General features: G+C 37.1%; 4 protein-coding genes and 1 pseudogene across 4 annotated transcripts; 4 read left to right on the top strand and 1 right to left on the bottom strand.

Annotated features, from left to right (window-relative positions):
* The first annotated feature begins 11,181 nt into the window (after positions 1–11,181).
* LOC147369230 (olfactory receptor 2T27) lies at positions 11,182–12,123 on the top strand. The gene has a single exon (XM_086413502.1). It carries the CDS (start codon positions 11,182–11,184, stop codon positions 12,121–12,123), a length of 942 nt encoding a protein of 313 aa, XP_086269628.1.
* Positions 12,124–24,749: 12,626 nt separating this feature from the next.
* On the top strand, positions 24,750–25,733 carry LOC147369231 (olfactory receptor 2T2). The gene has a single exon (XM_086413503.1). It carries the CDS (start codon positions 24,765–24,767, stop codon positions 25,731–25,733), a length of 969 nt encoding a protein of 322 aa, XP_086269629.1. The 5' UTR covers positions 24,750–24,764.
* Positions 25,734–33,939: 8,206 nt separating this feature from the next.
* On the top strand, positions 33,940–35,657 carry LOC147369232 (olfactory receptor 2T11-like; annotated as a pseudogene).
* Positions 35,658–44,526: 8,869 nt separating this feature from the next.
* On the top strand, positions 44,527–45,462 carry LOC147369233 (olfactory receptor 2T11). The gene has a single exon (XM_086413504.1). It carries the CDS (start codon positions 44,527–44,529, stop codon positions 45,460–45,462), a length of 936 nt encoding a protein of 311 aa, XP_086269630.1.
* Positions 45,463–59,582: 14,120 nt separating this feature from the next.
* On the bottom strand, positions 59,583–60,545 carry LOC147369234 (olfactory receptor 2H1-like). Its single transcript, XM_086413810.1, has one exon. The coding sequence runs from the start codon at positions 60,543–60,545 to the stop codon at positions 59,583–59,585; it is 963 nt and encodes a 320-aa protein (XP_086269936.1).
* Between the last annotated feature and the right edge of the window lie 11,544 nt (positions 60,546–72,089).

Genomic DNA, 72,089 nt, shown 5'->3' on the forward strand with positions numbered 1-72,089 from the left:
TTTACTTATATAACTTTGAAGTATATACAAATGCTAATTTTTTTAGAAATCGCCAATATAAAAAGGGCAAGCGTCATGAACAATGAAGCCCCAAAATAAATGATAGAAAGACAAAATATACATACAGTAATATGTTCATTTTTTATTATCAAAGAAAGTCATACTAAAGTAAGTTTGTGAAAGTGAAGTTGCTCAGTCGTGTCCAACTCTTTGTGACCCCATGGACTGTAGCCCACCAAGCTCCTCCATCCATGGGATTCTCCAGGCAAGAATACTGAAGTGGATTGCCATTTCCTTCTCCAGGGGATCTTCCCAACCCAGGGATCGAACCCAGATCTCCCACGTTGCAGGCAGACGCTTTAACCTCTGAGCTACCAGGGAATGTTGCAGTATCATACTACATGTGTGCTCCATTGCTGTTCTTTTAGCATCACTAGTCATCGGCTTTGTATACCAATTTGGTGATAGGCTTCAAGAGTCTAATAACCCATTCTCCATGGCCTATTTTCATAAAATTCATTCCACAATGTTGTACATTGTAATCAAACTTATAAACAATGTGAATGTCAACCAATTAAGAAATAGGTAGTTGCATATTACTTTATTCACCACAATGATATACTGTGTAAGAACTGCACTTCTACATGAAAAGGTACACTTAACAGTATAAAATACTAGTATATATACTTATATTAATATACTATTTTAATATTAGTATTAATATGATATTGATACTAAATATATGTATGCTATGCTGTCACTTCAGTCGTGTCCGACTCTGTGCGACTCCATAGACGGCAGCCCAACAGGCTCCCCCATCCCTGGGATTCTCCAGGCAAGAACACTGGAGTGGGTTGCCATTTCCTTCTCCAAAAATATATGTAGATATAATCAAATAGAAAATATACTAAGATAAAAGAAATTATACATAAGCATAGAAATAGTTATTATATGTATGGGGCATCAAGAGTTCCAGTTGATTCCTTACTATTTTCTTATTTTCAAATATTTAATATATGCTTTGTAATTCTCTAAAGGCTGGGCATGATTCAATACTAATAGAGTATGATAAACATGCTTTTATAATTAGAGGAATTGTGGAGATGCTGAAATCCCTTTCCCTTTGTGAAGAATGCTGAGATCTCTAGGGACTCATCATTGAGTTGCAGTGCTAGAAATCATCGTGGTCAGGGCTAGGGACCTCTTTGCCTGTAAAGAGATTTGGAGGCCCATTTGTCTCTCTTGAGCGTTAACATTTTCCATGGACCAATAGCAAGCACTGTACTTGATCTCTACTAACTATCTACCATCCTCTGGATTTCTAGTGAAATAAGGAGCCAAGTCCTCTAAGGAGCTTGTTCTTATTAAGTTTCTAAAGGTCAGGTCTGAATGGGCATTTCCCTCTCTCATCATGTGAATTGCTGTGGTGTGCTTGCTTTTAATTTCCCTAGTGATTTAACACATGAGGAATGAGGGAAAGAGTGAAACAGAAGCACTCATGTCAGAAAAACAGTGTATGAAAGCCCTGATATAAAGCTTGTAATATTTAAAGAATGAAAAGCTGAAAATTTGTAAGAATATAATGTGGGTCAAATAAATAAGAACCTAGCTGAAAATGTGCTTTTCATAGTTACAGATCTAATCTGTCATGACTTAGTTTTGGTAAAAAGTGCAGAGGGTCCATGGTATGAGTTTCCTCACGAAGCTGCCCCTGAAATTCAACTTCCATCACTTCCATTAAGTTCTTATCACAAGGTTCTGCCCTTTTCATGTTCTACATTTACACACAAGTTAGAGAGAAGTCAAAACCACAAAGGTTGTAATCAAAACCATTCTTAAAGTGCCCCTGTGGCCACATCTATTTTAGAGATTTTTATTTGTCTCAATTCAACACTCGTGAAAGGCAGGAACCATGTCTCATACATTCTTTTAGGTCTTTTCACAATTTAAACTATGACTCACACAGTGCGCCTCAGGAAATATTTATGAAATGAATGAATTGATATTTATTTTGGATTACTGGAAAATGGCAGAAAGCTACTATACTTCCACTGGTCTTATGCCTTTGAAAAATATTACTTTAAAAATATGTAGAATAGATAAAGCAGTGTTTCATTGGGTTGTTGAGGAAAGCAAATTAATATTTATGAATAACTAAAAAGCACTAAGCACTTTGTTATCAATGTGCTCTGACTACTTTCTAATTTGCTATTAAACCTAAATTTGTGCTCAGTTCTTTCTAATATGAATTTTAATCAATTCTGACAAACTTGCTTGGACAGAGCTCTATTTGGAAAAATCACTTTTTGGGAAAGGGAAGCTTCTAGAACATTGCTCTCCATTAGAAATCCGTTGGGAGTCACAGAGGTGATTTTAAATTTTCTAGTAGCAACATTAAAAACATAAAAATAAACAAGTTAAACAAATTTAATCTATGTTATTTAACCAAGTATATGCAAAACATTATCATTTCAGCATTTAGTCAATATAAAAAATCTAATGTAATATGTTGCATATCTGTTGTCTTACTAAACCTTTGATTCTTAATGTTATTTGTACTTTCAGCACAACTTAGTTCAGAAAAGCCATGTTTCAGGTCCTCAACAGCCTCATGTGGCTTGTAGCACCATACTGGAGAGTCCAGTTCTATATGATACCAATAGGAACTTTTGTTCAAATAACCTAGGACTTCATTAAGTGTGGTAAAATATTATTTAAGTAAAATAAGTAAATGTGCATAACTAAATATCAGGCTTAAACAGAAAAGCCCCTCTTTTGGAAGATCATGCCCTCTAGTATCATTTAAATCCATTTTTTTTCACTTATTTTTCTATTAAAATTGTGTATTAGCTATTAATTTCATCTAATTGTTATACAAGCTATTTATGTTATTAATTATTAATTTCTGCTGAAAAAAAGAAAACTAAGCACAACTTGGCTCTAAGTATTTCTGCCTGATTGCCTTTCTTCTAATGATTTATGATTATTTCTAGAGTTCAGAACTTTTGTACTTTTTTTCTTCAAAATGAAGTAATTATTTTCAAATATCCAAGACCTATGAACTAAATACTCAAGTTTTGCAATACAGAAAAATGTCAAGAATAGGGTTAAGTTAGTACTTTGCCTGGAAAATCCCATGGATGGAGGAGCCTGGTAGGCTGCGGTCAGTGGGGTCGCTGAGAGTCGGACATGACTGAGCGACTTCACTTTCACTTTCACTTTTCACTTTCATGCATTGGAGAAGGAAATGGCAACCCACTCCAACGTTCTTGCCTGGAGAATCCCAGGGACGGGGGAGCCTGGTGGCTGCCGGTCTGTGGGGTCACACAGAGTCAGACACGACTGAAGTGACTTAGCAGCAGCAGGTAAAATCAGTTACAGTTATTATCCTTTCATAATCAAAGTGTATAATCTTGATCACTGGTTTTCAAACTGCATTCTCTTGTATACAAGTATATGTTTAGTATACAAGAGAAGTATATGATGGGGATTTTTCACTACTTACATAGCACATTCCATATTTAGTTATACAGCTTTCATTTCTGTTTTTTTTTTTTTTTTTTTAATCATTATGTAAGTTTCAGGAGTACAGCATTATCGTTAAACAGCTGTATACACTGCAGAGTAATCATTGCCATAAATCTAGTTACAATCCATCATCATACAGATGAGATACTTCACTCATTTCACTCTCCCTACAATCTCCCTCCGCTGTAGTAAACAATAATCTCTCTGCTGCATCTATGAGTTTATTTCTGCTTTATTTTGCTTTTTCATGGTGTGTGTGTGTGTTTTAGATTTCATATATGAGTGAAATTATACAATATTTTCTTCCTGTGTGACTTATTCCACATTGCATAATTACCTCAAATTCCATCCTTGTCACAAACGTCAAGATTCATTATTTTTATGATTGAGTAGTGCTTGATTCGGAGAAGGCAATGGCACCCCACTCCAGTACTCTTGCCTGGAAAATCCCATGGACGGAGGAGCCTGGTAGGCTGCAGTCCATGAGGTCCCTAGGAGTCAGACACAACTAAGCGACTTCACTTTCACTTTTCACTTTCATGCATTGGAGGAGGAAATGGCAACCCACTCCAGTGTTCTTGCCTGGAGAATCCCAGGGATGGGGGAGCCTGGTGGGCTGCCGTCTATGGGGTCGCACAGAGTCGGACACGACTGAACCAACTTAGCAGCAGCAGGTTGTTTCTATATCCTGGCTAATGCAAAGAATGCTGCAGTGAACATAAAAGTGTATTACTTTTCCAAATTAGTGTTTTTGTGTTCTTCGATAAATATCCAGAACTGTAATAGATAGGTCATATAGTGGTTCTGTTCTTATTGCTTGCATAATCTCCATAATCTTTCCTATAGTGCATGCATCAATTTACAGTCCTACTAACAACGAACTAGAAAGATTCCTTTTTTTCAACAATGCCTCCAACATTTGTTATTACTTGTCTTTTCCACAATAGTCATTCTAAAAGGTATGAGATAATACCTCATTTTGATTTTGTTTTTTGTTTCCCTAACAGTGGTGTTGAGCAACTGTTAATGTTTGTTGACCATCTGTATGTCCTCTTTGGAAAAATGTCTATTCAGATCTTTTGTTCCTTATAAAATTATTTTTTGTTGTTGTTTGCATGGAGTCATATGAGCTCTTTATATACTGTGAATATTAGCCCCTTAATGGGCTCTTTATTTGGAAATGTATTCTCCCATTCAGTGGGTTGCCTTTTCATTCTGAAGATGATTTCCTTCAATGTGCAGAAACTTTTTCGCTTAATGTAGTCCCATTTGTTTATTTTTGCTTTTGTTTCCTTTGCCTATGGAGTCAGATCCACAAAATAGTGCTACAAGCAGAGTCGGTAACATTATTGCTTGTTTTCTTCTAGGAATTTTATGATTTCAGATTTTGCATTAAAGTTTTTAATCCATTTTGAGTTAATTTCTATATATGGTATAAGATAGTGGTCTAGTCTCATTTGTTTGCATGTAACTGTACAGCTTTCTCAGCCCTGGTTATTGAAAAGGCTCTGATTTTTCTATTGTATGTTCTTTGCTACTTTGTGATAGATTAATTGTCTAAGTATGTCTATGTGTATGTGTGAATTTTTTTTTCTTCTGGGCTTTCCATTCTGTTACATTCATTCATATGAGTATGTCTGTTTCTGTGGCAGGATCATACTATTTTAGTTACTTTGTAGTATACTCTGAAATCAGGGAGTGTGATTCCCCAAGCTTGGTTCTTCTTCCTCAAGATTATTTTAGCTATTTGGGGGTCTTTTATATTTTCATACAATTTTTAGAATTATATGTTCTATTATATGAAATACGACTTGGCATTTTGATAGAAATTACTTTAAGTCTATAGATTGCTTTGAGTAGTATGAACATTTTGACAATATTAATTTTTCCAATTCATGATTACACAATATCTTTTTTCTTTTTCAGTTTTTATCATCAATGTCTTATCATTTCTAATATAAAAGATTTTTACTGCTTAGGTTAAACTTATTCCTATGTATTTTATTCATTTTATTGTGATCACAAGTGAGATTGATTTGGTAATGTATTATTAGTGTATACTGAGAACTTATTAATTTGTTTATTAGTTCTAACAAATTTTTGATGGAGTCTTTAGAATTTTCATCCATGGCAACACATAATCTTTAAATAGTGACAGTTTTTCTCTTCCTTTCCAACTTGGATTCATTTTATTTATTTTTCTTGCTTAGTTGTTGTGGCTAGTCCTTCCAATACTACATTGAATAAAAGTGGTGAGAGAGAGCATCCTTATCCTCTTAATCTTAGGGGAAAAGTTTTCAGCTTTTCACCATTGAATATATTAGCTATGAGTTCCTCATATATGGTCTTTATCATGTTGAAGCACGTTTCCTCTGTACTTATTTTGATGAGGCTTTTTATTATAAATGAATATTGATATGTGATATGATTTCAGTCTTCTAACATTTACCGAGACGTGTTTTGTGACTTTACATGTAATCTATCCTGGAGAATACTCCAAGTATACTTGAGAATAACGTGTATTTTGAAGCTTATGGATGAAATGTTCTATATATCTGTCAAGTCTATATGGACTAATGTATATTTTAAGTTCATTGTTTCCTTATTCATCTTTTTTGTCTCGATTTTTGCACTGATGTAAGTGAGATGTTAAAGTCTACTATTTTTATTGTATTGCTTTTTTTTTTTAATTAATTTTATTGGTTTTGCCATATATCAACATGAATCCGCCACAGGTATACACGTGTTCCCCATCCTGAACCCTCCTCCCCCCTTCCTCCCCGTACCATCCCTCTGGGTCGTCCCAGTGCACCAGCCCCAAGCATCCAGTATCGTGCATCGAACCCGGACTGGCGACTCATTTCATATATGATATTATACATATTTCAATGCCATTCTCCCAAATCATCCCACCCTCTCCCTCTCCCACAGAGTCCAAAAGACTGTTCTATACATCAGTGTCTCTTTTGCTGTCTCGTATGTATTGCTTTTAATCTCCCCTTTTAAGTCCATTAATATTTGCTTTATATATCTTGGTGCCCCATGTTCTGTGAATATATGTTTGTAAATATATTTTCTTACTGGATTTATCCCGTTGCCATTATGTAATGCCTTTGCTTGTCTTCTAATAGTCTTTGTTTTAAAATCTATTTTGTGATATGAGTATAGGTAGACCAACCTTCATGTAATTTCTATTTGCATAAAATGTATTTTTCCATCATTTAACCTTCAGTCTATGTGTGTCCTTATTTCTGAAGTGAGCCTCTTCAAGGTAGCATACAAATGAGCTTTCTTTCTTTTTTTTTTTTTTTTGGATAAGATGTACTTATTTCCATTTTGCTAACTATTTTCTGGCCATTTGTGGCTCCTATCTTTTCTTCTTCTCTTTCTCTCTTCTTTTACATTTTGGTGGTTTTCTTTAGTGTTATGTTTTGATCCTTTTCTCATTCCTTCTTGTGTACTGCCTATAAGTATTTTCCTTGCATTTGTCTTTAGTTTTATATATTAATATAAGATCTTAAGTAAACAGCAGTGTGTTTTATGTTGTTAGCAACTTAACTTTAAATACATTCCAAAGCTTTCTATCTATCCCCTCTATGCTTTACTACTTTTGCTTTTTTTTTTTTTTTTTTGCTTTTAACCTTGCCTTATGCATTTGATCCACTATCTTTATTGTATACTTATATTTTCAATAAAAATTTTACTTTATGTGCTTTCATATTATTAATCAGTGCCATTCTTTCAGTTTCAATAAGTCCTTTTCAATATTTCTTTTTTATTTTTTTTTTGCTTTACTTGTTTTTATATATTTTATTTTATTTTTAACTTTACAATATTGTATTGGTTTTGCCATATATCAACATGAATCCGCCCTTTCAATATTTCTTGTGAGGCCATTTTAGTGGTGGTGAATTCCAGCTTTTGCTTCTCTGTGGTGTGCTTAGTCACTCAGTTGTGTCCAACTCTTTGCAACCCCATAGACGCCTTTCAGGCTTCTCTGTCCATGGGGATTCTCCAGGTAAAAATGCTGAAGTGGATTGCCACTTCCTTATCCAGGGGATTTTCCCAACCCAGGGACTGAACCCAGGAATCCCGCATTGCAAGCAGATTCTTTACTGTCTAAGCCACTAGGGAAGCCCTTTGCTTCTCTGGGAAACTCTTAATATCTCCTTCAGTTCTAAAGGATGAACATGCTGAAAAAATAACTTTTGGTGTGAAGTGTTTTTATTTTCAGCACTTTGAATATGTCAAGCCACTCCCTTCTGACATGTAATATTTCTGCTGAAAAATCTGCTGGTAGCCTTATGAGTTTTCCCTTATACATAGCAAGTTGTTTTTCTCTTGCTGATTTTAGGATTTTCTCTTTATCCTTAAGTCTACTATTTTAATTCTAGTATGTTTTGATGTGTGTCTTTTTGGATTTATTTATTTGGAGGTCTCTGGTCTCCCTGGACCTGGATGTCTGTTTCCTTCCCCATATGAAGGAAATTTTCAGCCATTACTTCTTCAAATATTTTTTCTGGTTCTTTCTCTTATCTTTCAGAGATTTTATATGCAAATATCATTCTGTTTGATGTTGTCCCAAAGGTCTCTTATGGTATCCACTTTTTATTTATTTTTCAGTTTTGCTGCTCCTTCTGGGTGAATCCCATAACTTTGTCTTCCAGCTTCCTGATTTGTTCTTATACATAGTCCAACTCCTGTTGAACTAATCTAATGTTTTTTTTTTAATTCAGTTATAACTTATGTTTAAAATTTTCTATCTCTTTGTTGAAATCTGCTTTCTGTTCATCCATTCTTTTCCTCAGTTTGGTGAACATTTTTATCACCAATACTTTTAATTCTTCAGCATGTAGACTTGTTATCTCTGTTTTATTAGGTCTTTTACTGAGATTTTGTCTATTGCTTAGTTGGCTGTGAGGTCCAGATGGGAGTCATGGGTAGATGGGGCTCTCAGTATGGTATGCATACTAGCGACAGCAGGTTAGATGGAAATGTCCAAAATAATGCTTGCCAGTATATTTTTGAGATTAGTTGTTTGTCAGTTGCTTCATTTGCTATTATTTTCTCCCATTCTGAAGGCTGTCTTTTCACCTTGCTTATAGTTTCCTTTGTTGTGCAGAAGCTTTTAAGTTTAATTAGGTTCCATTTGTTTATTTTTGCTTTTATTTCCAATATTCTGGGAGGTGGGTCATAGAGGATCCTGCTGTGATGTATGTTGGAGGGTGTTTTGCCTATGTTCTCCTCTAGGAGTTTTATAGTTTCTGGTCTTGTGTTTAGATCTTTAATCTATTTTGAGTTTATTTTTGTGTATGGTGTTAGAAAGTGTTCTAGTTTCATTCTTTTACAAGTGGTTGACCAGATTTCCCAGCACCACTTGTTAAAGAGATTGTCTTTAATCCATTGTATATTCTTGCCTCCTTTGTCAAAGATAAGGTGTCCATATGTGCATGGATTTATCTCTGGACTTTCTATTCTGTTCCATTGATCTATATTTCTGTCTTTGTGCCAGTACCATACTGTCTTGATGACTGTGGCTTTGTAGTAAAGCCTGAAGTCAGATAGGTTGATTCCTCCAGTTCCATTCTTCTTTCTCAAGATTGCTTTGGCTATTAGAGGTTTTTTGTATTTCCATACAAACTGTGAAATTATTTGTTCTAACTCTGTGAAGAATACCATTGGCAGCTTGATAGGGATTGCATTGAATCTATAAATTGCTTTGGGTAGTATACTCATTTTCACTATATTGATTCTTCCAATCCATGAACATGGTATATTTCTCCATCTATTAGTGTCCTCTTTGATTTCTTTCACCAATGTTTTATAGTTTTCTATATATAGGTCTTTAGTTTCTTTAGATAGATATATTCCTAAGTATTTTATTCTTTTCATTGCAATGGTGAATGGAATTGTTTCCTTTATTTCTATTAATTAATTTTCCTTAATTTCTATTTTCTCATTATTAGTGTATAGGAATGCAAGGGATTTCTGTGTGTTGATTTTATATACTTTGTTCTTGGTGTTTGATGTCAGAAATAGCCACATTTTAGTTAACTGGTAACATTAACCTTCCATCACATGTTCAGCACCAATGCCTGTATCCTGAGGCTCAATTGCTCTCACATAATAAGAACAGTCAGTGTCATGTGGGAGCCCCAAAAGATTACAAGGGAACAGGACAAGAATTTTTAAAATTCTGCCCCAATCTGGAAAGGGGTTCAGTGTCCTCTCTTCACCGCCCCAGTCTGTGAACGGACCGTGTCTTAATCATTTTTAATATTTTTAGTACCTAGCACATACAATAAATGCTTGCTGAATGAACTAATGAGTATGGCTGAGCAAGAACAGGATGCGTAAGATGAGCCCTGGGTAACCTAGGAAAGTTTAGACTAGATCATGGGCCCATCTAGCATTTTCACATGGAAGGAAGGAAGGAAGAAGCTATTTCCCAAGAAAGAGGAAATGCTTGGAAATGTCCCTACCACCTATGCCACAGGACTTCTGAATCCAGTTAAAGAGAAACACTATGAGACACAAAGGATTTGGATCTGAGGAAATGCAAATTAGCGATATAGGAATTTTATCTTCTCTACACCACAGGATTTTACCTGCTGCATTTTTATTAAAGTAACCCAAAAAAGTGAAAAATAATAATAATAATGCTTGCCAAAAACAGTATTAGCAAGGTAGTCTGAGATCACAAAAACGACTCCCACTGATGTTTTAGTTCCCCAGTAGAATCCCAAATAGTTCCTGTCTGTCTAGTACATGCTTCAAGGTTAGTAATAAAGTTTATGCACATTTCAATCTGGTGTTTTTGGACTGCTTTAGGGTCAAGTCTTCATGCAAATCCTTGAAGAGATTTTCCATCTGCTGTAATTTTACAGCTTTCCTTGATGTATTCCCCATTGTTATTTTAAAATCAAGTGTTTTGGGGGCTTTTCTGTCCTATACAGGGTCCTATAAACACACCTTTGTGATCCTTCTCAATTGTTGACTGCCACTGCTGGGTGATGGTTTCTTCCTTTGCTATGATCATGTATCTGTGTCTACTATCCATCTTGATGCTGTATTTTTACCCTTTGCTTTGGCTATTGTTCCTTTAATTTTTATGTTCCTTTCACAGGGACTTAGTCCACATGTGACTGTAGATTTGCTGTGTCCATGGGAGGAACTATACTGTCCAAAATCTCATTTTTATCTGTTTTATGTATATCCATCTCAATGCAAGTTTGTGCTTGAGCACAAGTAAATAAATAAATATTCTTGAGCCAACAGACATAAAATTGTTTTCTTGTGACCTCAGAGTCAAAAAGTAATAGTAAATTAAGAATATCATCCTTGAATGAATGATGGCATAGTGTGACATAAGCTTTCTGTGGCTGGTCTTCCAAGAAATTGAAAGTTTTCAATTTTTTGAATGATGGTGGGTCTACCTAGGTCCCAAAGGTTAAAAACTAATTTCTTAAGACAATCTATAATTGGAATCAACCTCAGGAAGTATTGGAAATAGTGGACTATAACACAAAGAGATTTGATTAATTTATCTTGATTTTTGTGTGGCCACATCAGGCTTTAAGCAACCCAACATTTACCTTATGTGTCCAACTTTACCTATTATATCCATCTCTCGTTTGTGTATCCCACAGAGTTATGGAGTGGAGCAATTCTTCCATGTATGCGGACTTTGTCCTCTTGGGCTTGTTCAGCAACACACGTTTCCCCTGGCTTCTCTTTGCCCTTATCGTTCTGGTATTTGTCATCTCAGTAGCCAGCAACACAATGATGATCATTCTCATCCACCTGGACTCCCGCCTCCACACTCCCATGTACTTCCTGCTCAGCCAGCTTTCCATCATGGATATCTTGTACATTTCCACCATTGTGCCCAAGATGCTGGTTGACCAAATGGTAGACCAAAGGGCCATTTCCTTTGCAGGATGCACTGCCCAGCACTTTCTCTATTTGACCTTGGCAGGAGCTGAGTTCTTCCTTCTAGGACTCATGTCCTATGACCGCTATGTTGCCATCTGCAATCCTCTGCGCTATCCTGTGCTTATGAACCGCAAAGTCTGCTTGTTGATTGTGGTGGCAGCCTGGCTGGGAGGGTCCATAGATGGCTTCTTACTTACACCAGTCACCATGCAGTTCCCTTTCTGTGCTTCTCGGGAAATAAATCACTTCTTCTGTGAGGTACCTGCTCTTCTGAAGCTCTCCTGTATGGATACATCAGCTTATGAGACAGCCATGTATGTCTGCTGCATCATGATGCTCCTCATTCCTTTCTCTGTCATCTCAGCCTCTTATACAAGGATTCTCATTACTGTTTACAGAATGAATGAGGCGGAAGGGAGAAAAAAGGCAGTGGCCACTTGCTCCTCACACATGGTAGTTGTCAGTCTCTTTTATGGGGCTGCCATGTACACCTATGTGCTACCTCACTCTTACCATACTCCTGAGCAGGACAAGGCTGTGTCTGCCTTCTACACTATCCTTACTCCCTTGCTCAACCCACTTATTTACAGTCTCAGGAACAAAGATGTCACAGGGGCCCTACAGAAAGTTCTGGGAAGGTGCTCATCCTCAGGAAGGTAACCACCTTCCAGAGAAACTGCATTTGCTGCTAGAGGTTTGGAGAAGAGGATATAGGACTTGTCATCTTTGGATTTAAACATTGTCTGCCTGGAAATAGCAGGTCATCCACATGCCAGCAACTGTGAGGCATCCTGGGATTTAGAAAGCCTACAGTAGCATTTTGAAGATTTTCATCATCTTTTGAAACATAAGAGGATTCTACAAAGGTGTTGAATGGAACTGGAATAAAATAGGGGTTTCAGTAGACGGTTCCACCCATACGCTTTCTACAAATTTTGCATCCCACTGAACAGATGTTTGTTTCCTGCCATGGTCAGTCATGGCAAAAGAAATGCTAATCTTCTGCTATTCCTCTAGCTTCTCATCACAGTTTCTTTTTAGACATCATACAAATTGACTACTTCAAAGAATCAATATGTCCAATATTATTTTGATTGTATTCAAATGCTATTTTAATAACTAATTGAATTTTTTACAAATGATGTTTTTAGCCTTCCAAAACATTTAATTCAATCAAGCCAATATTGGCAGTATCATTATTTTAAAAATTGGTGAAGAGACCAGTACCTTTACTTTTTTTCCCATGAAGTTTTGCTAAAATAATCTCAGAATAATGGACCAATGTGCTTTTGAGACTGGTAAACATGGATGGCTTCTACATTTTCTATCCTTCCTAATGATATAATTTAATAGGAACATCCAGGGCAGTTTGAAATCATATCTTTTTCGCTGTATTTAAATTGCCTGATGATCTAATATATTTCATTTGAAAGATTTTCATGCAAAAGAATGGAACTCCTTTGAGAGTTAAATGTTGATTTATTCTTTTAAAAATTAATATATGCTACTCCTTATTTTCTATTTTATAATATTTTAATTTAGTTATAATTATTTTATTTAATAATTTAATTACTTGAATAATTGTGGTTAACCAATAGTCTTCTGAAGTAGAAAATTTTATTTTTCATCATCTTTTTTCTTTTATATGCTTTTCCCTACTTGACCAAACTCCTTCTATTTTGAGTCCTCAGTCTTTCTGTCTTTCTACCTTTATATCTTCAGGTTTGCTCATCTTAGACTTAATTTTCTAAAAAGAAAACATTTTGCATTACTAAAATGAGAATGCAATTATGTGTAAGCTCATTTAAAATTTTATTAATATCAGAGTGGTCTGAATATGTATAAGTCAGCTGAGAATTGACATATGTTTCAGAAAATCCAATGCTTCTACATCTTGGAAAAAAGGAGGAACATATCATTAGAGAACTTTCTAATGCATCTCACTTTTCTATGTTGCATTTCCATGTGGGTGAAAAATAATATTGTTTAGTATACCTAAATGTAAAAATTTGTCCTATTTTCTCTCAATAACACCTATATTATAACCAGAAGTTGGAGTCAACTTTTAAAGACTCCACCATTTTATCTAAATTTCCTAGAAACCTTCAAACTAGTCCTTGGAATTCATTTTCTAACATTTGTGTCATGAAGAGAATGATTCTTGCCAAGATTGGAAATTTTGGCTTTTTATGATATAGGAATAGTGAATATGCTTTACAAATAGCTTCTGGATAGAAAAGATATAGATTAGAAAAATTGCACTCACATTTAAAAAGATGCCTTGGTATTATAACCCTTATTAAACTCTAATTACAGACATGAAATTAGTTTTTTCAACCTCTCTATGTCTGGTTGAACAGATTAATTTAATTTCTTGAAATCCTCTTTTTCAAGGTATTAAATTAGAACATTCTAACTTAATTCTTACCTCAGAGGAATAATTTTAAAAGAACACGATATAACCGGTGCAAAGCAACTTTAGCTTTGGAAGGTGCTATATGCCATGATGTATTATTATAACTGACACAACACTATAGAGAAGAGGCAGTGAAACCTGCTTTCTTCACCCATTTCTATACCAGAAGTGGTCTTGTCTCTTGAATTGTACTTAACATAGAATTTCCTCTTGCAGAGATGAGGTAACAGAGGTGATTAATGTCCCCTAACTCTAACATAAGACCTTTATTAAAACATTCAGAAACTGTTTCAAGGACTGATGTTAGTCTGTCCACAGATAGCTTACAGTGAACAATGTCAGATTTGTGATCTCTGAAGATTTAGCTTCAGGTTCAGGGACCAGGCTTGATCACTCAAGAGCTTTTGTGTAGCAGAGTTTTATTAAAGTGAAAAAGGACAGAAAAAACTTCTGACATAGCCATTAGAAGGGGGATGGAGTGTGCCCCCCTTGCTAGTCTTATCAAGGCCTTATATACTTTTACCAGACTGACTCCCACAACAGACACCTTAAATTAACAAGATTAGAACTAATAATAAAAAGATCTTAACAGACCCACTCTTGAAACAAATGTCTTAAGATAACAAGATTAGTCAGAAGGTTCTTGTTAAAAAGGAGAAACATGTCCTTGAGTAAGATGCATTGTTGTTATATAATCTTTAGTACAGAGTTTAAGGGAAAACATGCTCTTGAGCCATTAGCTCTGGGCTTAAAGAAAAAGCATTTTATTTGACTAAGAGGAAAGAATGTAGAAAAAAAAAAAACATTTATCCTTTTCTCCTCCTTGAGAGCCCCAGGCCCCTTTCTCCTCCTGGAGGATCCTGGACCTCTTCTCCTTGAGGGCCTCTGACTCTTTATCAATCTACCTAAATTAACTCTCTCAAAAACAATGGTCATTGCCTCTAGTGTATCATGAGAGGACAGATATCCTAACTTCACTTCACACTAAATTCTACCTGACTTCAGAAGCTGAAGAAAACAAGCAAGAACACCCTATATGAAGAACGCTTCTTGAAAGAGAACTATATAGCCACCTGTGTAGGGGTTGATCACTTTCTTTTTCCACATGGTAAATTAAAAGGAGCCAGAGAATATTTACTTTTCTTTTGTTAGGTAGTTAGAATAGGCATAGGAGTCCAGAATGGCTGGGCTACAAGACAAGGAAGGGAAAAGCCAGCGAAAATAGAACAAAGGAAGTTCCAAGGACCGGAGTGAGGACCTCAGGTAGAACAAACAGCACTCCTGGCTAGCCCAATTTACATAGGGCAGGCCCAGGGGGTTGGAAAAAACATATAAAAAGAGGAGCCGAAGGGCCGGGGGCCCTCTCTTCTCTTCTCATCTTTGTGTTGGCATGCCCCCACACCTTGAGGGTGTATTTTCCTGCTATTTTCTAAATAAAATTGAGCTGTAACATGGAGCTGTTAACACTGATCTGTTCAAAACCCGAGAACTATAACATGGTCTGTCCAAGAGCTGTGATGCACCACAGGCTTTAATGTCCATTGCTTCAAATTTTTGTCTAGATGAGACAGAACCAAGGACATTACATTTGCCTGACACTTTCCAGCTTAGTGACACTTATAGTTGTCACTCAGACGATATAAACTGAATAAATAAAATAAATGTCACATGTCTTATAATGCATTTGTTTTCAACATCAGTCCAGTTTCTCCCCTATACTGTAGTGTTAGCAAATCCAAGGCATATTTGGACATAGTAGGATCTTCTTTTCTTCAATTTTTGCTTTTTCTCTCCTTTTTTTCCTACAAATTCTTTCTCTTCCTTAATTTATACCTCTCCCTCTTCTATTCCTAACAATTCTTACTTCCCAAACACATTCCTCTTTTTTTTTCTCTCTCCCTTGCTCTTGCACTTTATCTATTCCCAACTTATTGTTTTATTGACTATGCTCCAGCTCTCATTGCTCTTGGTAGTGATGCTGTTCTTCTCTAGTGAATCATGGGATTTTAATTACTATAGATTACTAGGATAGCTAGAGGTTTGGGGATTTCAGGGACTTTTAAAATGGGCTTCTGTAGTGTGCTGGCAATAAAATGAAAGAGAAGATGAGGTTTTAATATAGAGAGAATTTTAATAGAAACTACTTAACATAGATGTGTTTGTCTTGGTTAGATGTATTTAACTGTAGCCAGAAGGTTTGCATAATGGAAAATGTAGACAAATCTAATAGTACTTTCTTAATTGTGTACTCTATAGGCCTCTTTAGTTCTGCTATTTCAACATAATTTTTAGTCTAAGAGTTCAAAAAAGGATACATGTATATGTATTTGATATTACTGAATCACTTTTTTGAATCACTGAAACTAACACAATGTTGTTAATCAACTATGATCCATTATAAAATTAAAATGTAAATAAAAAAAGAAAGTTATAGTCTGGAGAAATTAAAAAGTAAAATAAAATAAATGGATTTTCCCCAGCATTGAGAATCTACTGTTCCACAGTGAGCAAGGTAAATTTAGAGAAAGTTGTTTGCATCTCTAAGCAGAGAAGCAGAGACCTCATTCTCAGCTTATGATTGGGCATTCTTTCTGTCTTACATGTCTGATCCTTCACGTGTGCTCTGGATAAGTTCTGTCATCTGCTTATGACTGCTTCTTTGATATTTGAATCAACAATTTTTTACTTAAAGTATAGACTTGCTGCTCCTGCTACTGCTGCTAAGTCACTTCAGTCGTGTCCAACTCTGTGTGACCCCATAGACGGCAGCCCACCAGGCTCCCCCGTCCCTGGGATTCTCAAGGCAAGAACACTGGAGTGGGTTGCCATTTCCTTCTCCAATGCATGAAAGTGAAAAGTGAAAGTGAAGTCGTTCAGTCGTGTCCGACCCTCAGCGACCCCATGGACTGCAGCCTTCCAGGCTCCTCCGCCCATGGGATTTTCCAGGCAGGAGTACTGGAGTGGGGTGCCATTGCCTTCTCCGAAAGTATAGACTTATATTTTAGTAACTCCCAGTCTTTGTTTAGAGATATCCCAGAGCATCTTCCATAATCTCAAGAGAAATAGAAATACTCTAAACATTATTTTCTTCACTGTCTTATTTGTAAACAATAGATAATATTAAGTCTATTTTGGTTATAGTGAGGGATTATTAAAGATGAAGTAAACATAATAAAATAATGAGAATTAAAAAGGAAAAGAAGGAAACATTACTTGAATTCTGCATCATAGAAAATTTGAGTCTGAAGTAATCTTAGAGATGATTGTGCCAAACCTTTTCATTTAATAGATGGAAAAACAAACCCTGAGAACAGAATCCCCTTCCCAAAGACATATGGGAAATGGTAGAACTGCGGTTTGCAATCGAGGTATCCTTATTCTAGTTTCATGGATATTTAGCATATCCTCTGAGGCTTTGTTTTTAATCATTCTCCCAAGAAGATGGGTGAATTATGTGATTTATGAGTCATTTAGATTAAATATTCTGGCAGCTTTGGAATTTTTCCCACTAGGTCTCTCAGTATCCTCACACTTTTTTCTTCCATGTATGAAGTTCCAGTTAGGGAACCTGATATGTGCCTCTGTCTTTCAAGAACATCAGCAGAGAACTAACTCTTCAGAAATTTAGAAAGAGCTTCCTAAAAATATATTAATTTAGGTCTTATCGTGATAAATACTGGGATTTTTTGTGTCATTAAACAATTATTTATTTAGGACTTAAGCAGTAAATAACTCATTTACTACAAATGGTGGAAAAGAAAATAATGAAGGACAAGAAGAAAGAACTGCTATTCAGCATCTGCTTTGAACAAGGCCCTTAGTTCAGTATTGTATGTTCTATCTTACTTCATTCTCTTTTTTTTAATTTTATTTTATTTTTTAACTTTACAATATTGTATTGGTTTTGCCATATATCAACATGAATCTGCCACAGGTATACACGTGTCCAAGAAGAATTCACTCTAAATGCCAGGTAGCACTTTGGAATGGGGTAGGCAAACAAAATTATCTGAGGTTAAACAAAACATCTAGAATTTAAGAATTACTATCTTAAAATATAGGTCTGTTTCTACCTCTGTATAAGGACTGTTACTGGAAAAGGCTAAAGGAGATAAAGGGTATTAGTAGGAAAAGAGCTAAAAGAGAAAGATGAGCAAGAAAAAAAGAAAGAAAACCTTGATAAGTTACAAAATATCTATCATATATAAATAATTTAGACTCTGATACTTTACCAACAAAAATTGTCATGTTCAGAAGCTGTGTTATTTTCCTTTGTAAACTTGGTAATAATAATAGAAGACCAGCTTGTTATAGCAGCACTTCTCAACCATTTTCCTGACATGGACATCAAAAAAAAAAAAGAAATGGTAGTCATTGGGGTAAATTGAGGTGGTTGTTGACTGCCAAATCAATTTCCTGGTGGCTATACCTGCTCAGGTATTATCAGACCCATTTAGCGTTGGGGACATCAATGCTACTGCTGCTGCTGCTAAGTCGCTTCAGTCGTGTCCGACTCTGTGCAACCCCATGGACAACAGCTCACCAGGTGCCTCTGTCCACAGGATTCTCCAGGCAAGAATACTGGAGTGGGTTGCCATTTCCTTCTCTGGGGACATCAGTACCTGGTTGTAAACCATTGGTGGCTCTGTATTGAGCTACATCACACTGGAAGGAAAAGGATATTCAAATAATTCTATTTCCAAATTAAAGGACTTTTATATTTGTTGATAAGTGATATAAACTATTCTTTAAGAAGCATTAGGTAGTTATTGAATAGCACTCTAAATGGCTGGAAAATTTTATCACATGTGATAAATCTAGTCTTGGTAAATTCAAAAAAATTGAAATCATTCCAAGCATCTTTTCTGACCACAATGCAGTAAGATTAGATCTCAATTACAGAAGAAAAACTGCATGGAGGCTGAACAACACGCTGCTGAATAACCAAAAAATCATGAAAGAAATCAAAATATGCATAGAAATGAATGAAAATGAAAACACAACAACCCAAAACCTGTGGGACACCGTAAAAGCAGTGCCATGGGGAAGATTCATAGCAATACAGGCATACCTTAAGAAACAAGAAAAAAGTCAAATAAATAACCTAACTCTACACCTAAAGCAACTAGAAAAGGGAGAAATGAAGAACTTCAGGGTTAGTAGAAGGAAAGAAGTCTTAAAAATTAGGGCAGAAATAAATGCAAAAGAAACAAAAGAGACCATAGCAAAAATCAACAAAGCCAAAAGCTGGTTCTTTGAGAGGATAAATAAAATTGACAAAACATTAGCCAGACTCATCAAGAAACAAAGGGAGAAAAATCAAATCAATAAAATTAGAAATGAAAATGGAGAGATCACAACAGAAGTTTTAACTTTAGAATGATCTTTACTTTCATCTCTACATTACATGCTTTTTTTATTCTTAAGAGATGCCAGGGTTAGATAAGTAGTTTTATGAAAAAAATCTCAAGAAGTAATTACAACTTTTGCTTTGGAAAAGAATAGACTCTCTGGTAAAAGGATTGGACTTTGGCTGGTCTTCCTCTTATGCACGAGGTGAGCCCAGTAAATATAGATTAATTACTAACCTAGGGATTTCTCCTGCAAGATGCTGAGATCCAATGTTAATTAAACACTTACTTTTGTCTTAGTCCCACCCTCATATCCAAGTATTTTAAAAGGCTGCCATTTCAATGTTGCCTAACTAAGGTCTGGACTCAATTGCTCTGAGGTAAGAGTAAATAATTTCATGGAAACCAAATAGAACATTTCCCATACACTATGATGTTTTCTTTAGGCATCACTCTAAGACTATTAGAAACTATCTTCAGGTTTAAGAAGGATAAATTTGTACATTCAGTTCTCAGAAAAGGGATACTTTAGCATGAAATAGGAAGCATAGGGGAATCTAGTATTAGTTTATGGGTGCTTGAATGAATTTACTAAAGAGAAAAAGGGCATGTAAAAGCTGATGGTTGAAAGATCTAGCTTAGTATTCATGATGAGTAATTTTTAGACTTTAATGTCTAAGATATGTATTACTAATGAAAAGCATGGATTGCCCTCTGAATATTTTTTACTTTTTTTTTTTCTGTCTGAATATTTTTAAGGCAAGAGTTAACCTTTTTGTATGGAAAAAAGTGTGGGTAGAGGTTTTTGCGTCCTTAGAGGGAGATTGAAATATATTGAATTATTTCTCTTTATTATTATTATTATTTTCTAAGCTCCCTTCTCCCTTCCTTACTCCATAGGCATGGTCATATGCTCTCATAGTGCTCAAAAGATAAAATCTATTTTTTTTTAATAGACAAGCAGCATTTCTTAAAGAAATTCCCTTAAAAGATTTTACCATGGTCCTATCAGAGACCACTGGGCTGAATCACTGAAGCAGAATAGGATTGTGTCTACATGTCAGAAACTTAGATCGCATCATGCAATAATGAGCACGTTACATTTAGAGCTACAGGTATCAGCTTTTTATGTTCCTCTGTCATTTCTGGTCTTGTACAGTTGTTCCTTTCCTCTGATTCTTTACTCCCCTATAGCACTAGCAGAGTAGAGAGTAGATGTCCCCTGTGCCTGATTCTTTGATTTCTGTTTACCTCTGCACAAACTGACACCACTACTCAGGATATATCTCTATTAATCAAAATAAGTAGCTGTCCTGGCATCTGACAGCTTTAAATTTAGACCCTTCATACAATATTCCAGGAAGCCAGATGTACTTATTGTTTCCAGTTCAGTCAGTTTTTAGTCGCTCAATTGTGTCCAACTCTTTTAAGACCCCATGGACTGCAGCACTCCAGGCTTCCCTATGCATCACCAACTCCTGGAGCATACTCAAACTCATGTCCATCGAGTCGGTGGTCACATCCAGCCATCTCAAATCTTGTTGTCCCCTTCTCCTTCTGCCGTCAATCTCTCCCAGCATCAGGGTATACCCTTAACAGTGTGCTTTAGGTAACTTGGCACCTGGTATTAGAACTAACACTTTATGATTAAATATATGTACATATTTAAATCTTCTGTACCTTATGATGTTTTGACATCTTAACATTTCTAGCTGTGGAGAGACTGCCCCTCCCTGGACTAGTCAGTTATTAGAGATAGCACAAGTCTTAGAATGTCTTTGATATGAAAACTAAACTATCTGGAATCAGACCTTCTCCCTGTCAATTGTACATACAGTGAATCAGAAAGGATTGGTCCAAGACCTCCTTATCTTCGGTAATCCTTCTCCCTGATCTCACTTGAAGGTCTATTTTTACAAGATGTTGCAAGGATCTGAATTGTGTCCAGACTTCTGTGGCTTCTCTCAGAATAATTTCAGTCTTATTGTCCTGAAATGTTCAGGTTCTACCAGCTAGCACCTTGCACAGGAACCCTCTTTCATTTCCTTACCTTTACTTTCCACATGGCATATCAGAGAAAAAAATCAAAGCCTCTTGCAGAACTTACCCATCCTTTCCCATGGCAGAGATCCAGAGTCTCCATTCACAGTGCTCTTCTTACTTTGGCTGGATCTTCCCATACCCTGCTGCTGCAGCTGCTGCTGCTGCTAAGTCACTTCAGTCGTGTCTGACTCTGTGTGACCCCAGAGACGGCAGCCCACCAGGCTCCCCCGTCCCTGGGATTCTCCAGGCAAGAACACTGGAGCGGGTTGCCATTTCCTTCTCCAATGCATGAAAGTGAAAAGTGAAAGTGAAGTCGCTCAGTTGTGTCCAACTCTTAGCAACCCCATGGACTGCAGCCTACCAGGCCCATACCTTAGCCTCTGCCATACCAGGTGGTTATGGAACTATACTAGGTGATGTTATGTCAGTTCTGGAGGTGGGGCATTCTCTGTCTTGAACAACAGAAAAGCCTGAACCTGGGGCCATGCAGATACAAGGTTTCATTTTTTTCTTCTAATTTTTAGAAGGATTGTAATTAAAGAAGGAAATGGTAGAAAACTTGAGACTAGGGAATAATGATGATAGTGGTAGAAAGGTTACCTAACGGGGAATGTAATCCAGTATCTAGTATGTGTAAACCAAATCACACATTACATTAAACAGTAGTCAATAGCGTTAACACTAATGTTAAAATTAGATACTGGGAACTGATGCAAATAGATTACATCATGACATGTCATTGTGCTCATAGTGTAGATGTTGCCATGTCAAACATTCCACAGTACAATGTTAACTACATATTTTGATCGTGTGTCACATTAGTTTTTTATATTTGATTCACTGACAAAAGTAACACATACACCTTTGTGCTAAGCCTCTTAGTATGCTATTCCTCTAACAGGATCTCTTCCCTACTCTTAAATATTCTCTCTCTTACACACACATACACACACACTCACATATACACAGAGAAGCAGCTTGGATCCAAATTGAGGTTCTTTTATTCACTGAAACTCTGATTGTTTTAGAAATAAAGTTAGTTTACAACATATCCTTGTCCTCCTTCAGTTTTATTAATATATTTTAACATTCTGGGATCTACTCTAAGAAAGGATCTGGAGTTTGAAGAAGTTGCGTTCCTTAATCAAAGATTTCTGAGGCAATGAGAATGATTTACTATTTTTCATATTCTGTAGACTCCAGTCTGAGTGTATGTGTGAAATAAATTTCTCTGACCCATATTTTGATTGCAAAGCAAGTTTTCCTTAGGCAATTTTCAGATTATTTGGCTATCTCAGTTTTTCAGTGTATTTTCAAAGTGATGATTAGGAGTGGATTTGATACTGTCAGTAGTGCACATAAAATCTACAATGTGCTTAAGTGAAAAAAAGGATTGTTGATCAAGATAAAGTTATTGTCTACCAGCATGAATATTTTTATCCCAACCAGTTATTGCAGAGCTCCATAAACACAGTTTTAATTCTAACATCTTAAATTTAATTTCTGTGTCTATGATTCAGAGCTGTGGCTTTCACAAGTAAATCTTTCACATATTTAAAAAGGCAGAAGTAGCTGACTTTTATCAAACTTATTGAAAGCTGATATTTGATATTTAGGTAAGGTTTATGCTGGTTTACCCAAGCATTTGTTTTTCTCCTTCTCAATTGAAAAGGTATATTAAAGTTTCAACACAGACCAACATAAAATTGCTTTTTACTTTCTTCCTCTGGAATTTTGCTCATTTACCTAGTCTATAATGTAATTACATCTTTAATAAACACTCAGAAAAAGTCCCAGTATTGTTCCTAATAGTTCTGCTTCAGCATAAAGATTAATTCATTCTTAATACCTCAAAGACTATATATTTATTTAAAAATCCAGATAAAGTATTAGTAACTAATATATTTTATTGAAATATACTTCTTCAGTAATTCTGTCACTAAAATGAAGAGATGTACACTGCAGAAATGTACACTATAAAACAATGGTAATAATAAACTCATTCCTCCATGTTCCTGAATATATCTAAGAAGTGCGCTTTTACATCTCTCAAGAATAAAAGATGCAAGAGTTCATTCCATCTAGTTCAACTGAGTTTTTCCCCTCTAAATTCAGGAATCTCATTTCCATCTAGAGTTGCCTTTACTTATAAACATAGAGGATAGATAACAATGTAGAAATATAATTGTTAAGGAATTAAAAATGAAAAACAAATCAAGTAGTAATGGATTCCTATGACAATATAAAATTTTCATAATTTCAGAATGTCAGAAAAACTGTTAATGTTTGGCTGAACAATAATTAAAAAGTTGCTTAGGTCACTATGAAATGATATGAGGCCATTCTAAGTGATAAAATCTCAGTCCACTCAGTGGTGTCAATCAGAAAGATCACAGTGTTGAAGAACCCAAAGCCTTGCTTGTAGAATACATTTAAGGTGATACTCATTTGAGATTTATGACCCTATATTATTCTGTGAGAAAAAAATGGATCCAAATACTTAAAATGACCTGTGCCTAAAATATGAACTTCCTTGGCAGAAAAACATCTAACCATAGGCCACAGATATTGACCATTAATTAAAGTTTGTAGTATTGCCTTGTTAATTCCTGATCAAAGCAGCTTAATTATAACAACAGCCAAATTATGTAAATTTATTGGCTTCATGCTTATTTTTTATAAGTTTATGAAATCACAAATGGATGTGCATGATGTTAACAATGCAATATTAAATGGCAGAGTGCAATTTAAATTTAATCTACCCATACATATTGATTGCAAGGCAATATGAAGGGTAAGGCACAGTTATCAAACTGGAGAAATTTTTATTCTAAAATAAGATTATAAAATATATACAGAAGATAGTTCAAAATAAAAATAAAGAAAAATTTGAAAATGATACTGTATAAATTATTACATTTATATCTTATATCAGCCTACAGAGATATAGACCTATGATAACTTTTCACAAGTGATGAAATTGAGTTAGTTTATAGATTAATTTTTCTGTCCAATGGTCAGTCAGTTCAGTTGCTCAGTCGTGTCCGACTCTTTGCAACCCCATGAATCGCAGCACTCCAGGCCTCCCTGTCCATCACCAACTCCCAGAGTTCACTTAGACTCACGTCCATTGAGTCAGTGATGCCATCCAGCCAGCTCATCCTCTGTCATCCCCTTCTCCTCCTGCCCCCAATCTCTCCCAGCATCAGAGTCTTTTCCAGTGAGTCAACTCTTTGCATGAGGTAGCCAAAGCACTGGTTTCAGCTTTAGCATCATTCCTTCCAAAGAAATCCCAGGGCTAATCTCCTTCAGAATGGACTGGTTGGAAATACCAAGACAGATTCAATATGATTCTGAACTGATGTTCTTTCCTTTATCTCACTCTGCTTCTGACATACTATCCATGGTAGGCCCTCCCTAAATTTTGGATTATTAATTAACCTAACAACTTCCTGTCTTTGCAGTTCTAGGAGCTATTATGTGCTGTAAACATGGAGACGGTTCTTCAAAATTCCACTGACTTCATCCTCTTGGGCCTCATCACACATCCCACATTCCCTGGGTTTATCTTTGCAGTGGTCTTCTCCATCTTTCTGGTGGCTGTAACAGCCAACATGGTCATGATTCTGCTCATTCACACAGACTCCCACCTCCACACGCCCATGTACTTCCTGCTTAGCCAACTGTCCATCATGGACACTGTCTACATCTGCATCACTGTCCCCAAGATGTTGCAAGATCTCTTGTCCAAGGAAAAGACCATCTCCTTCCTGGGCTGTGCACTTCAGATCTTCCTCTACCTGACCCTGATTGGAGGGGAATTCTTCTTGCTGGGCCTTATGGCCTATGACAGGTATGTGGCTGTGTGCAACCCTCTTCGATATCCTCTCCTCATGAACCGCAGGATTTGCTTGTTTATGGTGGTGGGTTCCTGGGTTGGTGGCTCCTTGGATGGGTTCATGCTGACTCCCTTTACCATGAGCTTCCCTTACTGTGGGTCCCGAGAGATCAATCACTTTTTCTGTGAGATCCCAGCAGTACTGAAGCTGTCTTGTATTGACACATCACTCTACCAGACCCTGATGTATGCCTGCTGTGTGCTGATGCTGCTCATCCCTATATCCATCATCTCTGTTTCCTACACACGCATCCTGCTCACAGTGCATCAGATGAACTCTGCTGAGGGCCGGCGCAAAGCCTTTGCTACCTGTTCATCCCATATTGTGGTGGTGATCATTTTCTATGGAGCAGCCTTCTACACCAATGTGCTGCCCCAATCATATCACACACCAGAGAAAGACAAGGTTGTATCTGCCTTCTACACCATACTCACTCCAATGCTCAACCCACTCATCTACAGCTTGAGAAATAAAGATGTGGCTACAGCTCTAAGAAGAATACAGGGGAGATGTACATACTCCCAGAAAGTCAGAGCAGGGGATGTGTCCAAGAAGTACTAGAAGGATCTGGGTACAAACTTTCTTGGTACTGTGGCTACTGGCACACAGTAATTCTAGAAAATATATTGTTGGTTCTGAAAAATATTCACTATCATTTTCACAATCCTGGATTATATCAGGCAAAATAATTCTTTTGACACCAACACTTAAGAACTGTAGCTGAACACAGCCAGTATCTCAGCAACAGCCAACTCACTTGTCTGGATTAACTGACAGACATCTCTCAGAAAGCATTTTCTTCTGGTAGCATTATAAATCCAATTCCAGTCAGTCCAAACATCCCTTTGAAAGTCCTGAATGGATATTTTTATGTTACATATTTTCATGTGCCTTTTGTGTCTGTATTTCTGACAAACTTTTGAATAGAAAATGCGAGGAATAATTTTCATGTCCTTGTTGATTTAAAGTCAAATGTTCAATACAAATTAAATATTTTCTGATGACTATAGTCTATGTAGCACCTCCATTTAGAAAACTTTTGTAAGGATAATTCAGTTGGGTTTGGGGTTCAGTATTCTTTGTTATCTTTTATAAATGTCTGTGTTCTCTAATCTCTAAATTTAAACTGTTATCATAATTTTATTCATGTAGAGTTCATTATGTGTCTGGAAATCACTAACTATTTACTGATTGATTAGATTTGACTTCTATTATTATTAAGATAGATATTGCTACAATCCTTTAGTAACTTCCATTTATTGCCTAATAAAATGACTTATGAAACAAAACATGAATAAATCAAGACCTTTTGTTAGTTAAATCAGCTCCCTTGGTCAATTTTCCTATTGTAAAAGTTTTCATCTAGTAGACTGGTAATATTTTTTCTATTAATTATCTTTTGGTTATTTGAGAAGCTTTAATAGATACAGGATCCTGATACAACAGAATGTTTATTTAAAAAGAGCACACTCACTAAGGACTGTCCGTCCATTTACCTACTTAATTTTAACTTCCTTCTTATGTGTAAGGCACTAAAATATGACAAATAAATTTTTATTCACCTAGTGTTTATTTTGTTTTGCAATCAAAAGCTTAGAATGTGCTGGGATCATTTTTGGGTGATTTTGTAATTGACAAAGATTAAGAATAGGTTACTGTATGTCCTTGTAGTGCCAGTGCAAAGTGAAAACTGTATCCTTCATAGATGTTCATGTAAGTAAATCTCATCCTCACTAATATGCTAATCCAGGGTTCATTTTGCCTTGGAAGATTCCCCCAAATTTGATCTTATGCTGAAACAAACAAACAAATAGAAAAGAGATGGAAAAATGGCTTAGATGGATGAATCTCTTCAAGTAGAGAAACTAATAAAACACTAATGAAAGAAATCAAAGATGATACAGATGAACAAATTACCATATTCTTGGATTGAAAGAATCAATATATTGAATATGACTTCAGTTCAGTTCAGTCACTCAGTCGTGTCCGACTCTTTGTGACTCCATCAATTGCAGCACACCAGGCCTCCCTGTCCATCACCAACTCCTGGAATTCATTCAAACTCACATCCGTCAAGTTGGTGATGCCATCCAGCCATCTCATCCTCTCTCATCCCCTTCTCCTCCTGCCCCCAATCCCTCCCAGCATCACAGTCTTTTCCAATGAGTCAACTCTTCGCATGAGGTGCCCAAAGGTTTGGAGTTTCAGTCATAGCATCATTCCTTCCAAAGAACACCCAGGACTGATCTCCTCTAGAATGGACTGGTTGGATCTCCTTGCAGTCCAAGGGACTCTCAAGAGTCTTCTCCAACACCACAGTTCAAAAGCATCAATTCTTCGGCTCAGCTTTCTTCACAGTTCAACTCTCACATCCATACATGACCAAAGGAAAAACCATAGCCTTGACTAGACAGACCTTTGTTGACAAAGTATTGCCTCTGCTTTTCAATACGAATATGAATATTTTATTAATTCTTGAGAAGCCACTCTCCAGCCAACCACCCTATGAAGCAAGCTAGATGGATCTTGTCTGTGTTTCAGTGGTATGATCATTTAGTAAACATCTTTATGCCAGGTCTTGAAAATGTAGTTCACACTGAGGCTCTAACAATATGTATTCAAAAAGCTTTAAAATGATAGCAATGTTATATCCCTCCTAAACAATGAAATGACTCAATGAAAAAAGCTGTTCTACAAAATAAGATGAGCTTGATTGACTTATAAAGCAAAACACGTCACTTACCAGTAAAGTCAGATTGGCTTGCTTAACACTAAAACCAAGCTACCTTGCTTAGCAGAAATACATGTGACAGAAGCACAAGACATGCCCCTAAAAAACAAAACAATGGTGTCATGAGACCCACATCCTTCCCTGTGAGTTCAGTGAGTTAATAACTCCTAAAACATACTTTTTGGCCCCAACGACATGTTCTTTGCACAATACCACCACCACCACCACCACCCCCTCCCCCCCCAAAAAAAAAAAAACAATAGTAGAGAATAAAGCCTAAAACTTGCCCAGTGGTGTCATCAAGTAATTACCCCCCAAGCATGCTCTGTGCACACAAAAAACAATCATTTATGGAAAGGTGACTTTTCAGAATGAAAGACCCTCATTGTACTGAGACCTGAAAATATTTTTTGAAAGTGCTGTGACAGTCCTGACCTGACCATATAGGGATAAGTAAACTTCTCTGCCTTATTTGGGAGAGGGAGATGGAAATATGACATCTACTCAAGAAAGACAAAGGAGATCTTCTCCCCCTCCCCTCTCTTTCTTTGATTATAAAAATATAACCCACTGAGTGCTGGGGGCAGTGCAACTTTTGCCTGCCTATTTGTTAACCTTACAAGCATCTCATTCTAATAAATCACTCCTTATTTATCACTTTGCCTCTCACTAAATTCCATTCCACTGTTGAAACATAAAGGCCTGTGATGCTGGAACTCTTCAGAGTCCTGGAAATGACACCTAACAATTTCACCATAAGCGTCCACATGAAAAATCTCCCAAATGTCAGACCATAATTCCTTTCCCCATAGTTCTTTGGAGTGAATTTTCCAGTTATTCTTAACCCATAGGGGTAGCCAAGTGGCCAATTCATTGTTTTCTGACCAATAATATATATATGTATATATATGGCATTCAGTTAAATTTTATTGTTTTAGAACCTGATATGCTACTTATAATTCATCAAAATGGCCACTATTAATATAATTCTTTATAACTTCTGGAAATTTCCTACTCCAGAAATCCAAGAGCACTCTTTTGTCTTGTTTTTGCCATAAGCTCCAATTAGCATATAGATAGATACATTTAATTTTATGTCTCCTGGCTGTAGCTCAGAGGGTATTTGATCTCTATTCAAAGATAGATTACTGAGATAAACCTTAAAATAACTCAATCAAAATTTTAGCAATAAAACATGACAGCAAAGAAGTAAACCTGGGAAGCAAGTCTTAGTTAACATACATTTCAATTAACAAAACTAGAATGTACTATTCAGTGAAACATAATTTGTATTTACTTTTTTTTCTGTGTATGTGATGGCATTAACCCTGAAGCCAGGGAAAGCTTTATCCTATCAAATAAAAAATGACTTTTGTGAGGGAGCAAGGGTTTCCCAGGTGGCATTAGTGGTAAAGAATCCACCTGCCAATGAAGGAAACATAAGAGACTCAGTTTCGATCCCTGAGTTGGGAAGGTCCCCTGGAGGAGGGCATAGCAATCCACTCCAGTATTCTTGCCTGGAGAATCCCCATGGACAGAAGAGCCTGTCGAGCTACAGTCCATGGGGGTCACAAAGAGTCAGACATGACTGAAGCAACTGAGTGCACAGGAAAAAGCCAAGCAGCCTTCTTGGATTTCCCATAGCCCTGCCTTTTTGATTTTCAACTATTGTTTATCCATCTTTAAATCCTTGATTTAGGAGTAGACTGTTGCCATTGTCCTAAGAATATCAGGATAGTGAAAGTTTGATAATCAGGGGTTAATTTTTCTGTACAAGCAGAATGACCTTTACCTATCTGTACAATCTTCATAGATCATTGTGAAATAATATTTATTTACTTTACCAAAGTAGCAAAGGCTTTTTAAAAACAAGTATAAAGGCAAAGAAATTCACATATCAGTCTGTTATCAAAATGTACATCCCAACAAAACTTTGCTCTCTTAACCAAGAGAAAAAAAACAAATTCCAGTCTGATATACAACATAAATTATCTTACAGAACTTCCCATGTACCTTTAACATACCAAATAACCTAATTAGTCCAGTATTTTTCTTTGGGATGCTTCAGGGACCCTCTGAAGCACTACAAAGTTAGCTAGAAGTCAAAAGAGCTTCATTAGAATTTGATTTTAGGAGGCTCTGTCAAAAAAAAAAAAAAAAAAAACAAAGAGTTTAGAATACTCCGTCAGATAAAATTATAGGTTACTATGAAACAACAGTTATTCAGTCAGCCAAAGAGATAATAAAAGATTTCAAAGGCAAATACAGATTAAATCACTTAAGAGGCAAAGAAACGTAAAATCTGTCATCAAAGGCAGTTCAACATCCCAAGAAAACGTGTACCATGCATAAAATTCTTTTCTTAGGTCCACTTTCCACAAAAATGTTTTTTTTTTTTTCCTGTATTTATCACTTTATTTTCCCATTCAGAAATAGACACCTATTTCTGAAATCAAATCTACTTTCTTCACCCTTAACAACATTCAATTCCATTCCTCATACCTTCTCTACTAAAAACATACTTTCCTTAAGCCATGAACTATCCTTTATATTAGCATTCTGTAGATTGGCAAACATAAATACCAGTGATAATTTATAAAAATATTTACTTTCTTATAGAGAATACCTTAGAATGGCACCAAGCATATACATTCAGTTCAGTTCAGTTCATTCGCTCAGTCGTGTCCGACTCTTTGCGACCCCATGAATCGCAGCACGCCAGGCCTCCCTGTCCATCACCAACTCCCAGAGTTCACTCAGACTCACATCCATCGAGTCAGCGATGCCATCCAGGCATCTCATCCTCTGTCGTCCCCTTCTCCTCCTGCCCCCAATCCCTCCCAGCATCAGTCTTTTCCAATGAGTTAACTCCACATGAGGTGGCCAAAGTACTTGTGTTTCAGCTTTCGAATCATTCCTTCCAAAGAAATCCCAGGGCTAATCTCCTTCAGAATGGAGTGTTTTGTTTCTCTATAAAAGGAAGCCAGTGTTTAGTTAGTAATGTTAAAGCTTCTTATTTTATTTGGAAATGGCCTAGTTATTTAATAAACTTCCATCATTTAACTTAATTTAGCACTACCCTAGAAATTCAAGTGACCAAAAATCTAGAGAAACTATTTTAGGTAGGCATTTCTCAAGTATGGTTATTCTTAATAGACTTTATCTAAAAGCTCTTATCTCATTTAGATTTTCTTTCCTTAAAAGTTTCTTCACATCAAGTTACTTTGTAAAATGGACTTACCATCTGGCCCGTTTGTGGAAAATACTGTCACCAGAAACTAAATGGCCCTATACATTTTTTGAGCCTCCCTTTTTGTCTGGAGAGTTTTCAATTCCATTTTCTTTTGTTTGGCCTTAGATAAAATCTCTCTATGTCCTTTAACACATTGTATTGTCAAAAACTTTACAATTTGAGCAGATTCCTGAATTTTCTAGGGATTAATCTCTCATCCCAAGCTTCAGGGTCCAAGTCTATCCTTCCTTACCTATTGCTTTCTTTTTGTTAACCTAGCCATGTGACTTTCGATATTTAGCTTGTGCAATCTTTACTGTGGCTTTTTCAGCTACCGACTGGAAAGCAGAGACTTGGTCAGTTAAAATCTAATTTTGACATTGTAATGTAGAATGTCATCCTTGCAGATTGCATAATTCTGTCTCCAATTTTAACTTTTCAATCAATTTTAATTTGGCTTCATGTACCCTTCATGCAGAGAGGAGAATCCAATCTCTCCAACACAGCATGGTGGTACATTCTGATTCTTCCTCAGTTGGCACAAGTGGTAAACATTCAATAACTTCTAAAGGTTTGGCCCACTTTAATTTGGGGTCCCAATTCTGACATAGTCCAGTGGATATGCCCCATTCAGTAACTCATGAGCAGTAAGGCAAACTTTCCCATCAAGGAAAAAAAAGTTGAATAGTCTTAACCTCTTTCTTTTTCCTTTCATTTCATAAATCTTGCTTATAGTGCCAATTTATGTTTTGCTGAAAGTTTTACTTTTGTTTTAGGTTCCAAGGATTTGTTAACAAAAGAAACCATTCATGACACATGATAAACAATTTCAATATTTAATAGAGGATTATTTGACTTAATTTCAGTATATAATCATTAAAAGAAAAGATAAATAGAAACAAAAGAAAAGAGTAAGAGCATATATACCACCAAATTGGACAGACCAACATTCAGATTTAAACAGTGTAGAGAAGTCCATTGTTGACAGCAATCTGGAGTCCCAGTAGGGAACAGATCCTGGGCAGTGTGACCTCTCCAGGTGCAAGACTCCAAATTTCAGTTTTGGGGGTTCCTTCATATAATCCCATGCCGAAAAATGATATCATCATCAGTTTGTGTGCAAGCATGCAGTTCTGACTTTACTTTAAACTTTTGCTTTCTACAATGCTGTTTGTTTTATCTTGTGAATCAAAGGATTTCATTATGCCCCAGGCAGTTGGCCAGACCTCCAGGAGTCATTCTAAGATGGACTCCCTTTCTTATCTAAAACTCCTCTTGACTTGCTGAGCTTCTGAACTGGCAGGGAATCCAGTCAGTGTTCAGGCAGGTCTGAAGCAAGGTCAGGACCTGCTCTCCTGCTTCTGAAGCCTGAATAAGATTTCTCCATTTTAGTTTCTCCAACAATTTTATAGTTAAATGGTATTTCACATTATATACTCTGCATATGGCTTCCCAGGTGGTGCTAGTGATAAAGAACCCACCTGCCAATGCAGGAGACGTAAGAGCTGTAGGTTCGATCCTTGGGTTGGGAAGATGCCCTGGAGAGGCGTATGGCAACCCACTCCAGTATCCTTGCCTGGAGAATCCCATAGAATTTCCTTTACTCTGGTCACAACTCAAGGTTTTCATTCTGCTCACCTTTAAACTTCCAAATAAGCAATGATTCAATCATTCTTTTCTCTAGTTGTCAACTGAAAAACAAAATGCATAATGTGAGAATTGCAAGTTAAGTTTTATTGGGGCAAAATAAGGACTGCCACCTGGGAGACAGCACTTCAGATAGCTCTAAGAAACTGCTCCAAAAGGTAGAGGGAAAGGATAGTATATACGTGATTTTGGTAAAGAGGGGAGTGCAATTAAGCACATGCAATCAAGCACACATTTTTTGTAGAAAGTTTCTACTGGTCTCTGAAGCTTTTCTTAGTCCTGAGAATCATCATCCAGAAGAATTTTAGTGCTTTTCTAGATATGAGGAGACACAAGAATTGGGCTCATGAAATCAGTTCCTGAGAATATCTAACTATCTGAAGACTTGTCCTGCCAGTTTTCCCAGAGGACAGAATGCATCATTTCTGCTCTCTACCCTGAACTATTTCAGGGGGTGTTGGAGGTCAACAACAGCACCAGCAGTAGCACATGATTTAGTCCTTATAGAGGTGGGAGGCAAGTGCCTGTGTGTGTCATTGTCGCTCAGTTCTGTCTGACTGTGACCCCATGGACTGCATCCCACCAGAGAATTCCATGCAGAGTCCAGGAATTCCAGGAGATTCCATGGAATTCTCTCCAGGCAAGAGTACTGGAGTGGGTAGCCATTCCCTTCTTCATGGAATTTCCCAACCCAGGGATCAAACCCGAGTCTATTGCATTGAAGGCAGATTACTGTCTGAGCCACCAGGGAAGCACAAGTGCCCATGACTAGTGCCAATTTGTAGTTGACATAGTGTTCATTTAACCCAACTAAGAGACAAACAAGATTCTGAAGGCTAAAACTGTAGAACAAATAGGGCAGATATAATTAAAACTCTAGATATGAGCAACCACAAATTTTGTTATGCATAAACTATATATCATAACATACATATGAGCACAGTATAAAATGGGTTGTTCTCCAAAAAGAAGAAACATATCTCTAGCTACTGATTTAAGACATCTCTGGGTCTGATTTTCTCTAGCATTATTTTATCTGAACCGTGGCCTCTAAGATGTCATCTCCATTGTGAGTTTCTCAGTTACAGGAAGTGTTTTCTGTCTCTTTTTTCCCTCTGGTATTTGTGGCTTCCTGTTCTTTGGCACTGTCATAGATGATGTCAATGAAGAATACGAATTCAACCTCTGACTTTATCCTCCTTGGGGCTTCTGGTCAACAGTAAATTCACAGGGATTGCCTTTGCAGTTATTTTGGCTATTTTTGTGATGGCTGTAACTGCAAATCTGGTCGTGATATTCTTGATTCACATAGACTCCCATCTCCATACCCCCATGTACTTTCTGCTTAGCCAACTGTCTATCATGGACACCCTTTTCATTTGTACTACTGTCCCAAAGCTTCTAGTCAGCATGGTTTCTAATGAGAAAACCATTTCCTTTGTGGCCTGCTCTTCCTCTACTTGACCATGATGGGAACAGAGTTCTTCCTGTTGGGCCTCATGGCTTATGACCACTATGTGGCTGTCTGCAACCCTCTTAGGTACCCCGTGTTCATGAACCACAGAGCGTGTCTTCTTCTGGCTGCTGGTGCCTGGTTTGGTGGATCCCTGGATGGCTTTCTGCTCACCCCTATCACCATGAATGTCCCCTACTGTAGATCCCACAGGATTGATCACTTCTTCTGTGAGATCACTACAGTTCTCAGATTGGCCTGTGCTGACATATCCTTGTATGAAACCTTGATATCTGCTGTATGCTCATGTTGCTCATTCCCATATCTATTATCTCAACCTCCTACTCCCTCATTTGGTTAACCGTCCACCACATGCGCTCTGCTGCAGGACCAGAAAAAGGCCTTTACCACTTATTCTTCCCACTTGACTGTAGTCAGCTTTTTCTATGGGGCTGCCTTCTACACTTATGTGCTGCCCAAGTCATTTCACACCCCTGAGCAAGACAAGGTAGTATCAGCTTTCTATACCATTGTCACACCCATGCTCAATCCTCTTTTCGACCCTATGGACTGTAGCTGCCAGGCTCCTCTGTCCATGGGATTCTCTAGGCAGGTATACTGGAGTGGGTTGCCATGTCCTTCTCTAGGGGATCTTTGCAATGCAGGAATCGAACCCCTGTCTCTTGTGGCTCCTGCATTGCAGGTGGATTCTTACTGCTGAGCCAGCAGGAAAGCCCCATATGCACACTACTATATACAAAATAGATAATTAATGAGGACCTACTGTATATCACAGGGAACTCTACTCAATATTCCATAATAACCTATAAGGGAAAAGAATCTGAAAAAGAATGGATATGTGTCTAACTGTTTGTGTATACCTGAAACTAACACAGCATTGTAAATAAAATATACCTTAATATAAAATAAAATTAAATTTAAAAATATAATGTATTAGCTTGAGATTGAAAGTGATAAATTGTAATAATTTAAAATTAATTTAAAAAACCAATTGCATACTTGCAAGATGTCAGATACTGTTCTTAAACATGGGGTAAACATGAAGGGAAAACTTTTTCCATGTTTCAAAACACATTTAACTACATTATTTGACTTTGATCTTCATAAAGTTCTGCCAAGTATTTTGAGAAGGAATTAGCCTCATGGGATATATAGAAATTTATAACCATATTTTCTGACTTCTGGTCTTGTGATTTTGTGCTAAAACTTGCTATTCTTTGATAGACAATTTCCCAAAGCAGGGAGGCATATGGCACAATACAAACCTGGACGCTTGTTAATCATGATAATGACCTGGGGAAAACATATCCCTCTGGGAGTAACATGCAGATAAAATCTATGTTCGGCTTCTGTTGTGTGCCAGCTAGGCTGGTCTACCAAGGACCTGATGTTCCATGCTGAGAGGCAGTCAGACCCTATCTGAGGTCTTTCTACAGGTGAGGGATATGGGCATAAAATTAACTGAACCATTTCTTCCACATACTTATTTCATTTACACAATAAATAAAATATATATTTATATAATATGAAAATTATAATAATGGATGATATAAAGTCTACTTGTTAAATAGCCCATTAAATCCTTTATTGAATACCAAGAAACATTCAGACATAAAAGGATGATTGTCAATACTGAAAATATTTAGAGAAGAATTGGTGTTCAGAAAAGAATTCAGAATTTTGTTGCCAAAAAAAAAAAAATGACAGTACATCCCTGACAACTTAGACTACTATTCACTTTGAATGAAGTGGAGTCCTGCTAACAGTTCTATTAACCAAGTGAAAATAAACTTTTAAAACTTCAGATAATCAGAAAAGAAGATTTACATGAGACAGGATAATTGTAATAATGGAAAATTTCATGGTATTGAAAGCTTAACTCAAAGAACAGGCTGACATACATAATTATCCCAAACCAGAAATATTTCTACTTTTTTCTATTTTTTCTTCTTCTTTTTTTTTTTCTATTTCTATTTATTTTTTCAAGTTGGGATTATGCTGAGAATAGATCTGATTAACAGAGGATGAGACACTTGGATGGCATCACTGACTCAATGGACATGAGTTTGAGCAAGCTCTGGGAGTTGGTGATTTATTCAGTATTATTAGATCTTAGTCATCACATGACAAAGGACAAGGATCTTGACTTTTGCTCCCTGATACATCCCAAGTACCAAGAAATTTTCCTGATGTAAAATACAATTAATTTGAATGAAAAAATGTCATTTCATTTTAGAATTCACACTTGAAAATACATACTTTAATGTTTATGCAGTTCTTTTTTCTTTTTCCTGGAAAATCAGTTTTGAAGAGTTACAGTGAAAGTGATTAGGTACCTTTTGCATGTTTGCACAGAATTGCCTGTCCAGGATGAGAGTGGAAGCCAAAGAAATATACTTAAATTCTTTCCTAATTCACCAATTCAGATATCATTTCTATTGAAGCATTTTAGAACTGTGGCTCCCACAAAGAAACATCATTGTTTTTTGCTAGATTTGTCATAGGTATCTGTCCTCCTTTGGAGCCAATAAGAGGTAGGTATCATAAGTAGGCATTTACTCAGGTATAGAGATAGAAACTTGCATTTTTTCCATATTGACTGAAAACTTACATGTTAGAACAAGGCTTATGATTGTATAAATGAGCTGGCATTATCAAAAATTATCCTTTCCCTGAATTTCCATAGTGTTTACCTGCAATGGGCAGTGGTTTTAATCAGCAGCCAATAACCTTAGGAAGATAAAATGAGGAAACAGGTTAGAACATAGTTAAGTCCATGTCTTTGGACTTCATCTACAGTCCAATTAATAGAACTGATGAAGCTGCAACAGAGAGCTGTTTCCTTGCATCCCTGGAAATATTGTGGGAAAATTTCTATGAGACAAAAATGAATATAGAGCTGAAGGAAGTCAGAACTCCCTGTAAATAATGGTCCTTTGTAATCTGAAAGATTATAACAATCTTTATATTTGAGTATATTTAACAACAAGATAGCAACGTATGCAGTGCATGTCTTCAATGGTCTCAGTCTTAAGACAGAGAACTTTTCCAGTGCTATTTTAATTGAAAATAAATGTTTTTATAAATTTATACTTATAATCCAAAACTTATATGTTTACTATCATGTTTGCTTTAAATACAGGGAAAAATAGGCTAAATGGATTAAAGGTTATACATATTGGCCATTTTCAAATTCAGAAGTTAATACTATCTTCTCATTCTGGAGCCTGTTCTGTTTCCACAATTGCCAAATTAGAGAGTTCTTTATTTTGAGTGAAGGGAGAGTCTAAACATTTCCATAACATTATCAGGTGCCACTATTGTTATGAGATCCTTACACAAAACACTCCCAATATCCCGGAGGGCAGGGGCTGCTCTGATGTACTTTTGGCTAGTTACAAATTTGAAGAGGGACTTTCCCACTGCCATATGTCTAATAAATGGCAGGTCTTGGATTTTCACCCAGGTAATTAGGTACAGGTTTTACATAATGATCAAAGGTAATCTGACAGGGTTTGAAGTGATGATAGAAACCTGGGAAATATAAACTATCAAACCAGAGTTGTTTATACCAATGCATAAATCTATCACTTATGGGAATTATTTTGTATATATTTCTCCTCTCTTTGATAAAAAGTTATTTTACTTTTATAATAAGTTACATGTTTACAAGTTCACATTTTCTGATTATTTTGATGTATGTATGTTAGTGAGTCCCTTCAAATATAACATGCAGAGACTAAAATGAATATTTTAAGGCCAGAAGCACATACTTCAGGTGACATCTTGCAGTATGGAAGCTTAAGAGTCAGAAGGAATCAGATGAATTCTGTTTTAGAATGCAGGATCCAATTTAAGCAGGATTCTGGGGTAAATTTGATACATCTTAGTGACCCTACTGATACTGAAAGATTGAGAAATGGAACATTATAGATATTTATTGCCCAAGTTGTGAACAAGAGGCTTATTATTTAACTTGAAATTAAATTATTTTTACACACATAATCTATGATGTAGGCAAACGGAAAATATAGTGAAGACAAACTGATGTTCTTGAGACTCAACCATCAGTGAAACTTTTACTTCATAATTGTGTGTGTATATATATATGTGTGTGTGTGTACATATATACATACACATACTTATATGTGCACATATATATGCACATTAAAATATGTGTATATATGTTTTTGTATATAGCTCTTTACCACATGTATACTAGTGATACATATACCCTTATCACATATATATTATAGGTTATATGTATAAGACTTTTTTTATCAAAGAGAGGAAAAATATATACATAATAGCATCTGCTGTTGGACACATACAAAAATTTTATATATATTATGGTAAGATATTTATATTATATATAAAGAACATAAGGGTTTCTAACTGCTGGAGTTTTCACTTAAGAATGCAGTGAAATTGTCTTACTATAATGATTTTCGTTCTACCTCATATCCTAAAGGATGCTTGGAATCGTGTTATTAATTCCAAAAACTAAATAATTTTGTAAGTGTCCAATAGCAGATGCTTAAGCTGCATCTGCTTTCTTAGTAATACAAAAAATACCAAGATGAATATTTATATAAAATTGCTCACCTATTTCTTAATTTCTATATAAAATTTGCTAGGAGTAGAAAGTATATGTTATTTTTAAAGTCCAGATATTGGTTTGCTGCTCTCTCTAACAAAAATAATACCTACTTACATTCTCACCAGCAATATATGATAGTACTCTCTAGATACTCAGTGTTGATACAATCTAACTCTCAAATAGAGGTTCAGTTTGAGTAAGATTGGCAGTTCCAACCCCATTTCTATAGCCTGTGTCCTGTGCAGTAGAAGAGAATGCAACCAGTGCTCTCCAACATCAGTCTTGTTGAGGAAGCCTCTTTCAGATCAGATCAGATCAGATCAGTCGCTCAGTCATGTCCGACTCTTTGCAACCCCATGAATCGCAGCACGCCAGGCCTCCCTGTCCATCACCAGCTCCCAGAGTTCACTCAGACTCACGTCCATCGAGTCAGTGATGCCATCCAGCCATCTCATCCTCTGTCGTCCCCTTCTCCTCCTGCCCCCAATCCCTCCCAGCATCAGAGTCTTTTCCAATGAGTCAACTCTTCGCATGAGGTAGCCAAAGTACTGGAGTTTCAGCTCTTTAAGCCTGTACAAACAAGAAGAGTTAGAGCAGATTAATCTTATGCTCCAACTTTTTCACTTTAAGCATGCAGTGCACAGCTGAGTACAATCAGATTAACAGCTTAACATTTCATCACATCTCATAGCCTCATAGTTAAAGAAATATGGCACAAAAGATTCAGTGACTCATCATACATATTCAGGGGAGAAAATGGTGGGATTTGTTTTTCTAAAATCACCCAGGAAAATACAGAGGGGACAACCTGGCTGGAAAAGAAGCTTGGGAACACACTTAGTTTTGAAATGACATTCTTTAATAATAAGTCCGATCCAGCTCCAGCAGGGAATAATTGTACTGGAAACATCTGGTCTGATGTAACCACTTGTCCTAGATTAGTGAACTTTCAAAGTACCACTGCCTGGAGGGAGGCTTTGCTTTAAGACAATGATGTACTGTGTTTCAACAAAAATTGCACATAACCATAAAACATAGAAGTCTAATCGCAGGGTTCACATTTGACAGAGTCTTTTGAAAAATGCAATTTAAAATGTTATGTCTGCTCCCCATTTGGGAGCACCTGTATGTAGGAAAATATAGTAGAAGAGGATAATTATAATTTGAAAATGCTTGCAAGTATTTGATTTTAGATTTGTATATCACTGACAGGATAATTCTGAAGACATTTCAGTTTATTTCACAAGGATTTAAAATGGATTCATGTGCATGTGTTTGTGCTCAGTCACTCAGTCATGCCCACCTCTTTGCAACTCTATAGGCTGTAGTCCACCAGGCTTCTCTGTCCATGGGATTCTCCAGGCAAAAATATTGGAGTGGGTTGCCATTTCCTACTCCAAAGTGGGTTCATAACTCTATGCAATATTTTGAAATGGTTTTGTTGTTTATTCTTTACTCAACTTCATGTAATAGTCTTGTCCTCAGGGGTTCTTTATCCTTAAATGAACTCTGCTACTTTCCTCTGATACACATTAACAGAAGACTTAATTCAATACTGTATTCAAAAGGAAATTTGGGACAATCTTTACTGAGCTGTATTTGTAATGGTGGATACACTGATGACAGCCTGACAGCGAGACTTTTGAATGGGACATTACTAGGTCTGCTTGGAGATAAGAAGCTGTCATCGGCTGTGTGTGCTCAGCAGTGAGATTTGTGAATCTGATGTTTGCAGGATCTTTCTCAGCATCCATTTGGTGAGGACTTTTTTCCCCCTGGACATCACTAGAAAGCCACAGGTATGAGATTGCCCAGGAGTTAGAGAGAATTTTGAATATCTGGAAATATTTAACTTCATTATGTTACTTTGTAATTTGTTGACAAGTTTTGACCAGAAATTCAAGTTTTTCTTGATTGTGATTATGGTCTTGCAGTTGGTATTCTTCTGACATTTTTTTAGCTGGTTGAAGTTACTGATGATTAAAAGGATACTATGCATTTAGGGGCCAGTTGAGTGTAGCTGTGGAGTATATGGAAAACAAAGCCTTAGATTTGAGCCAGGACCCATCTCCACTACTTATTCTTTATGCCTCACTTTGTCCAACCATAAAATGGTAATAATTAGCGTAATTTTCCCCACAGAGGTGCTGTGAAGAGGAACTACATCAAGCACTAGAGCACGCAAAAAGATGCCTGGCATAGATGGATGCTGGGTATTTTATTATTAGCAATATGACTCCCTCATGTTATACTTATGTTTAAAATCTGGTAAAATTATTTATGATAATTTCTTGTGGCTACTATTCGAATAGAGCAAATTCAGTGCCTTAAAATAACACAAATTTATTATCTTTCCATTTTGAAGACTGCAACTCCAAAACTGGTCATGCTGGGCTAATTCCTTGCCTCATAGTCCCCTTCATTTTCAAAACCAGCATTTGTATTACTTGGACCTTTGTTCATAATGTCACATCTCATCTTCTTATCCCTGCCTCCTCTTTCCTGTCTCTCTCTTATAAGGGCCCTGGAATATAGATTGGGCACAATGGGACATTCCAGAGTAATCTCATCTCATCATCTGTAACTGAATCACAATTGCAAAGTCTCTTTTGCCAAGTAGGGAAGATATTTATAGGCTGGAGATTAGGACGGAGGGTTCTTTGAGTTGGGGTGGGAACATTATTCTGCCTTTCAAGATAGGCTTTGTTTAACACTAAATTAATCTATTGGGCTTCCCAGGTGACACTAGTGGTAAAGAACGCACTTGCCAATAAGGGAGACATAGGAGACACAGATTTAATCCCTGGGTTGGATGATCCCCTGGAGGAGGGTATGGCAACACGCTCTAGTATTCTTGCCTGGAGAATCTCAAAGACAGAGGAGCCTGGTGGGCTACAGTTCATAAGGTCACAAAGAGTCAGACACAACTGAAGTGACTTAGCATGTATGCACACAAGTTAATCTATTATAGACTTACTATTTTAATAAGATACCAAATTAAAAGTATCATTTACTGCACAATTTTTCTGATACTAGATGGAAACTTGTTGCTAAGAATAATGCATAATGATTTTCTGTGCTTTTAACTGTGGAACATAAGGTGAGTTCAAACTATATTAACTTCTACAAAACAATCACTGTATGAATAATAACATCTGAAGTTAAATTTGTCTTTTACTCAATAATTGATACATAATGAATAAATAGCTGTCACCAAAAAATCAGATTCAAAAGAAAGATACAGAAGTGAGTTTCATTTTCTAAAAGAATGATGCTTTTAACTCACAGTGATTGTTTCAAATTTTTTTACATAAAACTTCATTAAGATGTAATATTTGTATTGATCTTGGATTGTAATATAGTTCTGTTTCTTATTGCTGTTTTTTTTAATATAAATTTATTTTAATTGGAGGTTAATTACTTTACAATATTGTATTGGTTTTGCCTTTAGAAAGTGTGAGTGAATCCTATTTTATGATATTATTTTAGATTGAAGATAAACAGAAAGACCTGGACTATAATTTCATTTTGGCATATTTTATGGAACATACTAGGGTGAATTTTAAAGAAATTCTACTAAAAATGAATCATATTAAAAGACAAAAATTGCATTTTAAGGAGTGCATATGCTAAATAATCATTCATTTAAATATTCAACAAAGTTATCAGATTTTAGACATTATTTTATATTTTGAAAGTGTACAGTAAGCAAAATAAACAAATACCCATGCCCATATTGATCTTACTGTCTAGTGGGCAGGACAGAAACCCAAAATAAAATGATTGTGTATGACAGATTGTGTTAAGTACAATGAAAAATAGAAAGTCATCAAGTCCTACAGAATAGATCCTTCTGAGAAGTGGATTTTGAGGAAAGACCTGAGGAGATGACCACATAGAGTTATGAGGGTGAGAAACAAGCCAGGGTTAGGGCAGAAGCAAAGGACTTGGGCTGGAAAACTCCCACAAAGTGAGGACAAAGGATCAGCAAGGAGGTCATAGGAGCTGTAGCACCAGAGCAAATGCATTGGAGGCAGAATAAAATGACTCCAGAGGATGAAATTGTCATAACACAATGGGCCTTAAAGCAGCATGTGAAGCTCCACAACAGAGTTTTGAGGTTAAAGTTACCTGTCTGATGTAGATTTCTCAAAATCACGGTGCTCTACTGAGATCAGAATAAAAACATACAAGAAAGAACAAGTAGATGATGGCGAAGCTACTGAAAAAACTTAGAAAACAGCTTTAACATTTTACTCATAATGCCCAAACAAGTTTTTCTAACATTTTGTGATATTGTGGTGTATAATAAGAAATATATTTGGTCTTTGTATGAATTCCTTGGCAGAGACCCTAAATTCCTCAGAATTTCCTAAATGAAATGAGGCTTCCTCAGGTATCTTATTCATAAGGAATCCCTTCTAGCAACACCTGAATTTATGTTAATGAGGTTACTTATGGAAAGCCCTACGGGTGGGAGCTGGTTACCAGGAGACTAACCACACCTTCAGTGGTTTGGAACTTCTAAATTCCTACCTCTTAGATCTCCAAGGGGAAAAAAAGCGTAGAGATTTTATTAATCACCAGTGACTAATGGAGGCAGGCTTCCACAGTAGTTCAGCAGTAAAGATTTCACCTGCAGTGCAGGAGACACAGGTTCAATCCCTGTGTCGGAAAGATCCCCTGGAGAAGGGCGTGGCAACACACTCCAGTATTCTTGCATAGAGAATCCCATGGATAGAGTAGCCTGGCGGGCTTCAGTCCCTCGTGGTACAAAGTGACACTACTGAAGTGACTTAGCATGCAAACACAAATGATGGAATCTTCCTACATATTCCCCATCTTCCACTTCTGTTGTTCCTGAGTTACACACTAGTCAGTTAAGTGAAATGTTTTCCTGAGATCTATGAAAGACTAGAAAATTTGATTTTACTCTTGGAGAGAGTCATAGGAAACTCCAATATATAGCCAACAGATTAGTAGCACAGGTGATGACATGTACTAGCAACTGGTTTCTCAAGTGGGGTCAGTCTTAGAGGACTGAAACTATGGGATATTGGGTTCTGTCTAGGCAGAGAGTGTGAGAACTGAATCAAGTTGTAATATGCCAATCTAGTGTCTGGAAATTTGATGGTTGCTTCACAAGTGGGGAAAACCCCACACATCTGGTTATCTGAAGTGTCAGAAAGTGTTGCTGAGAGTAGACACACAGGAGGTATCTTCTCCTTTATATCCTTCACTTCATCAGCTATTCATTCTGCCTATCTTTGGCAATCCAAATAACCAATTTTATTTGTTAAGCCTACTATTAGCTGGACAAGATTCTGAAGGCCACCAATGCAGAATAAATAGGGCAGATAGTGATATTTAAAACTCCAATCTAGATATAGCAAATGCCAGCTTTATTATGCAATTTGCATTACCTATGTATTACAGCACAATATAGAAAGGGTTGTGCTCCAGAAAGAAAAAAATAGGTCTATAGTTCCTAGTTTATAATGTCTCTTGGCCTGCTTGTTTTTCTCTAGCTTTATGACTTGGAAAATCTTATCTGAACCAGTAGCCTCTGAGATATTATCTCCATTGTGAGTTTCTACCTCCTAGGAAGTGTCTTCTGTCTCGTTTTCCATCACATTTGTGGCTCCCTTTTCCCTGGAGCTGTCAACAGAAATGTCAACGAAGAATAGAACTGCTTCCTCTGACTTTATCCTCCTGGGGCTTCTAGTAAACAGTAAAGCTACGGGGATTGTCTTTGCAGTTATTTTGGCTATTTTTGTGGTGGCTGTAACTGCAAATTTGGTCATGATATTCTTGATTCACATGGACTCCCACCTCCACACCCCCATGTACTTTCTGCTCAGCCAACTGTCCATCATGGACACCCTTTTCATTTGTACTACTGTCCCAAAGCTCCTGGTGGACATGGTTTCCATACAGAAGACCATTTCCTTTGTGGCCTGTGGCATCCAGATCTTTCTGTACTTAACTATGATTGGATCAGAGTTCTTCCTGTTGGGCCTCATGGCCTATGACCGCTATGTGGCTGTCTGCAACCCTCTTAGGTACCCAGTGTTGATGAACCGCAAAGTGTGTCTCCTTCTGGCTGCTGGTGCCTGGTTTGGTGGATCACTGGATGGCTTTCTGCTCACCCCTATCACCATGAATGTCCCCTACTGTGGATCCCGCATCATCGATCATTTCTTCTGTGAGATCCCTGCTGTTCTCAAATTGGCCTGTGCTGATACATCCTTGTATGAAACCTTAATGTACATCTGCTGTGTGCTCATGTTGCTCATCCCCATCTCTATTATCTCAACCTCCTACTCACTCATTTTGTTTACTGTCCACCGCATGCGCTCTGCTGAGGGCCGGAAAAAGGCCTTTACAACTTGTTCTTCCCACTTGACTGTAGTCAGCATTTTCTATGGGGCTGCCTTCTACACTTATGTGTTGCCCAAGTCATTTCACACCCCTGAGCAAGACAAGGTAGTATCAGCCTTCTATACCATTGTCACACCCATGCTCAATCCTCTTATCTACAGCCTCAGAAACAAGGATGTTTCAGGAGCATTTAAAAAGATATTTGCACAATGCTTATCTACATAGAACATATTCACAAGTGATGCTTAGAGATTCAATAATCTGGAAATAGGTTTTCCCAATAATATCCTCAGTGTGTTTTGTTTCACAAGAGACTCTCTGCAGCTATTAAATATTTTTTTAGAGGTGACAATTAAAGAAGATTTACTTAGTCAGGTTTCTTCCTCTTAGACGAAAGGAACCCAAAATATTTCATTAGTTATTCAGAGTCTATTTGGCTAACTGTCAAAACTATGTATTATTCATTTCAGTTCGGTTCAGTTCAGTCGCAGACTCATGTTGGACTCTTTGTGACCCCATGAACCACAGCATGCCAGGCCTCCCTGTCCACCACTAACTCCAGACTCCACCCAAACCCATGTCCGTTGAGTCGGTGATGTCATCCAACCATCTCATCCATTGTCTGCCGTCCCCTTCTCCTCCTGCCCTCAATTTTTCCCAGCATCAGGGTCTTTTCAAATGAGTCAGCTCTTCGCATCAGGTAGCCAAAGTATTGGACTCTCAGCTTCAACATCAGTCCTTCCAGTGAATCTTCAGTTGCAGTCCAAGGGACTCTCAAGAGTATTCTCCAACACCACAGTTCAAAAGCATCAATTCTTCAGCACTCAGCTTTCTTTATAGTCCAGCTCTCATATCCATACATGACCACTGGAAAAACCATGGCCTTGACTAGACAGACCCTTGTTGGCAAAGTAATGTCTCTGCTTTTCAATATGCTATCTAGTTTGGTCATAATTTTTCTTCCAAGGAGTAAGTGTCTTTTAATTTCATGGCTGCAATCACCATCTGCAGGGATTTTGGAGCCCAGAAAAATAAAGTCTGACACTGTTCCCACTGATTCCCTATCTATTTGCCATGAAGTGATGGGACCGGATCCCGTGATCTTAGTTTTTTGAATGTTGAGCTTTAAGCCAACTTTTTCACTCTCCTCTTTCACTTTCATCAAGAGGCTCTTTAGTTCCTCTTCACTTTCTGCCATAAAGGTGGTATCATTTGCATATCTGAGGTTATTGATATTTCTCCCAGCAATCTTGATTCCAGCTTGTGCTTCTAGCCCAGCGTTTCTCATGATGTACTCTGCATAGAAGTTAAATAAGCAGGGTGACAATATACAGCCTTGACATACTCTTTTTCCTATTTGGAACCATTCTTTTTTTCCATGTCCAGTTGTAACTGTTGCTTCCTGACCTCCATACAGATTTCTCAAGAGGCAGGTCAGGTGGTCTGGTATTTCCATCTCTTTAGAATTTTCCACAGTTTATTGTGATCCACACAGTCAAAGGCTTTGGCATAGTCAATAAAGCAGAAATAGATGTTTTTCTGGAACTCTCTTGTTTTTTGGATGATCCAGCAGATATTGGCAATTTGATCTCTGTTTCCTCTGCCTTTTCTAAAACTAGCTTGAACATCAATAGTTTTAATTTATTTTTATTTTGCTTTGTGCCCTCTTGAACTTATCCATGGCACGGTTTTCTCATTGCTCAAGGCAAAATTTTATGGATATATTTATTATTTTAATATTTCAAATTATGTGAGCAATTAATATTTTAATAGTATTTATACATATCTTCTTTATCCATTCATCCTTACATCCATAAATCTAATTAATTTATTTCCACATCTTGGATATTGTGAATATTGTTACAATGAATCAGTTCAGTTCAGTCACTCAGTCGTGTCCGACTCTTTGCGACCCCATGAATCGCAGCACGCCAGGCCTCCCTGTCCATCACCAACTCCCGGAGTTCACTCAGACTCATGTCCATTGAGTCAGTGATGCCATCCAGCCATCTCATCCTCTGTCGTCCCCTTCTCCTCCTGCCCTCAATCCCTCCCAGCATCAGAGTCTTTTCCAATGAATCAACTCTTCGCATGAGATGCCCAAAGTACTGGAGTTTCAGCTTTAGCATCATTCCTTCCAAAGAAATCCCAGGGCTGATCTCCTTCAGAATGGACTGGTTGGATCTCCTTGCAGTCCAAGGGACTCTCAAGAGTCTTCTCCAGCACCACAGTTCAAAAGCATCAATTCTTCGGCGCTCAGCCTTCTTAACAGTCCAACTCTCACATCCATACATGACCACTGCAAAAACCATAGCCTTGACTACACGGACCTTTGTTGGCAAAGTAATGTCTCTGCTTTTGAATATGCTATCTAGGTTGGTCATAACTTTCCTTCCAAGGAGTAAGCGTCTTTTAATGTCATGGCTGCAGTCACCATCTGCAGTGATTTGGGAGCCCAGAAAAATAAAGTCTGACATTGTTTCCCCGTGTATTTCCCATGAAGTGGTGGGACCGGATGCCATGATTTTCGTTTTCTGAATGTTGAGCTTTAAGCCAACTTTTTCACTCTCCACTTTCACTTTCATCAAGAGGCTTTTGAGTTCCTCTTCACTTTCTGCCATAATGAATATGTAAGTACAAATATCTCCTCAGGATACTGTTTATTTCCCTTTAATATATTTCCAGATGTGGTATTATTGTACTTTATTGTGGTTCTATTTTAATAAGTTGAGGAGCATCCATATTTTTTTCCATATGGCTATACCAATTAACATACTCTTGCCTGGAAAATCTCATGGCCAGAGGAGCCTGGAGGGCTACAGTCCATGGGGTCCCTAAGAGTCAGACACAACTGAGCGACTTCACTTTCACTTTTCACTTTCATGCATTGGAGAAGGAAATGGCAACCCACTCCAGTGTTCTTGCCTGGAGAATTCCAGGGACGGGGGAGCCTGATGGGCTGCCATCTATTGGGTCGCACAGAGTCAGACATGACTGAAGTGGCTTAGCAGCAGAGCAGCAGCAACAGTGTCTAAGGGTTACCTTTACTTGATATTCTCACCAATTTGTATTCTGTCGATAATTTTATAAAAGCTATTTTTAATAGGTGTGAGTTATCACATTGTGGTTTCCATTTGCATTTTCCTGATAACAAATATTGTTTTACACATTTCATAAGTCTGTTGGCCAATGTATGTCTTCTTTGGAACAATGTCTATTTGTGTACTTTGCCGAATTTTATGTTGGATTATACAATGTCTTTATTCATTTATATTTTGCTACTGGGGGGCTTTCCTGGTGTCTCAGATGGTAAAGAATCTGCCTGGAATGCAGGAGACCCTGGTTCGATCCCTGGGTCAGGAAGATCCCCTGGAAAAGGAAATAGCAGCCCACTCCAGTATTCTTACCTGGAGAATTCCATGGACAGAGGAGCCAGGTGGGCTGCAGTTGATGGGGTTGCAAAGAGTCAGACACAACTGAGTGACTTATATTAAACTATATAAACTCCATATAAATTTTGAATATGCAACTTTATCAGTTTCATGATTTCCACATATTTTCTTCTATAATTTGTTTTTATATCTGGTTGTTTGCTGAGAAGAAACTTTTTAGTTTGATACAGCCTTAGGTCTTAATTTTGCAGTTTTGTCTGTACTTTTAATGTCATGTCCAAAATTGATTGCCAAGATCAATGCCAAGGTAGTTATTTTGTATATTTTCTTCTAGGAGTCTTATGGTTATAGTACCTATGTTTGAGTCTTTAAACCATTTATATTTTCTTGTGAGTTTTGTGAGCTAGGGCCCCAGTTTTTATTTCTCAATTCATTCATTCATTCACACATTAATTTACTTATTTATGTTTTGTACTTGTATATTGTGTTACTGATATGTTTTATTGAATTAATTGCCTTTTGCTGTTACTTATGATAGGCAACCTTGTCAAAGATTAGTTGACAATATATGTGTAGGTTTATAAATGAGTCAATAAACCCATACATATATTCTATTCCTTTGGTCTGTTTCTCTTTCTATACCAGTGTCTTATTGTTTTATTTAATATAGCTTTGTAATGTTTAGCTTTGAAATCCAAAAATGCGTCTCCAGCTCTGTTCTTAAATTTCAGGATTGCTTTGGTTATTTAGGTTCTGTACAAATATTAGACATTTGTTCCATTTCTGTGAAAAATTTCAATGGAATTTTGATGGGGATGGCATTGAATCTGTAGATCAGTTCAGATTCAGCACAAGGGAAGAAAGTTTTTTTTTTCTTTTTTGGTTATGCTAATTTTCAGCTGATTTCTTTAAAAATTTCCTTGAATGCTCAATATGTATTTCCTTATTTATTATTCTATCAAGTATAATAAGACATCATGAAACATTATCATTTTTAAATTGATACATATTATATTGCATGACGAAATTATAAAATGTCATTAATGTTTTTTCCCTTTGCAATATAATTTAATTTATATTTTATAATATAATTTAAATTTAATTATAATTTAATTATAATTTAAATTTATAATTTAAATTTATAATTTAAAATTATAAAATATCTTGTCATGAATTAATATTTTTTTACTTAAGCATAACAGTGGATAAGCAAATATTGATATCCGTAATTTGATGCCTCTGATGCCGAGGAAATCACAGGCACAGGATAAGGCTGATATCCAAACTGTCTGGGCTTCAAGACTCTGGGTTTGTGAGTGTAGTCACAGGACAAGTTTAAGAGGTAAGGCTCAATTAAACCTGACGCTCCAGGACACATGAGAAAAGTTCCCATCAATATGACTGCCTACGTTCCTTTTTCTGTTCAGTTTCTCAGTCATGTTCCACACTTTGCCACCCCATTGACTATAGCCAAGCTTCCCTTCACTGTCTCCTGGAGTTCAAACTCATGTCCATTGAGTTGATTAAGCCATCTAACCATCTCATCCTCTGTCAGCCCCCTTCTCCTCCTGCCCTCAATCTTTCCCAGCCTCAGAGTCTTTTCCAATGAGTTGGCTATATGCATCAGTTGGCCAAAGTATTGGAGCTTCAGCTTCACCATCAGTCCTACCAATGAATATTCAGGGTTGATTTCCTTTGAGATTGATGGGTTTGATCTCCTTGCTGTCCAAGGAACTCTCAAGAGTCTTCTCCGTCACCACAGTTTGAAAGCATCAATTTGAAAGCTTCCAGGTACCTTTAGGTAAGAACTATTTTATGGGGATTTCAGTAAGCTAACTTACACTTATTGCTTAATAACAGAGGCAAGAGCAGAGGTCCTAGAGAGACAACCACATTACAAATGACTTTTATTTCTTTTTATACTATAAATAAAACGCATAAAAGTAATTAGCCTCCAACTAAAATAAATAAATTTTTAAAAAAGAAGTGTCCAAAATTTACTGCTTAATCACAGAAAAAACAATCATGAAACCATTCATGTAATGTCCCCACACATCCTTGGAGAACATGGATAGCTCTCCATAACCATCTTGTGCCTCTCTCTTATTGAGCTATCTTTAGACATTTAGAAAAGTTGCAAAGTTAGTAAAGTTTCCATGTACTCTTAACCAACTTCTACCAGTATTAACATATTATATAACCATAAAAAGTTGTCAGAACAAGGAAGTTAATATTTCACCCGTGTTTTGACTCTTGCCATTGTTTTTTTTTTTTTTTCCCTCATTCAGAATCCCACACAGCATCTAGTTGTTATTGTCACTGAGTCTCCTTCAGTCTGTTTCCTTCATGAAATATTGACAACTTTGAGGAATATGAACTGCTTATTTTGTAGAATCAATTTGATTGTCATCATTTCTGGGAGTTACTGTTGTATCCCTAGATAAAAAAATGTATTTTTAAACACAACAATTTAGTTTTTCCTGTTAGATGAAAATTACAGAAATAAAATTGTATAGTTTATACTCTTAGTGTTCAGCTTGTATTTGAGGAGAATACTAATTTTTGCAGTGAGGGAAATGCACAGCATGCACATAAAGATGCATCACAATCAAAAGCACAAGAAATTTAACAATAGTAAGAAAAGATAAATACTGGAGTAGAAAGGGACTTCTGAAATCCAAGGTTGAGATCACTAAAAAAAAATAAATAAAACAACTCTTGATTCCTAGTGGCAAAAGATATTTATCCAAAATGCCAATAGATATCATATTACTCAAGTGAAAATACCAAAAAAAGGAAAAAAAAAAGGATTCAAGCAATTAAAAAATAAAATCAGAATCCTTGTTGTCTGCCTTTTCAACAAGAACATATGCTCTCCAGATTTTCTGCTATTTAAAAAGTACAAAGAATGGTCACAGACTAAGCTCAACATGAATTATCTGAGAATCAGACATGGAAAACAAAATCCGTAGAACCTGTTACTGTTACTTAACCTGAACTTGAGTACTCTCATTCATCCACAGTAAAGTCAATCTTCTGACACCAGGTTGTGGTGAAGAAAAGTACATAGTTTATGCAGAATACCAAACAATAAGAAATGGACTTTCCTGGTGGCTCAGATGGTTAAAAAAAAATAAAATTCCCCCTGCAATGAGGGAGACCTGGGTTCAATCCCTGGGTTAGGAAAATCCCCTGCAGGAGGGCATGGCAACCCACCCCAGTATTCTTGCCTGGAGAATCCCCATGGGGAGCCTGGCAGGCTACAGTCCATGGAGTCACACAGAGTCGGACACGACTGAGTGACTAAGCACACACATACACACACACACAAATAAGAATGTGTAGCTCATGCTCAAAAGACTCAAAAGGCTCAAAATTCCCAATGACCTTCAGAAAATGGGTTTCAGAGGCAAAGTGAATGAAGGGGCTGCAGGATGCATGATCAGATCTTTTACAATTCTCAGATTGGTTGGCATCAAAGTAAAGTGTTTTTTTTGTTGTTGTTGGTTTTTGTTTTTTTTTTCTGACATGTTTTTATTTTTACTTTTTTTAATATTTTTAACTTTTTTATTATTTTTTTTCTTATACTTTACAATATTGTATTGGTTTTGCCATACATCAACATGCATCCACCATGGGTGTACACATTTTCCCCATCTTGAACCCCCCTCCCACCTCCATCCCCATACCATCCCTCTGGGTCATCCCAGTGTACCAGCCCCAAGCTTCCTGTATCCTGCATTGAACCTGGCGATTCCTGGCATTGAACCTGGCAAAGGACTGGCGATTCCTTTCTTATATGATATTATACATGTTTTAATGCCATTCTCCCAAGGTAAAGTTTTAAGTATCACTAATCTTCTGGTTCGGAGAAGGCAATGGCACCCCACTCCATTACTCTTGCCTGGAAAATCCCATGGACAGAGGAGCCTGGTGGGCCACAGTCCATGGGGTCGCTAAGAGTCGGACAAGACTCAGCAACTTCACTTTCACTTTTCCCTTTCATGCATTGGAGAAGGAAATGGCAACCCACTCCAGTGTTCTTGCCTGGAGAATCCCAGGGACAGGGGAGCCTCATGGGCTGGCGTCTATGGGGTCGCACAGAATCGGCTGCGACTGAAGCGACTTAGCAGCAGCAGCAGCAATCCTCTGGTTTCGATTGGTCTGGGCTCCAAAATCACTGCAGATGGTGACTGCAGCCATGATATTAAAAGATGCTTACTCCTTGGAAGAAAAGTTATGACCAACCTAGGTAGCATATTCAAAAGCAGAGACTACTTTGCCAACAAAGGTCCATCTAGTCAAGGCTATGGTTTTTCCAGTGGTCATGTATGGATGTGAGAGTTGGACTGTGAAGAAAGCTGAGCACTGAAGAATTGATGTTTTTGAACTGTGGTGCTGGAGAAGACTCTTGAGAGTCCCTTGGACTGCAAGGAGATCCAACCAGTCCATTCTGAAGGAGATCAGCCCTGGGATTTCTTTGGAAGGAATGATGCTAAAGCTGAAACTCCAGTACTTTGGCCACCTCATGCGAAGAGTTGACTCATTGGAAAAGACTCTGATGCTGGGAGGGATTGGGGGCAGGAGGAGAAGGGGACAACAGAGGATGAGATGGCTGGATGGCATCACTGACTGGATGGATGTGAGTCTGAGTGAACTCCGGGAGTTGGTGATGGACAGGGAGGCCTGGCGTGCTGCGATTCATGGGGTCGCAAAGAGTCGGACACGACTGAGCGACTGAAGTGAACTGAACTGAACTGAATCTTCTGGTTTCAATTGGTCTGAAGTCTACATGCTTGTGGTCAGCAATTTTCATCTGTTAGGGGTTTACTTCTCCTAAAAAAAACTTTGGAATGTTCCTCAAGCCTTTATATTTTTCAGGGGACTGGGAATTTGGTGTTTCTGCTTTATGACTGGTATATAGTTTAAATTTTTACCAGTATCACAGCTCAGTGTGTATTCTTTATTTCTACATCTTCACATTTCCCATTTATTAACTCTTGGGCTAGCCTATTTAGACTCAGAGGAGGCCTGGGAGACTAAAGCAAAAGCCTTTTACTTCAAACGACAGGAACGCAGGAGCTTGGATATGTTTTCTCAGTGTCTATTTCATTTATTTATGCTCTGATATTTATGATTTCTTTCCTTCTATTAACTTTGGATATTGTTTGTTCTTTCTCTAGTTGCTTTAGGTGTAAAGTTAGATTGTTTATTTGAGATTTTTATTTACTGAGGTAAGATTGCACTGTTATAAAATTCCCTCTTAGAACTGCTTTTGATGAAACCCATAGAGTTTGCATCATCATGTTTTCGTTGTCAGTTATTTCTAGGTATTTTTTTTTAATTTCTTCTTTGATTTCTTCTAGTGTATTTTTTAATTTCAATTGTTGTACTGTTCAGTTCTGATTATTTGTTATTTAAATCTTATAATTCCTTGTTAAATTTTTTAATTAGAGGGAAATTGCTTTACAATATTCTGATGGTTTTTTGCAATATATCAACATGGATCTGCATTAGGTATACATATATCCCCTCCTTCTTGACCCACCTGTCACCTCTCTCCCCATCTCACCCCTCTAGGTGGTCACAGACCACTGGTTTTGGGTTTCCTGCATCATACATCTAACTCCCACTGGCTATCTGTTTTACATATAGTAATGTATATGTGTCAATGCTATTCTTGCTTCTTAAATTGTGCCTCCATTTTTTTTTTTTCCTGAGATTTTGGGTCATCTCTACTATTATTATTCTGAATTCCTATTCCAGTAGATTGCCTATCTCCTCTTCATTTAGTTGTTTTGTGGGGGTTTATCTCATTCCTTCATTTGCAACATATTTCTCTGTCATCTCATTGTGTCTAACTTTCTGTGTTTGTGGCTTTCTTTCCACAGGCTGCAGGATTGCAGTTCCTCTCACTTCTGAATATCTGCCCCCTGATGAGTGAAGTTGGTCCAATGGCTCCTGCAGGCTGTCTGGGAGTAGAAACTGGTGCCTTCCCTTTCATGGGTGAAGCTAGGTCTTGTCCCTTTGATGGGTAGGGCCATGTTAAATGGTGTTTTGAGATAGCCATGAGCTCAATATGACCTTAGGCAGTCTTTCTATTGAGGCTGGGATTGTGCTCCTGTCTTGCTGGTTGTTTGTTCCTGAGGCATTTCAGGTCTGGAATTTATAAGCTTTTGATCTTGAGGCTGAGATGAAGACCTCTGAGAGAGCTCATACCAATCAATATTCTCTGAATTGTCCTCCACTAGCGTCTTTACTTTCACAGTGAGCTACAGTGAATCCCCACCTCCTCAGGAGAACTTCCCAGACCCTAGTTATATCTAACCCCAGCTCCTGTGGAAGTACTTTGTGCAGTGTCTCAATGCACATGAGGTCTTGTGTGCACTCTCCAAGAGTGGAGTCTGTTTCTTCCAGCCCTGTGGAGCTCTCTCAGTCAGGCTCCACTGCCCTTTAAAGCCAAATGCTCTGGGGCTTCTTCCTCTGGATTCCTGATCCTTAGACTTTCTTGGAGTCTACTTTAATGTGGGAGCATCTCTGTATAGTCTCTGTGTGCTTAATACTATTTGGTGCAAGGGCTACTTTTAGTAGCCCTCTTTACTCAGTGCATGTTGGCTTTTATCACCTTGATAGAAGATGTGACTAATGTTTTGGTGACCTGAGCCTGCATTGGACGTTAAATGGGGCCTCCCCATTTCTCCATAGTTGTTACTGCAGTGTCAGAGGTAGAGTCTGCTCCTTAGTTGTAGGAGAAGAGGCTCCTAAATCTGTTTCTTTGCTGCAATTCTGACCTGTGATGTGAGGTAGGTGGGATTGGAGCATTCGCAGTGAGAGAGAAGCCACTGATTTTTCCTCCCCTGGAGCTGATCACCTGTGAGTGTGTTACAGGTGTCACTTTTCAACCACTGTGCTGGCTTACTTATTACAGTGTTGTTGGGACTGCTCTTGCTGCTGCTGCTGCTGCTAAGTCGCTTCAGTTGTGTCTGACTCTGTGCGACTCCATAGACACCAGCCCACCAGGCTCCCCGGTCCCTGGGATTCTCCAAGCAAGAAAACTGGAGTGGATTGCCATTTCCTTCTCCAATGCATGAAAGTGAAAAGTGAAAGTGAAGTCACTCAGTGGTGTCCGACTCTTAGCGACCCCACGGACTGCAGCCTACCAGGCTCCTCCATCCATGGGATTTTCCAGGCAAGAGCACTGGAGTGGGATGCCATCACCTTCTCCATGGGACTGCTCTTAGCCCCACCTTATCTGTGGATATTCTGGCAGTTGGCCTTAGTATCTCTAAGACACTGTTTTCACCAGGCTACCACTGCAGATCCACCAAATCAGGTCCTAGGACTGAAGTAATTGTGCACTTGGAACCACTGTGGGAGCTATGGAGGCAGCTCAGATTCTGATCTAGTTCTGTCTCAGTGCATTCATGCTCACAAAGCCCACAGATGCTAAAACTAGACCCATCTCAGCTTTGGGAGCACTCATACATTCAGAAGTTCCACAGGTGCTGAGTCTACAAAGCCAACACAGGGGGTAAATCTGTAGCTGCTGCAGCCATAAGCAGAGATTTTAGCTCTTATTCCTTAGTTGCACAGTCCCTAGTGCTCAGGTGTGATTTCAACCCCACTTCTGCATGTGTTCCTTCAACACATGTCTGCTCCTGAAGCTGCCTGAAGCACAGGCACCTGCCCAGGTAGACAGGTAGACAGAGGTGGAGGCATTGGTGGGTGAAGTGCACAAGCCCATCTCGTCCTGTGGGACTGGAAGAAGCAGTTGTGAGCTGGGTGAGAAAGCCTACTCAGGTTGGCACCCCTCCTAACACCAGCAGAGGCTGGGGCAAGAGTTTGGGATGGGGACCACAATGGCAGCCCTGCGCCTTGCACACCACTCAACAATGGCACCCTTCTTCGATAGCTGCTCGAGCTTCTTCCATGAAATTTCTGGTTTGGGAGCTCCTTATTCCCGTCTCTTTGCAGCTAACAGTTTTCCCCTCCCTGGGCCCACTTTCTGAATCCCATGTTCCAGCATCCAGCCCCCTTCACAGCAGCAGAAACAGATTCAGGCTGGGTGTGCAGGGTTGAGGCGTAGACCATCCATGTAGGTTTTAGGGTTGCTATGTTTTCTTCCAGGTCACTAAAGCTACCTCTCTGTCCCAGTTGATCTCTCCACAGATGAGGGTGCTTCCCTAAGTTAGGGAACCCCTACTCTCTTTCAACTCCCCCCAGGGGTGTAGTTGCTTCCTCTTTTTTTTTCCCTCAATTTGTCCTACCAAGATGTGTGGGGATTTGCTTGTCATTTCAGGTATCTGAGATCCTCTGCTAGCATTCAGTAGGTGCTCTGTGAGAACTGTTTAATTTGTTGATGAATTATTGATGTACTTACGGGGAGAGGCAAACTCCATGTCCTCCTGTTTCTTCATCTTGACTCCATCTCCTGAAAAATCTTTTTTTTTAACTAAGTTTTCTTTTACTCTTGAAAAATAGTTAAGCTTTGTTTACATACAAGACTGATAGTTTTATTCTAGGCATTTTCCTTTGAGACTCCTCTTACCTCAGTTTACTCAGGTGTATATTAATTTCCATATACTTACAGATTTTTCTCTAAATTTTAAAAACATATTGTTTTTATTTTCAGTTTTATTTCATTATTTGAGAGAGTACAGTCTGTATGATTTCAGTGTTTTAACATTTTCAGTTTGCTTTCATGACCCAGAAAACTGTATACCTCGGTTAATTTTTTTTTTATTTTTAAACTTTACATAATTGTATTAGTTTTGCCAAATATCAAAATGAATCTGCCACAGGTATACATGTGTTCCCCATCCTGAACCCTCCTCCCTCCTCCCTCCCCATACCATCCCTCTGGGTCATCCCAGTGCACTAGCTCCAAGCATCCAGTATCGTGTTAATATTTTTGAATGCTTAAAAATTATTTGTATTCTATTTTTGGAGGTGAAATATGTCAGTCTGCATTGTGTCAGGGTTGTCTTTTTATTTTTTTTGTTTTCCATTCAGAGTTTGCTTCCAATCATTTGAGCCTTTTAGGAAGAAAAAGTCAGGTCATTTGAAGATGCTCACTTGAAACATATTGCTTACTAAGTTTATGTCTGAAAAAAATCAAAATAATCAAACTTCATCTCTTGAGAAATTTTAACCCTGAATCTGCTCCTTGTGATTTTTAATATAAACTCTGGGTGTGGACAGTGATGAAATGCACTTCAAGGCATCAATTTTCACAGCTAACAAGACTAACAGAGAGTGAATAATTATTGAAGAAGAAAATATTTTGAAATGGAAAGAAGAGGAATAAATAAAAAACTTATTTTTATAAAGGAAATTGATTGTATATTATGGTAATGAATAGAAAGGAAACAAGAAAGAATGAAAGGAGAAACAAGAAAAAATAAACACAGAAACCACTACCACTTTATTGAATCAGTTAACAGAGCAACAAAAGCGTTTTCTATAATTTTTACTTATATGAAATATTCTTAGGCTTTTGAAAGAAACAACCTTTTTCATACAATGTTTAAAAAGAAAACTCCTATTTGATTAACAGCATCACAAATAAGCATAACCTTCCCTCTCATCTTTATCAACATTTTCAGCTGAGTTTCTCTTTCATCTTTTATGTGTGTGTTAGGCATTCCACTATTCACTAGTACTCCATCTGTTTCAACTAACTTGCTAATGACATTAGGGAATCACTGTGAACATTGCAAAGACTAATAAATCAGAAAATAGATGTCTTAAAATTTCATGTAACTGTGTGTTATCTTTGGTATTCCTAATAGCACAAGTTCCTATAAAATGATCAATACACTTTAATGGAAATTACCAACTCAACTCAATTGTGCTAAAATGCTGAGACCACCATTTAACACTTAATGTCCATTTACAAAAATTCACCTGGATTTTGGCTGAGTTATGTTTGTACAACTTTATAAGAAAGATTCTCTGTTTTATCAGAGAATACATGAGAAAATTACCTTTTAAAATATGCCATTTTATATTTAAATAGCTTTATCTTATATGGTGGCTCAGACAGTGAAGAATCCACCTGCAATGTGGGAGACCTGGGTTCAATCCCTGGATTGGGAAGATCTCCTGGAGGAGGGTATGGAAACACCCCAATATTCTTGCCTGGAGAATCCCATGGACAGAGGAGCCTGGCAGGCTACAGTTCATGGGGTTGCAAAGAGTCAGACACAACAGAGACTAAGCACAGCACAGCACATCTTACATGGGTAGAAGAATAGAAATGACTAAATATTTAAGAAATTTGTATTAATAATTATAAAAAGAATAAAATAAGTATGAATTAAATTTATAGATCTCTTTCATAGGAAAGAATACCTAAACACCTCTATTCAGACACCTCAGAGGCACCTCACTATGGTTTCATCTTATAAATACTGTAAATAAAAAGAAAATATAGCAAAATATGTACATGTAAGATTTCTTCTTTATATACAAAATGTCATTCTTATAGTCAAATTAAAGAAGGAAGACTGGATGTGTAGAAAGAACTTAAGGAAACTCCAGAAAAAATTTTCCTCCCTTTAGGCTTGTCTAAAAGAATTCATGATAAACATTTCTTTTCATTTTTTCAATTTTAAAGTATATATGAAAGATAATTTATAATTTATTGTTTTTATAACTTTAAAATGTTTAGCTCATGCTGCATGTGTTGCTTAAGAAAGATAAATTCATCAAAACTTCATTCTGCAAATGGTGTATCTCCTTAGACAAATATATTTGAACACTAAATAGATGGATAAAATATTAACTTTGTACAGATATTTTTACAAAAATTACATGCAAATTGTAGGAATAAATAGTAACTCATAAAGTATTGTCTTTGAAGTAAATCCACCCAATTTTAGTAATAATTTAGACTTTCATGTAGAGCGGATGTCATGATTTTCTGCACTGTGAACATTCTGGTTCAAAAGATCAGTTTCTTTTTTTTCTTATGCTGATGCCCTTCCTCAGCTGTCTTTGCAAGACACTCTTCACTTCTTTGTTCCGCAGGGTATAGATGAGAGGGTTCAGCAATGGTGTGATCACAGTGAAGAAGAAACTGACAAATTTGCCATGTTTTGAAGCAAAGTGGTTCTTAGGGTCTGTGTAAACCATGGCCACTGTCCCATAAAACATGAAGACCACAGTGAGGTGGGAGGAGCAGGTAGCAATGGCTTTCTGCCTTCCCTCCTCAGATTGGATTTTACCTAAAGTTTGAGCTATGTATCCGTAAGAAGTCAGGATCAACCCCATTGGCAAAATTGTAAAGAAAACAGCAGAGATTGTCATCTGCCACTCAGTAGTGGAAGTGTCTCCACAAGTTAGTCTTATGAGAGAAGGAACCTGACAGACAAAGTCATCCAGACAATGGTGGACACAAAACGGCAGCTGGAATGTGATAGGTGTTTGGGTAACAGACTCAATCAGTCCAGACAGCCAAGACATAAGCACCAGTTTCCAACAGAACTGAGGATGCATGATGATAGTGTAGCGCAGGGGCTGGCAAATAGCAACATAGCGGTCAAAAGCCATCACCACCAGCATGACACCTTGTGTGGCACCAACACAGAGCACCATGCCCAGTTGAATGATGCATCCTATGTAAGTGATGCTCTTATCTGGCCCCCACAAATTGAACAACATTTGGGGCACAACAGTCGTGGTGAAACAGAGATCCAAGAAAGAGAGATTGCTAAGAAAGAAGTACATGGGGGTGTAGAGTTGAGGGTTCATGTATGAGAGCAAGATGATAGTCATATTGGAGAGAATGATCATGGTGTATAAGAAGATCACTATCCAGAAGAGAACCATTTCTAGCTGGGGAAATTCAGAGTAGCCAAGGAGTACAAATCCCACTGGGAAGCTCTTGTTGGTGTTTCCTGTTGCTTTTGGCATAGAGTTTTGGACGTAATTTTAAGGAAAAAAATGTGAATAGATTTGAGAAAAGGTTAAATAGACAGGAAAAGAATTTGTTTTCCATATGGTCTTGGGAAATGGGACATATTGGTGATTTTCTTATCTTAGACCAATAGCATACAATCTCTCTTCTAAAAAGCTGTGAGTTTAACATAGAAAGGAGTATTCATTAAAAACTAACCTTGAGATTCATTCCCATAATCTGTAATTATAACATCCCCATCAGACATCCTCAGATAATCACCTTAGATCACATGCATTTTCCTCCCAGATTGCTCATGCTATGTATGTAGTAGCTAAATAAAATGTTGAACAGCAAGCTTTTGCTTTGAAATATGTAGTTATCTAATTTATCAGGGTACAATTTGAAGTTTGGTGATATGAGTAGGAACACATGAAATGGAGGTCCTAAACAGTGATACCCTGAACATAAATAATTTTTAGTATCTGAAGAACAAAAATTTGGGATAGGAACCATACCAGTTTTTAAATGAGGCAAACCTAAGTTGAATGTTTTACCATTTTTAACTGAAGCAATTTAAACTTACTTAATAGATAACTTTAAAATATGCATCAATATTCTTATCTAATGAATAGCTACAATAACTCTTACCCCAGGTGTATCACATGAATTATACCAGTTATTGTATAATAATTCTGAATTATATGAATAATTGTATAATGTTCTCAATAATCACTTGGGGATAATACAAATCTTTAATATAGAACAATAACTTAATAATAGAAAAATCAAACTAATAAAATAATAAAATATGTATTTTTAAAGCTTTACATCATGGACAGAAAAGCAAAGAAAGGTGATTCATGGGCTAATGCTAATTAGTAGAAAGGTATGGTATTAGTTTTGGGTATCATTCTCTTGGGGTATTAATTTTGTCTTCTAGGAACTTTATAATAGTTCAGAGAATTTCAAGAATGTAAGAGGCATCAGAGACAAAAATACTGTTAGGTATATAAAATTGATATTTAGACTGTAAATATTACATTTTGCTAGTGGTCAAACAATACAAAAATCTGAGGAGCATTACAGAGGTCTGCTACTATTCAGTAGTAAGTTTATGTGTATTTATTTAGAACCTGTCATGTGCCAGGCACTGTGCTATGGCGTGGCGATATCAGACTCTTTGTGACTCTATGTACTGTAGCCTGCCCAGCCTCCTATGTCCATGAATTCTCCAGGCAAGAATACTGGAGTGGGTTGCCATTCCCTTCTCCAGGGGATCTTCCTGACACAGGGATCAAACCCAGGTTTCCTAGAGTTGCAGGCAGGTTCTTTACCAACTGAGCCACCAGAGAAGCCCAGAATGGAGAGATAAGAAATCCTTAATGCAGGCCCATGGGGGAGAGAGCAAGTGAAAAAAAACAAGCAAATAAATCATAAGCAGTATTCAACTATTTTAAAGATAATTCTAAAAATAATAATTTAAAAATCAAGAGTATTATCATTAGGATAAAAATGGAGGATATGAGAACAGAAGAGGATCATTTTACTCAGAGGAAACAGGAAGACAAAGCAATCTAGTACTGAGGAAGTGTGTCTATACAAGGAATCCAGATAGCTGACAGAATGTTAAAGCCTTGTACACTAGATGTGGTGAGACATGTCAGATGAACTCAGCTTCTCTGTGCTAAGTTCCCATGACCATGTCCTGAACTTATTTCATTTTTTTTTTTCTGCAGGATTCCTGAACCAACTATGAAATATCCATTTGCTTTACCAGACTGTATTGTTCCTTTAGTTCTCTAATTATTTAGAGTATTTTTCATGTACTTACCTTCACTTGGCTCAAAATGTGTCATACTCGACATTTAGACAAGAATGACGTAGTTCATATGGATTTATTTTTAAATGATATCATGGGCTCATTTGTCATTACGTGAAAAAAAAATTTAGGTCAATTATATATATATATATATATATTTACAAATTCCTTTGAATTATTTTTAAAGATTTTTTTTTACTATATAAACACATTTTATGAGCAGTATAGTATATATCCCTGGTGGCTCAGTTGGTAAAAAATCCACCTGCTTTGCAGGAGACCTGGATTTGATCCTTGGGATCTGGAAGATCCCCTGGAGAACAGAATGGAAATCCACTCCAGTCCACTCTACTATTCCTGCCTGGAGAATTCCATGGACAGAGGAGTCTGGAGGGCTACAGTTCATGGGATCACAAAAAGTCAGGCACAAATAAGCAGCTAACATACTTACAGATAATTTAGCAACATAAGTATGAAACGAAAACAAAAATAAAGTCACCTTTAACCCCACCATCAAATATGAATTTTTCTGTAAAACTTTGGTTTCTTCTTTTAAGAATATATTTTAATAAATAATGGACATAGATATATAGATATAATATATAAACTGTATCTGCTATATAGTACACTTAAAATGTGCATAGCTCAATATTATACCTTTTACACATTCTTATGACTCTAAATACTTTTAGAAATATAATCTGCTTGAGTATAGTTTAATAATTCATAGCATTTTATGTTACTAACAAAGTTTATACAAAATATTTTATTTTAAATGTATCTTTAAAAATTTTTGATAACCTAAACAACACTCTATGTAAAAATTCCTTTATTCTAACTATGAATACAATTGCATTAAAAAAATATTGTCTTCTATAGTTTCAGATTGCTTTCTATGAAGGCTCTTCCCTGATCTATCACAAAAGGCAATTTTCACTTTTACTTTTCTCACAGTCAGTAAAGGTCATCATTTTTCCTACTTATAATTGATCAAGTAAAGGAGTGAATCCCTATTATGAATATAACTTGCATTTTTGTTACTTATATGTTTGTTTGTTTATGCAAATTCTTCTTCATCAAAATGTCTGTAACATTTTTAACTTGATATGCTTCCTTTTTCTGATTTTTCTGATTAACAAGTAATAGGACAAATTGCTTTTAGCTTTTGATATATGTTTGCATGATTCAGATTACAAATTCTACAAATTTAAATATATCTTATTATAATTCATCTGTTTCTTCTCCCTATTTTCTGCAAATCCTAAATTACTTCCCATAATATCTTTAAATATATTTGTTCATAGATTATTTAAAATTTTTCATATACTTTTGCCTTACTGCTTGAGTTTTTTATTTTTTTGGATCCAAATCTTTAATTAGTTTAATTTTTAAATGTAAACCTTATATATAAAGTTTATTTCTGATTTGTTGCTATATTATCAGAGTATTTTACTAAAAAATCTTTTTTCAATTCACTGATTCACAATGATGATTTTGCTGTTTATTTGCCAAGAGTTCAGCTACAATCATGGTTGGGGGTTTCACATTCCGTTGTTATGATTACTGTAAAAATTAACTAGTCTGTTAGAATACTTTATCTCTCTTTCTGTATTTTTTAAAAAGGAAATTGAAGGGGAATTAAAATGGAGTTGGATTCTCCTGCCGTTAAGAGAGCTCTCCAAAATGAACCTGAGAAGACACTGATGAAGTATAACTTAAGTATGTCTCTGCCTCAGTGGAATTTGGCCTTTGAACATTTACTATTCTAATAAAGACATCCAAAGCATCTGCCAGAAACTCAAGATACTCATCAGGTCCTTACCCTAAAATGACTGATCACAGCCTATCCCATTTGGATAAATAATTTTTTCTTGTGTCAGAATACGGATTTTTGGTTTTGCCTTTATTAGACCCTGACTCTTTCTTTTTCCCAGAATACTCTCAGTTTTGCTAAAATATGTCTCCTGAATTACATTTCTTAAGACCCTAAATAAATATCTTTGTTTTTTGAAGCCACAATATTATTGTTCAGCACTCTATTTTAATCAGATTATGATGCTAAAAATTTTTTGTGATGACACTAGTCATACCTAATAAATAGCTTTATACGCAGATATTTGCTTGAATAAGTAGTCAACATATTTCTTAAGATTGACTCTGTTTCAGATCATCACATATAAAGTGTTTAAAGAAATCATTAAAATCTAAAATTTATTTTAAATTATATTATACTAAACAATAAACCAACTCTGTAGCTTTTAATATGGGGGAGTTTTAAAATTTATTTTTGTGATATAAGAAATGAATCTGCCTCGATGCAGGAGACCCCAGTTTGATTCCTCAGTTGGAAATATTCCCTGGAGAAGGGAAAGGCTACCGACTCCAGTATTCTAGCCTGGAGAAGTCCATGGACTGTATAATACATAGGGTCACAAAGAGTCGGACATGACTGAACGACATTCACAGGAAATGAAAGTGTGCAATAAAATTTCAGTAACAAAACATAAAAAAAAAACTCAGTTATGTGTGTGGCTGTATTTTAACATATACATTGTACATAAGTGAAAACATAGTATCCTTGAGGTTAGAAAGGGCACAATAATAATCTGTTCATCTTAAAATACATCATGTTCCATGACATTCTACAGAAATGTGTATAGGTTTCCTTTAAGTCCAAAGACATATCATGACTTTTGAATTTATTAATAAGTAAGCCTGATTATTTTTCTTTAAACTATTCTACTCGGCAAATGTAAGTAACTTACCTGGGTTGGAAAACAGATCAGTGGCAGAATGTGGGAAACATAAATTAGCTTGCCTGAGAGCCATTCAGAAACTCTCCCTTGCTTTCCTTGATATCAGCCTCCCCTACTCCGAGCTACTCTCCAGTTAAATATATGTCATTGTGTAGTCATCAGGAGATGTGATCAAAGCAGTGAAACTTTCTTTCCATAAAGCATAAGCAGCACAGAGGGAACAGCACTTCCCAGGAGGTCCCTGAGGCCTAATCATTGTAGGTAATCAGCTGACAGTCCAGAAGAGTCTTAAAAGCCTACAAAATTTAAAAAAAAAAAAAAAAAAATCTTTTGTTTTAGCATATGAAATGAGGTAGAAATTTAACTATTTCAATTAACTCTTTTTAATTGCCCTCCCAACAATATTATCAGGCAAACAATAAATTATATATGCTAAAATGTAAAGTCATTGGTTTACTTATTTACAAATTTTTACTAAATGACTATTTTTTTTCCCGTCCCTATGCTAGTATTAGGAAACATTAGAGATAAGAGAAAATCAAGAAGCATCAAAAAGCATTTATCAAGCTAAAATTATATACACTAATATATAATTTAAAACTTAGAGGACATTAGATAAGCTGAAGAATTGCTGCTTTTGAACCGTGGTGTTGGAGAAGACTCTTGAGAGTCCCTTGGACTGCAAGGAGATCCAATCAGTCCATTCTGAAGGAGATCAGCCCTGGGATTTCTTTGGAAGGACTGATACTAAAGCTGAAACTCCAGTACCTCGGCCACCTCATTCGAAGAGTTGACTCATTGGAAAAGATCCTGATGCTGGGAGGGATTGGGGGCAGAAAGAGAAGGGGACGACAGAGGATGAGATGGCTGGATGGCATCACTGACTCGATGGAGATGAGTCTCAGTGAACACCGGGAGATGGTGATTGACAGGGAGGCCTGGCCTCCTGCGATTCACAGTGTCGCAAAGAGTTGGACACGACTGAGCGACTGAACTGAACTGAACTGACTGAGATAATTCAAAGCAGTATTTACACAAGAGAAAAGAAAAAAATAAAGTTTAGGGACTGAGGATAAAGTAAAAGATGAAAACAACTCAGTTTTATCTTAGGCATGCATTGATGAACAAAATAAGTCTACACAGGACTGTGTAACAGTTCATTAATGATTACTCCATGAAGCATGGTAATATGTTTAACAGATTTGAAATTCTTTAAAACATATTTAAATGTAGAGGATTATGTCATTGGCAAATGGTGAGAGTTTTACTTCTTATTTTCCAAGAAAAGAAGATTCCTTTTGTTTCTTTTTCTTCTGTGATTGCTGTGGCCAGAACTTTCTTTTTTTTTTTTTATTTTATTTTATTTTTAAACTTTACATAATTGTATTAGTTTTGCCAAATGTCAAAATGAATCCGCCACAGGTATACATGTGTTCCCCATCCTGAACCCTCCTCCTTCCTCCCTCCCCATACCATCCCTCTGGGTCCTCCCAGTGCACTAGCCCCAAGCTAGTGCACTAGCCCCAGTATCGTGCATCAAACCTGGACTGGCATCTCATTTCATACATGATATTTTACATGTTTCAATGCCATTCTCCCAAATCTTCCCACCCTCTCCCTCTCCCACAGAGTCCATAAGACTGTTCCATACATCAGTGTCTCTTTTGCTGTCTCGTACACAGGGTTATTGTTACCATCTTTCTAAATTCCATATATATGCATTACTATACTGTATTGGTGTTTTTCCTTCTGGCTTACTTCACTCTGTATAAGAGGCTCCAGTTTCATCCACCTCATTAGAACTGATTCAAATGTATTCTTTTTAATGGCTGAGTAATACTCCATTGTGTATACGTACCACAGCTTTCTTATCCATTCATCTGCTGATGGACATTAAACAGTGCTGCGATGAACATTGGGGTACACGTGTCTCTTTCCCTTCTGGTTTCCTCAGTGTGTATGCCCAGCAGTGGGATTGCTGGATCATAAGGCAGTTCTATTTCCAGTTTTTTAAGGAATCTCCACACTGTTCTCCATAGTGGCTGTACTAGTTTGCATTCCCACCAACAGTGTAAGAGGGAACTATGTTGAATAGTAATGCTGAGAGTGAGCACCCTTGTCTTGTTTCTGATTTTAGAGGAAATGCTTGCAATCTTTTGCCATCAAGGATAATGTTTGCTGTGGGTTTGTTTGTATATCGTTTTTATTATGTTGAGGTATGTTCCTTCTATGTCTACTTTCTGGAGAGTTTTTATCATAAGTAGATGTTGAATTTTGCCAAAGGCTTACTCTGCATCTATTGAAATAAGCATATGGTTTTTATCTCTCAATTTGTTAATATGGTGTATCACATTGATTGATTTGTAAATATTGAAGAATCCTTGCATCTCTGGAATAAAGCCCACTTGATCATGACGTATGATCTTTTTAATATATTGTTGGATTCTGCTTGCTAGGATTTTGTTGAGGATTTTTGCATCTATGTTCATCAGTTATATTGGCCTGTAGTTTTCTTTTCCTGTGGCATCTTTCTCTGGTTTTGGTATCAGGGTGATGGTGGCCTCATAGAATAACTTTAGGACTTTTCCTTCCTCTGCAATTTTCTGGAAGAGTTTGAGTAGGATAGGTGTTAGCTCTTCTCTAAATTTTTTGTAGAATTCACCTGTGAAGTCGTCTGGTCCTGGGCTTTTATTTGTTGGAAGATTTTTTTATTACAGTTTCAATGTCTGTGCTTGTGACTGGTCTGTTCAAATTTTCTATTTCATCCTGGTTCAGTTTTGGAAGGTTATCCTTTTCTAAGAATTTGTCCATTTCTTCCAAGTTGTCCATTTTTTTTTTTGGCATATAGTTGCCCATGGTAGTCTCTTATGATCATTAAAATTTCTGTGTTGTCACAATTTCTTCATTTTCATTTCTAATTTTATTGATTTGAGTCTTCTCCCTTTTTTTCCTCTTGATGAGTCTGGCTAATAGAGTTTGTCTATTTTGATTATCTTCTCAAAGAACCAGGTTTTAGTTTTACTGATCTTTGCTATAGTCTCATTCAATTCTTTTCATTTATTTCTCCTCTGATTTTTAAGGTTTCTTTCCATTTATTTCTCCTCTGATTTTTAAGGTTTCTTTCCATATACTAACTTTCACAAGCAGCTCATTCAGCCCAATAGAAGAAAAATAAACAACCCAATCAAAAAGTGGGCAAAAGACCTAAAGAAACATTTCTCCAAAGACATACAGATTGCTAATAAACACATGAAACAATGTTCAACCTCACTTATTATTAGAGAAATGCAAATCAAAGCCACAATGAGGTATCATCTCACACTGGTCAAGATGGCCATCAACAAAAAGACTACAAATAATAAATGATAGAGATTGTGTGGAGAAAAGGGAACCCTTTTACAATGTTGGTGGGATGAAAACTGATACAGTCACTATGGAGAACTGTGTGGAGATTCCTTGAAAATCTGGTAACAGAACTGCCATACAATCCAGCAATCCCACTGCTAATCATATACCCTGAGAAAACCAGAACTGAAAGAGACACACTAACACATATATATGGAATCTAGAAAAATGGTACCAACGATCCTACATGCAGGGCAGCAAAGGAGACACAGACATAAAGAACAGCTTTCAGACTCAGTGGGAGAAGACAAGAGTGGGATAATTTAAGAGAATAGCACTGAAACATGTACATTGCCATATGTAAAATAGATGACCAGTGCAAGTTCAATGATTGAAGTAAGGCATGCAAAACCTGTGCTCTGAGACACCCTAATGGGATAGGGTTTGGAAGGAGGTGGAAAGGGTGTTCAAGATGGGGGGGACGCAAGTATTCCTGTGGCCAATTCATGTCAATGTATGGCAAAAATCATCAAAATGTTGTAAAGTAATTATCCTGCAATTAAAATTAATTAATTTAAAAAATCCTAATGGAAAAGAAAATGAAAAAGAATATATATGTAAAACTGAGTCACTGTGCCATGCATCAGAAATTAACACACCATTGTAAATCAACTATAGTAAAATAAATTCTACTGCTGGGAATACACACTGAGGAAACCAGAATTGAAAGAAACACGTGTACCCCAGTGTTCATCGCAGCACTGTTTATAATAGCCAGGACATGGAAGCAACCTAGATGTCCATCAGCAGATGAATGGATAAGAAAGCTGTGGTACATATACACAATGGAGTATTACTCAGCCATTAAAAAAGAATACATTTGAATCAGTTCTAATGAGATGGATGAAACTGGAGCCTATTATACAGAATGAAGTAAGCCAGAAGGAAAAACACCAATACAGTATACTAACACATATATATGGAACTTAGAAAGATGGTAATGAGACAGCAAAAGAGACACAGATGTATAGATCAATCTTTCGGACTCTGTGGGAGACGGAGGGTGGGATGATTTGGGAGAATGGCATTGAAACATGTATAATATTATATAAGAAATGAATCGCCAGTCCAGGTTTGATGCAGGATACAGGATTCTTGGGGCTGGTGCACTGGGATGACCCAGAGGGATGGTATGGGAAGAGAGGTGGGAGGGGGGTTCAGGATTGGGAACACGTGTACACCTGTGGCAGATTCATGTTGATGTATGGCAAAAACCAATACAATATTGTAAAGTAATTAACCTCTAATTAAAATAAATAAATTTAAATTAAAAAATAAATAAAAAAGAAAAGGAAAAAAGCATATTTAAAAATCAAATTCTGAATAAAATACATTGATAGCTAAAATAGAAACACATGAAAAAGTAAAACTTAGACAATACCTAAAAAGAAAAAATATGATGTGACAAAAAAGAATCACAAAGCAAGACTGACATCAACATTATATTGACATAAGAGGCTCCTTGATTTTGTGCCCCCCATAAGCAAACAAACAAACACATACACTCCCAAAAAAAAAAAAAAAGAAAACACCATCCTTCCACGGACAAAAATATTTTTTATAAAACTGTTTTCATATCCATATGCCAGGGGATTCTGAAAGGATCTTGCACATTTAAACATTGAGTAATAGGTAGACATACCTCAGTTCTGACTATAGTTCCTGAAGTAGCCAATGAACTAGGGTCAGAAACTCTTAGCTGCATTCTAGAATTCCCTGGGGATACAGCAATGGCACCCCACTCCGGTACTCTCGCCTGGAAAATCCCATGGATGGAGGAGCCTGGTAGGCTGCAGTCCATGGGGTAGCTAAGAGTCGGGCACGACTGAGCGACTTCACTTTCACTTTTCACTTTCATGCATTGGAGAAGGAAATAGCAACCCACTCCAGTGTTCTTGCCTGGAGAGTCCCAGGGACGAGGGAGCCTGGTGGGCTGCCGTCCATGGGGTCACACAGAGTCGGACACGACTGACGCGACTTAGCAGCAGCAGCAGCAGGATTCCCTGGAGAACATTCTTGTGCAATCATCCACACACATTTGAGTGTGTAAGAGGAACAGTTTAGCTTATCCATATTACCCATCCCCAAAGTGGCCCATCCATGAAATTTACTTTTTTGTTCGATATTTTATCCCCAGAGGAGAAAGAGTGTGCCAGTGAATACCTAACCTCACGAGTTATATGGAACAGGACAAAGGGGCTCATTTTTCTCACCTCTTTCAGAGAATTAAATCAAGTGCTCCATTACTGGGGATTGGAAACTGTGGAAGAGCCGCAGACAGGAATAGCAGAAGGCATTAAAGAGACATCACAGATTCCAATGAGAAGCCTAATCACAAGCCACTGGAAATGTGCTTTCCATTAATTTCCATACCTGGCCCATGGGCATGCCAACACACTGCCTCACTGACATATCCCCTCCCCCCACTTTGTGGACATCTTCCTGTATGCACTCACAAGGATTGCATAAGCAAGCTTTGGCAGATAGCCAGTGAATGTGCAAAGAGTATTCATCAAACCTGGAGGCCAGGGAAATATTACAAACATGAGTTCTAGAGTTATATTTGGGAAAACAAAAGAGAGATTGCCAAAATTCAAACTAGTGAGTTGCATGATCCAGAGAAGGCGCACAAGCTTAGGAGCTCTGCCCCAGTGTAGAGCAAGAAGCATGGAACAGGTATATCAATAGAAGGTTGAGAAAACTTCAGACTCTCTGTGTAGCTCACAGTGTTCCCCCTCTTAAGACAATCAGTAAAACCTGGAAAAGATACCTGTTACTTTAAATGCAAAAGGATCAAATAAAAATCATAAGAAATATGAAAAGTTTAAAGGCAACATACACCAACAAAGGATCACAATCATCATCTTGTTAGTCAAACCGAAAGACACAGAGGTCTTCAACTTATCAGATAAACAATTTACAACACCTGCTATAAGCGAATTCAATGAGTTATAAGATATCTTGCATGCATGCTCAGTTGCTAAGTCATGTCTAACTGTTTGCAAGCCCATGGACTGTAGCCCGCCAGGCTTCTCTGTCCACGGGATTTCCCAAGCAAGAATACTGGAGTGGGTTGCATTTCCTTCTCCAGGGGATCTTCCCAATCCGAGAACTGAACCTCTGTCTCCTGCATTGGCAGGCAGATTCTCTACCTGAGACAACAGGGAAGCTCTACAAGAGAATACAGAAAGACAGTTCAGCAAAATAAGGGAAACAACACATGAACAAATAAACTTTAAAAAGAAATAGAAATCTTTAAAATATTCTGGAATTGAAGAATATAATGCATGAAATGATAAATACTAAAGATAGCATCAAAAGCTGATATGGTCAAGCAGAAGAAATAAATTGCTTAAATTGAAGACAGGAACTTTGAAATTATCCATTATAATAGAGCAAACTAAAATAATTTTTAAAAATGAGAAAATAATAAAAAATTATAAAGAAAGCTTGCTGCTGCTGCTGCTGCTGCTGCTGCTGCTGCTGCTAAGTCGCTTCAGTCATGTCTGACTCTGTGCAACCCCATAGATGGCAGCCCATCAGACTCCACCGTCCCTGGGATTCTCCAGGCAAGAACA

Source organism: Bos grunniens, chromosome 7 (genome assembly GCF_055505025.1).
Source record: "Bos grunniens cultivar Pamir isolate PY7600 chromosome 7, Bosgru_T2T1.0, whole genome shotgun sequence".
In the NCBI taxonomy this organism is placed as follows: Eukaryota; Metazoa; Chordata; class Mammalia; order Artiodactyla; family Bovidae; genus Bos; species Bos grunniens.

Excerpts from the sequence above, each read along its gene's own strand:
- LOC147369230 (XM_086413502.1), top strand. The coding sequence starts at position 11,182 with ATGGAGTGGAGCAATTCTTCCATGTATGCGGACTTTGTCCTCTTGGGC.
- LOC147369231 (XM_086413503.1), top strand. The coding sequence starts at position 24,765 with ATGGAGACGGTTCTTCAAAATTCCACTGACTTCATCCTCTTGGGCCTC.
- LOC147369233 (XM_086413504.1), top strand. The coding sequence starts at position 44,527 with ATGTCAACGAAGAATAGAACTGCTTCCTCTGACTTTATCCTCCTGGGG.
- LOC147369234 (XM_086413810.1), bottom strand. The coding sequence starts at position 60,545 with ATGCCAAAAGCAACAGGAAACACCAACAAGAGCTTCCCAGTGGGATTT.